Genomic DNA, 72089 nt, shown 5'->3' with positions numbered 1-72089 from the left:
CATTTGAACCAACCGACAATCAGGCCTAATTGTGTTGCTACTGTAAGTTCTTTGATCTGAGCTTACTGTCAGATGCTGGCTGTTGGTCGCTGGCGCCTCTGCCCAGCGGGAGGGGGTGGGGGGGGTCGAAGACGTGTCAATACTTACTGCTGCATTGCGTGCTTTCGATTTATATTTGATTGAATAACTGTTTGAGTTTATTTTTAGATTCCAGGGGAAATATTACCGTGATATGATCACAAAAAACGTCCTCGCCTGTTTCCTGGTGAGATCAATGGGCATCAAGGCGATGTCAGACCATTGTTTTGACCTTTGCCCACTTTTATAAAAGCCTTGTGTTATTAGGCTATAGAGCCTTACCTAAATCCATCATATTATTTTTATAATATTATAATTTTAATGAAAGTTCTCTTATTTTAACTCCGTCATAAGCCTATATAGTCAGTAATTCTGATGTACTTTCTTCTGAAAAAGACGCAGCAGCATAAATGTATGCCGGTGTCCCACATTAATGTTTTAAACAACCTTCAGTTTGTAGAGGTATTGAACCTGGAATGGGTGTATGAAAAAAGGGGGGTCTCCACCTCTGCTTTACGCACAGCAATTTCGATGGTGCACCCTCCGTTTCTGTCCGGCCGCCGAATGTATGAGCTCAAGGGGTTCTCACAGACTCGGTGGCGCCAGGTCTTCACACATTCACAGGAAATGTAAAGACTTCAATAACGAGCCATTAGCCCTAATCATTGGAATCGATTGGGTGTTAACGTCCCTTTGCAAATGCAAATGAGTGTGAGGGCCCGGCCTATAAATACCCGCTCCTTGGTCCCCACCGGCACAACACGCCACGGTGTCTTCTGTGTGGAGCTTTATCCCCCGAGTTACACAGTCTACAAACTCTCTGCAAGTATGGTCAAACACTTCTCCGTCGACTGGATGGCCCAGAGCAGCACTCCTTCAAAGCGAATTGACGAGCACAAGGATTTAACGTCCCCTGTGATACCTCACGTCCGCTGCATGGTGCAGCCTCGCCAACCGTCATCCTATGGCAAGGATTATCTCCAACCCAAACCTAAGTCCTTAAAAACGGCTGAGCGCGCGGATCCTAACGATGATATCAGCTTGGCTTCACCTGCACGGTCCACAAGCTGTGTTTCACCAAGTAAGTTTATATTCTGGTTAATTTCCAATCAAAACATATCCAGTAGGCTAGGCTATTCTTCATTTGTGTATACGTGTGATCTGAACTTGCAAACGCAGATTTCTAACAGTGTTTTTGTATTTTTATTATCAGTTTCTGAAATCAGCGGCTACTCTTCTGGTTACGAGAGCGAGGCCGGCCTGTCAGAGTGTCCCTCTGTGGAGGAGAGCAGCGAGGCCGACCGGGACGGGGCCCTGCAGCGGCGCCTCCGCACCAAGTTCACCCCCGAACAGATCAACAAACTGGAGAAGATATTCAACAAGCACAAATACCTGGATGCAGGGGAACGCCTAAAGACTGCACAGAAACTTAACCTATCCGAAACTCAGGTAACTATCATTTATAGCAAAAGCCAATGTATTTTTTTCTTTATTATTACCAATGATCTATATTTGAAACGGAATTTGCTTGCTGCGCACTGACTAACAAACTTTCTATTGGTTGATTTCTTCAGATTCGAACCTGGTTCCAGAACAGGAGAATGAAGCTGAAGCGAGAGGTGCAGGAGGACATGCGCGCGGAGTACTTTGCGCCTGCGCTGTCGCCCCTGATACAGTGCCACGACTTCGCCGGACAGCGCTTTCAATATCCCCATCACGCCGGTCTGGCGATGTACCCCTCGATGGGCCAACAGCTCCAGGCTCTGACCCCACAGCCCATCATCTCTTACCAAGTGCCCTATCATATGGCGGCCACCAACCCACGGTTCTACTAGAACCCGAACTGTAAATTTATTATTCGACGGAAACACTTAGGATACAGGAATATATGTGCAATGTGAACGTCTTCTTTATTTTTATTATGTCATTTCATGTACAGTTGTAAAATTATATAAGCCCATCTCGAGTAGGCCTACATGCCCTAAAGAAATATATTTATCTTTAAATAAAAAACATTTTATTGCAAAAATTGTTTTGAGTTTCCTTTTTATTGTTGTCTTGTTCAGAACATTTATATTCAACGCAATAGGCCTAAAGACTGATAGACCGTAAAGATGCTGGTTTTGTTCGTTAAGATTAGATCATGCTTACCTTATTCAATTTGTGAAAGTTATTCTGCATCAGTAAAAAGTTCTGCGTCAGTAAAATGAGAGGGGGTAGTAATTTTTCCCGCATGAAGCTCTTATCTTGAGTCATTCAGATCCCCTGATTTAATCCCCTGCCCCATCCATATGATAGCGGCGCAGAGATATTATGTTAATTATGTGGTTCAACAAACTCATAGAATGGATTAAATCACAGACTAGATTGCAGACTTTGCGATGAGTTAACTATAATGTGCCGTCGTTGAATATTCGCCAAAGTATAAACCAAACTAATAACATTTGGTGAGGGGTCGTTGGGCTGCTCCTCACCCGTCAGCCCACAGTCTCCCAGCGGCCCCCTGGTGCGCTTTTATATGCGCGTCGTCTAATTCTGTTTGTCCCCGGCGCTGCACTTCAAAGGAGGCTAACGGGGAGATCATGGTCAACAATTAGCCTAAATTAAGTCCTGCATTGATGAGTTTACACTTACTGTAAGGTCCCTCCGGCCTGGCTCCAGAAAGTCTGGGCCATTGTGTGCCGGCCAGAATCAGGTCTGATCCCTGCGGTTTGAAGTTGTGGTCACAAAACGTCTGCGACGGTGTGAAGATAGGCTAATTGCTTTGGCCAAACGCCTTGAAGTGGACCAGATGAAAGCTTATCCATTATTTTTTATAAACACGCAGGTAAGCCAGGCTTAATCATTCATGCACGAACACACGCAAACGTCCAGCACACATACAATTTCCTTTTAATAATTTAATTAATAATAATGCCTATTTGGGCCTGTCTTCCTCCAAATATACAGGATACGAGGTTTAACTGAAAAAAAGACTATCCTTAGATTAAAAAATGAGTCCTCATCGTCATCATTTTGATGACACTGTAAGTGGGATTACTCTTATTTGTGGTCTGCGGGGCTGCAGTGCTGCAGAGTCGCCTCAGCAAATGTCCTTCAAATTAACATGTCAACAAACATCAAACACACGGTTCTCACTTTCTGTTTAGGCCTTCTGGCGTGGGGACTCTCACACTTAGCGAGACACGCACAAAGGCTTCAGCCACAGTGGGAGGCTGTCTTTTAGAAAACAGGCGAATTCAAGATGTGACAGCGAATAGCCTAAATGATAATGAAATTGTATGTGTGTACAATATTAAAAACATTTCTTGAATACGACTGTTGTTGTATATACGGCAGAAAGAAACATTTGTGTTTGATTTGTATTTAATTAACCATAATTAGAGTGAATTCTATTCAACCCGCCCAACATAATCTCCGAGCAGAATAAATACGTCCCCATCACATGTGAAGTGAGCGCAGCAGCATTAAACGGATCCTGCTCTAAGTCACTCATGTGCTGATCATAATTTCCCCCTCCGATCCCCGCCCACTGATACTCAGACCTGCTGGCGCCTAAACCTATCAGCCAGCCGTGAACGTGAGAAAAAAAACACAAATGCAGCCCCTATTACCTTCAATTACAACGACTATCGAGCTTTTATCGCTCTGTTGTGATCCTTTCGCATATGCAAATAAAGCCATGTGCCCCTCCTATATAGCGGCTAGGAGCCGACCCACAGGGGCACCCAGGCCAGACACTACCAGGACATCATGGCAAACTTCTCCATTGAATGGCTATCCAAAAGTTTTTATTCAACGCACAAGGAAACGGAGGAGGTTAAGAGAACCCGTCTTCCAGATCCACCTAAACCCGGGACTTATTCAAGTATTGAAGTGCTTTCCAACGCCCCGGTGGACAGCTATTCTCCGACCTCGCCGAACAGTAAGTTATTGTGATTTCTTGTTGTTTTGGGATGATCTAGCCCTCGTTTATAGCCTGTATCCTATTTATCCGTGTAAGGGCCTGCCCTAAGATCGGAACAATTGTAACTAAAGGTCTGTTTCCACCTCAACAGATAGCTGTGGCTACACGTCGGGCTCCGAGAGCGAGCAGGGGGAGGACAGCGAGGGGGAGGCCGGCCTCCACCGCAGGATGAGGACCAAGTTCACATCGGAGCAGATCAACAGACTGGAAGACACCTTCGGCCGGCACAAGTACCTGGGCGCTACGCAGAGGAGGAAGATCGCCGAGAAGCTTAGCCTATCTGAAACTCAGGTAAATAACAGCATGGCTGTGTGAACCAGTGGGCCGGGTCTATTGGCCGGGTTTTGGATTTTGATCTGGCTTTTAATCGAGATTTGTAGTTTATAACGTTTTTGAACCTTTTTGCTCCATAGGTGAAGACCTGGTTTCAGAACAGACGGATGAAGTTGAAGCGAGACATCCAGGACTCGCGCCCCGAGTTCTTCACTGCTCCGCCGGGTTTACTACCGCCTTTTCTGTACGCGCCCGCTCCTGCGTTTCAGCACCACCCGCTCGGCGGTCAGCTCCCTCTCTACAACTCTCGCGACGGCTCCCCTCAGCCAGTTCGCGGGCTCTCGTACCCCGCGCAACAGCTGGTGCACCAGCAGCACATGCACCCGCTGGCTCCCCCCTACTACTATTAAACCCCAGCGTGTTGAACACGTTGGCTTGATGCTTTTACATCTAGAATCTAGATATCTCCCAGCCATTATCTTAAGAGTTTTGTTCTTAAATTGTTTTTTGCAAGCACTATCTTTTGATCAAATAAGCATTTATGTAGGCCGTACGGAGTAGTTTGCTTCTAAAGTATATCTAAAGAGATTATAATAAAATGTACAAAATGAAATGAGATATTATATGGAAAAACGTGTACAATCTTGTATGTAAAAAAATGAATGAAATATAATAAACTAACTTTTTTTCTGAATATCCTTTCCGTCATTCCTGATTGTAGGCTAAGTAACACAACACCTACCTGTGAGTGTCATGGCTGGGGTGTATTGCGTCCAGAGGCTCAAGGCCTAAAATCTAACAATTTACCACCATGTCGAAATACTTGAAGTGTGTGCAATTCATGCGAGAAATAACGCAACCATAAATACTCCTGTTGATCATTTTGTGAAGATAATAACCATAATTTATTATTCCTATAAGAATCTATATTAGGAGGCTGGCCACAAGATAGAACAGTGAATATTGAGTTCTGCAAGTAAACGGTTTTTATGGGGGTCTTTCGAGTCCCAATAGGGATAGATAGACGGGATGGTTGCTGCTTTTGTCAGAATAATGTCATGCGATCCCATGTCGTTAACATTTTTCATATGAAGTGTTATCCCACTCTCCCGATTTATGCGACGTTTTACATTAACAATATACCTAATCCGTTGAGCCTATATTTCCATCGAATAATGATCGATCTGATTTAAACTATTATGATTTTGCAGTCGTGCCGCCCCCCTCCGTCTATATGGCTCCGATGGCTGCTGGCGAACGGCCGCCGTCTGTGGGGAGTGGAGCAGTTCACTTGCGATTAGCATCTTCAAAGGAACATCAAAGCAGAGCTAATGACAAGATCATTGATATCCCTTGAGCCCTTTTGTGTCCCACCGAAACCCTTCGCACTTACTTGAGAGATTCTCTGGGATGGCGCCTTCAAGTCTACCAAAGGTGTGTATTGCCTCACCTTAAAGTCATTAGGAACCTTCTAAATATGGGGCTGATTGAGTCATTCTGTCGTCCAAAAGCCTTCGCTATCCGTTGATAATTGTACCTTCTGATTGGTATAGCGATGCCATTGAGTGATCAATCTTAAGCCAACTGGTCCGACTTCTCAATTATATGGTTCGACTTACTCAGGCAGTGTTGATGGATTTCTTCAAACTTGTAGCCAATCCACAACTAATTTTGACTACTGCACGTTTAAAACGATCAGAAACATGTTCGTAACAATACAAATATGTTTTTCTTATGTACATTACAAAAGTTGTTAAAATCGAAAGTCTTGTCACTCTTTTTGTGTGAGATCATTGTGATTATTCCAAGAAATTGAATCGTAGCCAGCCCTCAGACCATACACACAGAACACATGCATATCTGCTCGATCCCTTAATCCCTCTTGCATGTCTATTTGATTTCATCAAGTATGCATCATCTCTACAATGCAACTTTTCCCCCCAAAGTACCCTTAATACTTGCACCTTCACAGTACTTAAGTATACTACTAGTGGTGCTTGTGCTAGGAGCATGGGATGGTAATCCATCAGCGTCCATTCACTGCTACTTGGTTTACACGGCTCAAACGGATCAGTGCCCGTTAATCCATTGGGCTGGGTGAGTGGGCCCGGCTCTGGGCTGGAGGAGATGTTGATGGGTTGTTATGCAGAGGCAGCCAGGGAGGGGCGTGGCTGATGGCTTCAGACATTCTGCAGCCACGACAGGGGCAGGGAGGGGGGTCTCTCGGCCCAGAGGCCCTGCTGCTATGGTGCCATAACAGGGAAATATGGCAAGGGTTATTTGACTGTTCAGCTGACAATTATTTTTTCATGTGTTTTCCTCAGTTTTTTTCTTATCCCTAACACTGTTGTTTTTTATTGGTCGTCATGAAAAAAAACCTAAGGGGTAACACTGTTGTTTTTTATTGGTCGTCATGAAAAAAAACCTAAGGGGTAACACTGTTGTTTTTTATTGGTCGTCATGAAAAAAAACATAAGGGGTAACACTGTTGTTTTTTATTGGTCGTCATGAAAAAAAAACATAAAGGAAATAATAGAAATACACATATACATTTTAATGTCATGTATATCCTCTTTATTGATGATTGATTATTGAGTATTGTCATCGCCTCAGTGGTGCAGTGGGGTGCACTCTGCCTACCCCCCTGGCGACCGGGGTTCAAGTCCGGTTGATGACATCTGTTGGAATTTTTTTTTCTCTATTTCATGCGAATTATAAAGTCAAGTATAACCTTTGTGATGACTTTAACCGGTGTCTTGATGGTGCATTGTTAAGTTCGGAGGTTAACACTCTAAACAGCTTATGTTCCGTTCCCTGCAAAAACGTCGACAGGGGTGCCACTGTCGTTTTTTATTGGTCAACATGGAAAAAACATGAGGGGCAACTGTCGTTTTTTATCGGCCGTCATGAAATAAATATAAGGGGAAAACACTGTTGATATTTATCAAATAAAACATAGGGGGTGACACTGTTGTTTTTCTTTGGTCGTCATGAAAAAAAACACAAGGGGTAACACTATTGTTTTTATCAAATGAAACATGAGGGGTAACACTGTCGTTTTTATCAAATGAAACATAAGGGGTAACACTGTCGTTTTTCTTTGGTCGTCATGAAAAAAACCATAAGGGGTAACACTGTTGTTTTTTATTGGTCGTAATGAAAGGAAACATAAGGGGTAACACTGTTGTTTTTTATTGGTCGTCATGAAAGAAAACATAAGGGGTAACACTGTTGTTTTTTATTGGTCGTCATGAAAAAAAACATAAGGGGTAACACTGTTGTCTTTGTCAAATAAAATATAAGGGGTAACACTGTCGTTTTTTATCAGTCATCATGAAAAAAACAAGGGGTAACACTGTCGTTTTTTTTCATGACGACCAATAAAAAACGACAGTGTTACCCCTTGTGGTTTTTTTCATGACGACCAAAGAAAAACAACAGTGTTACCCCCTATGTTTTATTTGATAAATATCGACAGTGTTACCCCTTATGTTTATTTCATGACGACCAATAAAAAACAGCAGTCTTACCCCTTATGTTTTTTTTCATGACGACCAATAAAAACGACAGTGTTACCCCTTATGTTTTTTTTCATGACGGCCAATAAAAAACGACAGTGTAACACTGTCGTTTTTCTTTGGTAGTCACGAAAAAAACCATAAGGGGTAACACTGTTCCTTTTTTTATTGGTCGTCATGAAAAAAAACATAAGGGGTAACACTGTTCCTTTTTTTATTGGTCGTCATGAAAAAAAACATAAGGGGTAACATTGTTGTTTTTTATTGGTCGTCATGAAAAAAAACATAAGGGGTAACACTGTTGTTTTTTATTGGTCGTCATGAAAAAAAACATAAGGGGTAAACCATGTTGTTTTTTATTGGTCGTCATGAAAAAAAACATAAAGGGGGTAACACTGTTGTTTTTTTTGGTTGTCATGAAAAAAAACATAAGGGAAATAATAGAAATACACATATACATTTTAATGTCATGTATATCCTCTTTATTGATGATTGATTATTGTGTAATGTCATCGCCTCAGTGGTGCAGTGGGGTGCACTCTGCCTAACCCCCTGGAGACCTGGGTTCAAGTCCGTTTGATGACCTCTGTTGGAAGTTTCTTTTCTCTATTTCATGCGAATTATAAAGTCAAGTATAACCTTTGTGATGATTTTAACCGGTGTCTTGATGGTGCATTGTTAAGTTCGGAGGTTAACACTCTAAACAGCTCATGTTCCGATCACTGCAAAAACGTCCACCGGGGTGCCACTGTTGTTTTTTATTGGTCGTCATGAAAGAAAACATAAGGGGTAACACTGTTGTTTTTTATTGGTCGTCATGAAAAAAAACATAAGGGGTAACACTGTTGTCTTTGTCAAATAAAATATAATGGGTAACACTGTCGTTTTTTATCAGTCATCATGAAAAAAACAAGGGGTAACACTGTCGTTTTTTTTCATGACGACCAAAGAAAAACAACAGTGTTGCCCCCTATGTTTTATTTGATAAATATCGACAGAGATACCCCTTATGTTTATTTCATGACGACCAATAAAAAACAGCAGTCTTACCCCTTATGTTTTTTTTCATGACGACCAATAAAAACGACAGTGTTACCCCTTATGTTTTTTTTCATGACGGCCAATAAAAAACGACAGTGTAACACTGTCGTTTTTATCAAATGAAACATGAGGGGTGACACTGTCGTTTTTCTTTGGTAGTCACGAAAAAAACCATAAGGGGTAACACTGTTCCTTTTTTTATTGGTCGTCATGAAAAAAAACATAAGGGGTAACACTGGTCCTTTTTTTATTGGTCGTCATGAAAAAAAACATGAGGGGTAACATTGTTGTTTTTTATTGGTCGTCATGAAAAAAAACATAAAGGGGGTAACACTGTTGTTTTTTTTGGTCGTCATGAAAAAAAACATAAGGGAAATAATAGAAATACACACATACATTTTAATGTCATGTATATCCTCTTTATTGATGATTGATTATTGTGTATTGTCATTGCCTCAGTGGTGCAGTGGGGTGCACTCTGCCTAACCCCCTGGAGACCTGGGTTCAAGTCCGGTTGATGACATCTGTTGGAAGTTTCTTTTCTCTATTTCATGCGAATTATAAAGTCAAGTATAACCTTTGTGATGACTTTAACCGGTGTCTTGATGGTGCATTGTTAAGTTCGGAGGTTAACACTCTAAACAGCTTATGTTCCGTTCCCTGCAAAAACGTTGACAGGGCTGCCACTGTCGTTTTTTATTGGTCAACATGGAAAAAACATGAGGGGTAACTCTGTCGTTTTTTATCGGCCGTCATGAAATAAATATAAGGGGAAAACACTGTCGATATTTATCAAATAAAACATAGGGGGTGACACTGTTGTTTTTCTTTGGTCGTCATGAAAAAAAACACAAGGGGTAACACTATTGTTTTTATCAAATGAAACATGAGGGGTAACACTGTCGTTTTTATCAAATGAAACATGAGGGGTAAAACTGTCGTTTTTCTTTGGTCGTCATGAAAAAAACCATAAGGGGTAACACTGTTGTTTTTTATTGGTCGTAATGAAAGGACACATAAGGGGTAACACTTTTGTTTTTTATTGGTCGTCATGAAAGAAAACATAAGGGGTAACACTGTTGTTTTTTATTGGTCGTCATGAAAAAAAACATAAGGGGTAACACTGTTGTCTTTGTCAAATAAAATATAAGGGGTAACACTGTCGTTTTTTATCAGTCATCATGAAAAAAACAAGGGGTAACACTGTCGTTTTTTTTCATGACGACCAATAAAAAACGACAGTGTTACCCCTTGTGTTTTTTTTCATGACGACCAAAGAAAAACAACAGTGTTACCCCCTATGTTTTATTTGATAAATATCGATAGTGTTACCCCTTATGTTTATTTCATGATGACCAATAAAAAACAGCAGTCTTACCCCTTATGTTTTTTTTCATGACGACCAATAAAAACGACAGTGTTACCCCTTATGTTTTTTTTCATGACGGCCAATAAAAAACGACAGTGTAACACTGTCGTTTTTATCAAATTAAACATGAGGGTTGACACTGTCATTTTTCTTTGGTAGTCACGAAAAAAACCATAAGGGGTAACACTGTTCCTTTTTTTATTGGTCGTCATGAAAAAAAACATAAGGGGTAACACTGTTCCTTTTTTTATTGGTCGTCATGAAAAAAAACATAAGGGGTAACCATGTTGTTTTTTATTGGTCGTCATGAAAAAAAACATAAAGGGGGTAACACTGTTGTTTTTTTTGGTCGTCATGAAAAAAAACATAAGGGGTAACACTGTTGTTTATTATTTGTCGTCTTGAAAAAAAAACATTAGGGAAATAATAGAAATACACACATACATTTTAATGTCATGTATATCCTCTTTATTGATGATTGATTATTGTGTATTGTCATCGTCTCAGTGGTGCAGTGGGGTGCACTCTGCCTAACACCCACGAGACCAGGGTTCAAGTCCGGTTGATGACCACTGTTGGAAGTTTCTTTTCTCTATTTCATGCGAATTATAAAGTCAAGTATAACCTTTGTTATGACTTTAAACGGTGTCTTGATGGTGCATTGTTAAGTTCAGAGGTTAACACTCTAAATAGCTCATGTTCCGATCCCTGCAAAAACGTCGACCGGGGTGCCACTGGCGTTTTTTATTGGTCAACATGGAAAAAACATGAGGGGTAACTCTGTCGTTTTTTATCGGCCGTCATGAAATAAATATAAGGGGAAAACACTGTCGATATTTATCAAATAAAACATAGGGGGTGACACTGTTGTTTTTCTTTGTTCGTCATGAAAAAAAACACAAGGGGTAACACTGTCGTTTTTATCAAATGAAACATGAGGGGTAACACTGTCGTTTTTATCAAATGAAACATAAGGGGTAACACTGTTGTTTTTTATTGGTCGTCATGAAAGAAAACATAAGGGGTAACACTGTTGTTTTTTATTGGTCGTCATGAAAAAAAACATAAGGGGTAACACTGTTGTCTTTGTCAAATAAAATATAAGGGGTAACACTGTCGTTTTTTATCAGTCATCATGAAAAAAACAAGGGGTAACACTGTCGTTTTTTTTCATGACGACCAATAAAAAACGACAGTGTTACCCCTTGTGGTTTTTTTCATGACGACCAAAGAAAAACAACAGTGTTACCCCCTATGTTTTATTTGATATATATCGACAGTGTTACCCCTTATGTTTATTTCATGACGACCAATAAAAAACAGCAGTCTTACCCCTTATGTTTTTTTTCATGACGGCCAATAAAAAACGACAGTGTAACACTGTCGTTTTTATCAAATGAAACATGAGGGGTGACACTGTTCCTTTTTTTATTGGTCGTCATGAAAAAAAACATAAGGGGTAACATTGTTGTTTTTTATTGGTCGTCATGAATAAAAACATAAGGGGTAACACTGTTGTTTTTTATTGGTCGTCATGAATAAAAACATAAGGGGTAACACTGTTGTTTTTTATTGGTCGTCATGAATAAAAACATAAAGGGGGTAACACTGTTGTTTTTTATTGGTCGTCATGAATAAAACCCATAAGGGGTAACACTGTTGAAAAGTATCGAATTAAAACATAGGGGGTAACACCAGGGACGCGGGAAGTCAGTCCAAGGGGGCGGGGGGGGGGGGGGTGCTGAGAGAGAGTCTATATAATGACGTCATAATAAATGCGCAACATTCAGGGCTCCGCTCTGATAAACACTCTACTGGTGTGTAAAAAGAGTTCTGCCAACTAGCCACTGTTATTCACAAACGTCAGCAAGTAAACAATGTGGAAATTAGAGTCAACTTGGCTGATACTGTGCTGAATTTCACACTATAACAACATGCCGACAAGCTGTTGCGGTCCGGGATTATACACAGCGTTATAACAAGGATTTAGGTGGTTATTTCTAAAGGTTTAAAAGGAGAGTGACAATAAAAGAAAGCCTTTATTTTCATCCAGAGTTACGAGTTGTCTGATATGAGGAAAGTGACGGTTTCTCCGTCAAGTGAACTTTTTTTGCCAACCAGTTTACGTGCAGGATTCCAGAATCATAACGATAACATTCAACGTGTCTATTAATATGGCAGCAACATTTTACACCAGTTTTAGAATGTTCACTACAACAGATGTTGAACACCAACATGCTTATGTAAAATCAGCATAGTACGATATTCAGCTATCGACAGTTCTGCGTTGTGCGTCATAGCCTACGTCAGCCTACTCAGACAATGTTCTAAATAAATTGAAATGATAATATGATAAATATCATAAAAAGGGTGGATGTCAATAATTAAATGAAAAATCATGTTGTATGATAAAATTATAAAAAAAAAAAAAAAAGTGTTGATTTGTTCATAAAACCTTCTCACTTGCAGTTACAGCCAGAGGCCGCCAGGGGGGGGGGGGGGGGTGCTGCAGCACCCTAAGCACCCCCACTTCCCGCGTCCCTGTCCCTAACCCTTAATTCATGTTGGAAGACTAAAGGTATTTTCTAACGATATTTCCGCAAATGTCTCCTAAAGCTTACAGTAACAAACGATTCAAAAGAAGGCACTAATACACTAATACTTATCAAAGTCGAGTCACTGGTTGCAAATTAAACTTGAATATCTTGTTTAGAAAGAAATATAAATTAACATGAAAGTGCCCCTTCACCAGAGAGACAGAGAGAGAAAGTGAGAGAGAGAGAGAGAGAGAGAGAGAGAGAGAGAGAGAGAGAGAGAGAGAGAGAGAGAGAGAGAGAGAGAGAGAGAGAGAGAGAGAGAGAGAGAGAGAGAGAGAGAGAGAAACAAAGACGATAAAAAGAGTATCGGTTTCTCCCAACAAACAATAAAGTAAAAAGCTTTAATTAAGCAGAATGCTGTTATCATCTGGGTGACCCTGAGTTATTGCCTATAGTGCATGCAAAGTTAATATGAGTAAAACAACAACAACGGAAAGATTTTAACAAAAACAATTTATTAAGGGTTTAATAAAGTGTTTCCATCATCAGTTTACCAATTACATTAAAACCGTATACATTTCAGCAAAGTTTCCTTATATATGAAAAAGGATAGAGACTGAATAACAACAGATATATTCACAAATATTCACATTATGCATGATCAAATATACATGCTATATATCAGCACATAAAGCTTAAATTGGGATTAACTTTGATCACAGTCAAATTTCCATCACAAGATAAGAACCGGACGATACTCAGCAATGTTCATCACAGGAGTATTCCATTTGTAGGCTTTTATCTTTGCAAAAACTACACATCCCAGGGGGTCGGCCAGCTCTCCAAGGTGATCGGGTGGTCAGGGCGTTGGGTGTATTACCTCTGCAGCCCCATTTTCCCATGCCCTATTCCTCTTTAAAGTTAAGTCTCAAAGAGGTATATGCATAGGAAAAAGGAACAGCGAGTGAAAAAGTCTGGGCCACTCCTAGCTCTCTCGTCCTCTCTCTCTCTCTCTCTCTCCCTCCTGCTGGGTGGGCCTGGTAGACCTGGCAGACAGCCAACCCCCCCCACACACAAAAAGTTATATCGCTTGCTATAAACAAAAACAAAGAAATAGCAAAGTTGCATAGATCGGTTATTCTGTCGTATTCACAAACAAACTCATATATACAGACATATCGAGCGGCTGAAAATATTAAAACTTCAAAGTTACGATTCAATAAAATGAAAGGGGGAAACATCCATGTCCTGTCGAAGGATTGCAGAGTACAAAACACAACACTGGAACCAGAAGACAAAATCGGATGTGTCGGGTCGTTCTTTGGAGAAAACGTGCGGGTTGGGTAAGGAAAGGTGTGGAGGTGCGGTATGGACTCACCCTGCCTGAGGTCCCGGAGCAGCGTGTCTGGGGAGAGGAACGTAGGGCCGGCCCGTTATATCCCCACACCGGGACCTTGAAGATGTTTGAGAAAGACAGAGTAGCTGTTTTCTCTGACCGCGTTGCGAACCACCCCCCCACCCCCGCCATCCCTCCTCCCTTCTTCTGTGAGACAGACACACACACACCTGTTGAGGAGACAGACGGCAACAATACAAAATGTCCCTCGTAGCAGCTTGTGTACCGTCCGTGGTTGGGCAAAAGGGACGAGTGGGCCCCAGTTGATGGTGTGTTTTGCTACAGCGGTTATCTGTTCTCTCTCCCACACACACACACACACACACACACACGCACGCACGCACGCACGCACGCACGCACACACACACACACACACACACACACACACACACACACACACACACACACACACACACACACACACACACACACACACACACACACACACACAGACAGACATCAACTGTGGTGCAGGGAGACAGAGAGAGTGAGAAAACGAGCGAGTGAAAGAGACAGGGTGTTTTAGGAACAGGCTGTTCTGTGAAATTGTGAATATGTTCTTATCTCCTCAGGGTCTCCCTCTACCCAACCCCTGCTCTCCCCCTCAATCTCTCTCTCTCTCTCTCTCTCTCTCTCTGTCTCTCCCAGAAGACTGGAGGCCTCTGGTGCTCCATTGCGATGAAGGTCTCCAGACAAGGTCTCTGATTGTACACACACACACACACACACACACACACACACACACACACACACACACACACACACACACACACACACACACACACGCACACACACACACACACACACACGCACACACACACACACACACACACACACACACACACACTAACACAAGCGCACACACGCATACACACACTGGGGGGGAGTGCACTGGCATGTCAAGGTTGGTCCGCCCTGCCAGAGGAAGCTGCACTCCCCTTTCAGGGGCTCCTGGTGGGCAATGCTATGGACAGTAGGCCATACATCACAGACGTCTAGTCCTGTGATCGGTAGTTACTTTCATATTTATTACATAAAAACCATAGACCTTCGAAGCCTAGAGCAGAGGTCATATCACTATAGCAGCCGGGATGTGTGGGATAAGGAGGTGCGTTTGGCTGAATTATATTGTGTGCAAAGTTGCAGTTTTGGAACTTCCAGTATTGTTTACAAGGAATAACGTTCGTTCTTGAGCACCCTATTTATTTAGTCTAGATGCACTACCTAAAAAGTAATCGAATGGGCCCTTTTCACATTCACACATTTCTTCACAGAATCAGTTTAGTGTGAAATTTGAATGTGTTGAATTTATTTTCACCTCTTATATTCTGTTTCCGTACTTACAATCAAGGGCGACCAAACCGTCCCCGCCGTTTCCACTGACTGCCACTAGGTGGCAACAGATTCCACCCCTGACTGGGAAGCTGGCCTGCGCCGTGGTGCTCGCTCACCGTATGGCCACAGTAGTGGTGAGAGCTGCTTAGAGGGCAGCCTGTCACACAAGTCAAGACCCTAGCTTGCTGAGTCACTGCACTTGACCTGCGAGTCACCCTCTCAGTAAGAGCTCCCACGAGGGGGATAACAAAGTCCTGTTGAGAGGCCTCCAACATGGTATAACAGGTTTATAAATACATGGATGGAATTGGTATAGTAAAGTAAGATATTAGGACCTTTCAAATGTTGGTTCAATTACAACAGATCGGTAAAGCAGCCAGTCAGCCATCTTGTCTGAGTTCACTACTCCAACAGCTGCATTATTTTCTGGAACTCTTCACTTCACACAATTCATTAATTACGTTCAGGGACGTTTTTTGTCAGCCTGGAAAAATTTGCCAATTGTATTTCTGACACACGGACGGCATTGCCAAGACATTGAAGACACTCCAAGGTCGTTTTGCTAACAAAGAACTTAATTCAGTTCCAATAATGTGAACACAGCTAATAGCTGGCGCATTCCGTCATGATTATGGAGCATGGCTCTTTTTCTTCTGCCTTAGTGTTACACAACTATTGTAGTGTGTGTGTGTGTGTGTGTGTGTGTGTGTGTGTGTGTGTGTGTGTGTGTGTGTGTGTGTGTGTGTGTGTGTGTGTGTGTGTGTGTGTGTGTGTGTGTGTGTGTGTGTGTGTGTGTGTGTGTGTGTGTGTGTGTGTGTGCGTGCGTGTGTGTGTGTGTCTGTCTTAAATTCTCAGTGGCCTTTTTTTTTTACAGCTAATTTCACTTCCTTCTGTTTCCCTCGTTGGGTTGTTTGCCTCTGTGCTGAGACACATTCAGACAGATGGAGATGGAGACCGGGGGGCTCTAACGTAGGGGCCCCTCCATAGCAGACGGGGTGGGGGGGGGGGGGGGGGGGGGGGGGGGGGGGGTTTTGACAGAATAAGGCCACATGCGCCTGGGGTGTGCCTCAACACCTCAGCCCAGCAGTGGGGGTTCCGGAAGGAGAGAGGCAGGGGACCGGTGAAGGAGCTACCTGTGTCCCACCTGGAGGTCTGCGGTGGTTGGAGATGTGGTCGGGCCATCTGGAGGAAGCTTCCAATGAGGGAGAAGATCTCCTCCCGCCCAGCCAGCATGGCTCCATTTCCGGGAGAGTGAGGGAGTGAGTGAGCGAGTGTGTTGGTGTTTGTGTGTTGGTGTTTTTTTTTTTTTGTTTGTATGTGTGCGAGAAAGACAGAGAGACAGAGGGAGGGAGGGGGAGAGAGAGAGAGAGTGCATGTGTGTGCGTGTGCGTGCGTGTGTGTGCGTGTGTGGTTGTGTGTCAGTGGGTGTCGGTGTATGCCTGTCTTTCTGTCTGTCTGTCTATGTCTGTGTTGACGTCTGCCTTTGCTTGCAAATATAGAGTGCATCAGAGTTTGCATTTGAAAGACACGCGAGAAGCAGACAGCAACACAGACAGACAGGGAGAAGGAAGGCCAGAGAGTAGTTGAATAAAGCAGTGATTATTGGGGGTCAGATGAATCTTTGAACTCTCGCCTCAGGCTTTGCTTTTATATTGCTTTCTGACTGAAATGATGCTTGCTGATGTGTTGTGGAATAACGCGTGTTTGCCATCATACCATCTCTTTCATCGTCATCGCTGGCACCTTGAAACTTTGTGTAACCTCATTTCATTTTCAAGGAAGTATTCATGTTGCGTAGAGTTGCTTGCAGTTCGTTCGGCGTATATATAAATATTTACATCACAGGCCCACTGCCTTCACCTCTGGGTGAAACTGGGTTGAAACTTGATAGAAACCGAGATGTGTCAAGGCGTTTGCTTTCTCACAACATCCAGTTTGTTGTGACATACATAACATAGCTGCTACAAAAACGAGCCATTATACACAATATGACAAAGGCAATTTACATTTTATTTACATGTTTACATAATGTATACATGAAAAAAGGGTGATATCATTTTGACACTTTGTCACTGTACCATATTACTAAGTATTATATCTGTATTCGTAGGTTGTGTGTGAATGACGATATGAATGATACATCACACAAAGGCAGTATCTTCAGTCTTTGATTTGCAGATCAGATTGAGACCATAGCTGGCCATTGTTTTGCTAGTCCATGACTGCCGGAGCAGGGTGTAGCTGCTGGTAGTAACCTTGAGACCAGTGCCCTCTCTCTCTCTCTCTCTCTCTCCTCTCTCTCTCTCTCTCTCTCTCTCTCTCTCTCTCTCTCTCTCTCTCTCTCTCTCTCTCTCTCTCTCTCTCTCTCTCTCACCCTGGTCTTTGCTCTCTCTCTCTCTCTCTCTCTATCTCTCTCTCTCTCTCTCTCTCTCTCTCTCTCTCTCTCTCTCACCCTGGTCTTTGCTCTCTCTCTCTCTCTCTCTCTCTCTCTCACCCTGGTCTTTGCTCTCTCTCTCTCTCTCACCCTGGTCTTTGCTCTCTCTCTCTCTCTCTCTCTCTCTCTCTCTCTCTCTCTCTCTCTCTCTCTCTCTCTCTCTCTCTCTCTCTCTCTCTCTCTCTCTCTCTCTCTCTCTCTCTCTCTCTCTCAAGAATCAGTGATACAGTGAGGGGAAATGAGATAAAAGTTTGATTAAAGGAGACGTTTCCCTTCGTTGCCTTTGCCCCCACTCACACTCACTGTGTGTTCTTTTCTTATTTTTTATTACGTGCTAAAACTCTCATTCCCATCAGAGCCAGCCTTCCTCATTTGATTCATTAGCTAATTCCTCTCTTCCTTCCTCTTCCTCCCTCTTGTCATCATCATACGGTGTGTGTCTGTCCCCCCAGCACACCCCTCACCCCCCCACCCCGCACATCTCATCTGTAAGGTGTGTGACCCAGAGAGTCACACATCAACAGCAGCAGTAGCAGCCGTCTGCCTGCCTGTCTGTCCGTCCGTACGGCCTTCTGTCTGTGTGTCTGTACGTCTCCCTCGGTCTGTCGTTGAAGACATTTCAATCTAGCGCTCGTTCCCTCGGGTCCCCGGGCACAAATTACCACTTCAAACGACTGTGCTTCGCTACCTCCCCAGGTCTGTCCCACAGGGGTGGGCTACCGGGACAATACCCCCCTCACACACACAGACACCCCACTCTCTCACCTCGCTACTCAGCAATGCTGATGTTGGCCCGCCCCCCCCCCCCCCGGCTCTCTCTATCCCCTCTCCACCCCATTCTAAACAAAACCCTCTCCATAGCAGGAGAACGGGGAGCAGCTAACCTCATTATGCTCCCCAAGCCGAATAACGTCTTCATTCCTACCCTGAGACAGAATGTGTTGCCTTGGCCCCCGACTTCTCTTCATGACGCCTGAAACGGGAGGCGCTGTGAGATTGAGTTGCGCAGTGCCATCAGGCAGATGGGAACTTTTTTGTTAAGAGCTTAATGCGGCAAATTCTTTTCTTTACCCCTTCCAGTTTCAAATACTACACAGTTTGCAGTTTCTTAGTGATACATGTTGGTAGAAACGCTGATGGAAGCGACAAAGCAATTAACTGTGAGGACATTGGGGATAATGTTCTGTGCAAATTGTGTGTTTTTGGTAGTCCCTCCAGTAACGTTATTCACATAAACGAGTACATTCTGGCAGTAAAGAGATACACCGAGATATGTGTACATTGCGTACGCAATGTCTCGGGTTGTTGGATTAGGGAGAGGCATGTTCTATCTCCCACACACAAAAGCCACAACACTACTATCCTGAGTGCCTCTGAGCAAGAGGTCTCGCTTTGATTCCCTTAATCTGCTCTAAACCCCTGAACGGTTCAAACACAATGCCAGGACCACCCTAGTCCGGGACCAAAGCTTCTACTCTATGTGTTGAGAAAAAATCTTTCTTTCATCTTCAAAACAAATTGAAAAGGCAAAGGCCTTTTCAGCTCTGTAAAAAGTCCACATTTGCAATGTTCACATCGATCTGTTTTTTAACAAGTACGCTTCAAGCAATCTCCCCTGCCCCCTGTTTCCTCCTTTAAAGTTTGCAATAAGGCTCCCCAGTTTGTTCAGCGCAGACATTTCCGCCCTAGAGGCAGAGTTGACATAAATACATAGTGTCATTTGAGTTTGAGTGACAGGCACAAGCCCAAACACACATGCATACACACAGCTGGAAACCCATGGAAGAATGCACTGCAGAGTGGGTTTTGGTTTGGGAAATGGCCACATTGGGTTCCGCTGATGCGGCTGTAATAAGGCAATTAGAGATGAAAAGAGCTTGATGAAATATTCAGCTCAGTGCTCCACCCTCCACCACAAACTCACACACACAAACACACACACAGATTTTCACATGTGGACGTACACTCAAACACAGACACAAAACTGTAGACACACACACAAACATTTTAACATACACACACTCACAAGCACACACACACATCCACACACACACACACACACACACACACACACACACACACACACACACACACACACACACACACACACACACACACACACGCACACACACACACACACACACACACATACACACACACACACACACACACACACACACACACACACACACACACACACACACACACACACACACATACACACACACACACACACACACACACACGCACATGCACACGCACGCACACAAACACACATACAACCCAACCCCAAAACACCTTGGATGGCCCTCTAAAGGGCTGGGCATTCTCATGGATATTAAAGTGGGTGCACACCCGGACACCAGGGGCACTGCAGCCACTGTGGGAACTTTAGTGGTGTGTCTGTTGGGAGTGAGTTGATGATGAAAGGGATCTCCACCTCTTAATCACCAGCCTTTTGTCCGGGCCTGAGTATATCCCACCTGATACAACCACTCCGGTCAACCTTGAGCAGAAATGGGGCTCTTTTACGAAACCAACAAAGTAAACCGTTTCCAGACTTAATTTGCAGCACTCGTGAATTTTTAAGGGAGTGTGTCACAAAATAAGAGGCAGTAATACAATCTGTTTGAAAATTAGTATTTTTCTTCAAGCCTTATTTCTGAAGGGTCATTGAGCCCTAGCAGCATGAAGAACTGACGGAGGGCCACCTGATGGAGTGGCCAACACAACATGCAGATTTCTCAACACATTGTGTTATAATTGGATAAGAAACTTTATCAAACTATTAGCCAGCAATCCCTGTCTCATCCCGTTGTGTCATTGTAAATTAAATTTGAACTATTACAGATGTAGCAGGATAATCTCTTGTCTCTTTAGGCCTCACCACTTTCACCACTACTACCATCACCACCACCATCTCCATAGCCATCACCGCTATCACCGCTATCACAATCACCACTATAACAACCACCACCACCACCACCAAAACGATCACCTCTACTATCACCACCACGCCACTTCCTACGCTATCCCCACCACAACCAACACCACCACGACCTCCTCCACCATCACCACCACCACAACCACCACCACCACCTAATCAACACCATCACTATCCCTACCACAACCACCACCTTCACAACCTCCTCCACCATCACTACCACCACCACCTGTTCCTTGTTTAATCTGTTGTCTTTAATTCTCCCACTGCAAGGGGAAACATCATTTCCACTTCCTCCCTTCAGCTCGCCCCTTTGTTTTTTCAGCCACCTGCCTCCTCTCACAGCCTGAAGGATAGGAGCTGTAGGAGAACCCCCCCCCCCTTCCTCTAAACACACACACACACACACACACACACACACACGCACGCACGCACGCACGCACACACACACACACACACACACACACGCGCGCGCGCACACACTCACGCAAACGCAAACACACACACACGCGCACGCACACACACACACACACACACACACACACACACACACACACGCACGCACACACACACACACACACATACGCACACACATATGCGCACACTCACACGCACTCTAACAACCCATTGGTGGGAACCTGGAGGAGGCACTTGCGGTGGGAGGGGGGGGGGGGGGGGGGAGATAGGGGAGGTGGGAGGGGGAGGCAGGAGACCTTCTCAAGGGAACAGTGAGTCCTCACACTCTTCAGATACCAGGTGGACGTGAAGGTTGTGGAAGGGATGACATTGGGCCCCACGTCTGTGTTTGTATGTGTGCAGGTCCACCTGTAATAATGGCCGACGTGGCTGCGACGTGCTTGTGTGAGCATTTGGCATTTCAAATAGCATTTCAAATAGCAGAACTGCTTTTTTAAATGCTCACACAAATCATACACTTAATCACAAAGAGTCAAAACAAGGCATCTGATTGTATCACACACTGTGTACAGTGGTGTCTTCAGAAGGTGTGTGCGTCCAGTCAGTGTATGCGTGTTCCCCTCCATGGCCTCGCTCTGTTATGGTGCAGCGAGGAGCGTAACCAAAACACAGGTCAGAGCGACCCACCGCAGATCTCTGACAAGGTCTGCTCTGAGAGTCTCTGTTGCATTGTACACACGGGGAAGAGAAGCACAGTGAGTCACTAATAAACGACTCATTCATAATAAGTAATAAGCGCAGCATGCGATCATCGATAAAATTGATTGAATTGATTTGAGTAGTTAGTGAACAATTTCGATCCTTTTATGAATGTTTTGTGTTATTCTTCTATTCCTGCATGTCAATATACTTTTTGTTTCATAACATGCATGAGTTTGGCTGTTTTGTGTTTTTCTGCTGTGGCCTTGGAGGTTTGAAAGAAAAGCTTTTTGAATTAAACGTTGCTTTCTGAGTCCATTTGTTGCTTTCTGCGTCCATTTGAGCCATGAGACGTAGACCTATTAGTCAGATACTTTCCCCTCCCTGAAGGTCTTTACACACCAATTCCGAATCTGCGGATCTACAAAATCAGATGTGGTGTGCAAATGCCTACATTGACCGTAAAAAAACAAACACACACACACAGACAACACACACACAACCACCACCTACCACCTTGAATGATATTAGCTAAACTTGACTTCTCCCCCCCCCACGTCAAGGTTGTTGTCTTGTGTTAAGGGGGAGAGTAATGAGCTGTCAGTCAAGTCACCAAACCTTGATTCACTGCTCGCTCGCAGGGTGGAGTTATCGTTCAGCTGAAAAATGAAATGGAATGATGACAGCTGAGGTTGGCAAAGAAAAGGAGGGGGGGGGGGGGGGTAAATAAAACAAACGCATTCCCACTCTCATCCGTGTGATTTGACGTGTCCTGCCGTCTCCTAATGAGTCCCCACAGGAACGTGGTATTATCTTGTTCCCCCGAGCGACTCGTGGCAGCCGAGGGAAGACGAGACAAACGGCAGTTTGTCTTGGAAATGGAAGGATTTGGAAAATGTAACATCGATGTTTGGCCTAATGGCCCCCTCTGTTGGTCGCGACTCGCCCGTCCGTGACACCATGTGTGTCTGGTGTCCACAGCACAAACAGTGTCCCAGTAGTCATTGGATGCTGTGGCGTGATGCACCCGTTCAGGGTCAGGGGCAGGCAGAATGTTTTTGACAGCTGCCATCATTTGAACAGCTATTATTATTTGGGGCCTCCTCTGCCTCAATATAAATATATAGAAGTCGTTCAATTGCGGCCGTAGCAGGAACATACAGAACAATAAAATAATACTAGAGTTGAACGGCATGAGCGGGCAGGAAGCACAAAAGATGCATAAGGTATGAGAACTAAAATGGCTCAGCAGGTTGATAAAAAGTTGAATTTTTGGAGGGTTTAAAACACTGGAGAGACGGAGAAACTAAGGGTTTAGCTGTGCATGGCCAACCTCTCCTGTCATGTAGTATCTCCTATATAATCTGTCATTTCTATCCCATTCCTATCGAAATCGCAAACAGGCACTGGCACAGGGGACTTAAGACTGGGTTACATCTTGGACAATATTGGAGGAAATAATCTTCTTGGCTGAAAGTAAAAGTATAGGTCCCCCCTTATCTAATTTCTTCCCAGTTTAGGACGTGTCTCCCATATCTGCTGTCCGGTATATCTGATATTTTTTTAAACGTACAGCCCAGCTTTGGCACTCTGAAGGTAAGACATGGTTACATTCAGGAGCAGATTGGAGAAACTAATATTCTTGGCCAAAGGTCCCCTAATCTCTTATGTTCACCTTCTCTGTCTCTCTCATATCGTCAGATTTATCTTAAAAAAATCTGCCAATTAAGTTAGTTAACATAGTCTATTACAAGACAAGAAGGCCTAGGTAGGCTTTTTAACTTTGCTTGTTAAAATTAAAACGATTAACTTTACAATGTAATAAGGGGTTAAAGGGGGGGGGGTCCGCAAGGACGAAAGGGGTCCTTAACCTCCTTGACCATAATCAGCCCTCTACTATGCATGATTCCTTGTGTTGCATTTCTGTAGACACAGAGGTTAACTAGAGGCCAGTATGAAAACATCAAATCCCTTTCAAAGGCCTTCTATGAAGATCTGATGCACATGTACTTGAATGGCGTGAGTCTAAATTGGAACAGTTTGAAGTCCTTTTATTTTTCATCTCTCAAGACAGATTCTTTCTCCTAATGATGATGTTATTATAAAACAGGGCTGATTATTCACCCCGCTCCTTCTGACTAAAAATAAGTGCATAGCCTCCCACAATAATAGCGTAAAAGGCAGCAAACAATAGTAGAACCGTAATGGGAGAGAGTGAGCAGTGTTCAGGATGGCTGCGTTTTCAGCTTTTAATTGGCTTTTTCAAGCCACTTGAAGTTCTTTGTTTGTACTTGTTGTCAGTCGGCGACTCGTCTGTTTATTTTTACACACTCCGCAGCATATGTGCAACCGTACTATGTAGTGTAGGTTAAAGTCAAGAAAAGAGAGCATTGGCAATTAAGGTTTATCTTCATTAGCCTGAAACTAACAAATGCCAGTGTTTACGTTTTTGCAAAAAAAAAAATACTCAGCTCCAAGCTGTCCCTTGATTGCTCTAACCGTTGTACTATACAGCATATGTTTAGTTTGCTCATGTGTATTAACATCTTGAAACCGTTTTTTTTTTGGAAGAATACTTGGCAGCACTGCAGAGAACCAGCCCTGGCATCTCAGGCATGTTAACGTTTGATAACACTCTGGACCACTTCCAACACCATCCTCACACCTTCTCTCCTCCTAGCATTTTCTTCTTCATGGCATAATGGGGGTGTTTATAAAAACATGTGATCAAAGTTAACTTGTTTCGTATCACAAATGCAAACGATAATGCAAACTGTGCATGCTGTTTCACCGAGGAAGTAACTCTGGCTGGGGAAAGTGCAAATCTGTTTTCACAACACATTCCCTGTCGCCGTGACACCTCCTTCACCTCTTCCTCGACCCCTTGAGTGACCCGCTGGAGTCAATGAGCAAGGCCGCTAACGCGAGCCCGTGCCTCGGTGGATTCCAACCAGCCTGCGGGGGAGGGAGGGGAGGGAGGGGAGGTGGGGGCTGTATATACCGCCGACTACGGAGCCATGGGGTTGATGTTATCGTTGTTCCTCTGAAGTCTTCGATTTTCCTTTGAACACACTGTATCTCCTCCATCTCGTACCAGGCTGTAAATAGAACAACACAGAGTTACCCCCCCCCCCCCCCTCCCCCCCCCCCCCCCCCCCCCCCACCACCATCTAACCCAACACTCCCACAGCCCCGCACGCTCCCTCGGAACACATCAACGAGGCTGGGAGGATGGGGGGAGGGGGCGGGGCGGAGGGGGCGGGGCGGAGGGGGCTGAGCAGGGCGCTGGGCTGTATTGCTGAGTGAGGCGGACTGGGGTTTGGCATCCATGAACACCAGGTAACACCTGACAATAAGGGTACATTCGTTAAACATGAATTAGTCAATGCACGAATTAGCTGACAAACTATTCATTAACAGTAAACTAGGTAATCAGTTGCAAATGGCATTCTAGTTTACTAATGGTGTTCATACTTAACTTAGGTAGTGGCATTTTAATTAATCATAACCAAACCCACTAACCCCAACGCTAACCCGTATGCTAATGATATATAAAAATACTTATTACTCCTTAACCACTGTTAATTAATGGTGAATTATTTACCCTTATAGAAAAAAAAAAGTGTTACCAGATACCAAAATGAGAGTCCAAATGTCATCCATTCCCCTGCACATTCTCAACCATGCAAGCAGATGAAGGAAGGAGGGAAGGAAGAAAGACACCAAGGCAGAATAAAATAAAGAAACACAGGGAGAAACTAAGAGGGGTTTAACGAACCAAAAGAAAGACATAATATAAGAAGGAAACTCAACTCGTAGCGTACAGCTGGTGTGAGGTGCTCGGGCGAGGGGGGATAAAGATGACAACAAGAAAGACAGAGCTGGAGAGAGAGAGACTGATAGAGAGAGGATAGCGAGAACAGATAAAGTCGTAGATAAAGACCTTCCCTGCTCTCCCAGGTGCTCCCTCCAGCTGCAGCTGTCGTGGATGGAAATAGATGCGTGTGTGACACCGGGCCCCTGTGGGGCCCCCCCGGAAGCGCTTGTGAGCTACACGGAGGCTCTGCTGTGGCTGTGCATTCAGACGTCTGTTGTTGATGCGGTTGTGCTGGATGATGTTGCACCGCGCAGCCGGGGCAGGGAGGGGGGGGGGGACCCGGGCCCTTAGCGGGGCCCCCAGAGGAGAGCTGACTTCATATCGCTGTGGGGACGCCTGGCAGAGCTTTCACTTTGCTCTCCAGTTGATTTATCTAGCTGCAAGGATGCTGGTCAGAACTCAGGGGCCTGAGTCACAGAGGCAAGGAGGCTGTGATTGTCCCCTCTGTAATATATATTTACCGTGAGATGTCTCTTAGTGCCCAATGGGTCGTACCTCGGTGCTTGTTAAGGTCTTTTTGCAACATGTTCAAACATCCAAACAACCAAACTCGGCAGGATTGATTGCGTGAAAGTGCACTTGTGTGGATGTCAGCATCTGCATATTTGAGGAGAATGCACTGCTTACAGTGGCACTCAAATTAATATTTACTTCAAATGAATATATGTATACAGTATGAGTTTAGTTTCCCTGGGCTTCTGCTTAGTGCTGTGTTTTATGTCCTGAAAAACAGCACGACATCCGTTCTTCATCAACACATCAAAGAGTTGGTATCTTTGCCTCCCACACACAGACACGAACACACACGAACACACACGAACACACACACACACACACACACACACACACACACACACACACACACACACACACACACACACACACACACACGAATAGCTAGCTCGCAGCAGACTTGGTTTCTACCCGATAATTTTCTCTCTGGTATACTTATTGGTACAGCCTTGACACTACGTTAATAATTCACCCTCCTAACCTCCCAGCGGACGAAAGTGTGTCAAACAGTGTGTTTCAACAAATGACGTCACAAATTCAATAATTAAAATCGTCAATCCATCCAAAATGTTGTTCAGGCTTCATCCCTCAGCTACCAAAGCATAGTTTAGAAAAAAGTCTGCAGGCTGGTTGGTGCTCAAAGGGTGTATGACAAGAGATGGGTCTTTGTGTTGTGTGTTGACGTTGCAGTTTGCTTGATCGATGCAGGTGTCTTACCTTTTGTTCCCTGAAGGAAATGAAACGGCTACTTCTGGCAGACAACACGTCTCTGTGGCTAGAAGTGAGGTAACGTGGTTATTCATCCAGTAAACAATGGAGCCATTTACATTTTATTAAAGTATAGCAGCAACTCAAGCTCTAGGAGCTTGCTTAGATGGTTACACCTGCACAGCTGTGTGACAAACATTTAGACATCTTTAAAGTCCTGCAAAAATACTGTGTTTGTGCAAAGATTATGCTATCAATTTGCTATTAATTCGCCTGAATATAGATCAGGAGTCCAATAATCTTTGACAAAGATTCAATATTTAATGTGTTAAAGAATTTGAATTAAATGTGTGAATATGCTAAATAAAAAATATTTTTTCTCTGTTCAGTGCAGCCCTCAGCCTCTGATTGTCACCTATATCAATGGGGAGGTCGTTCACTTGTGACAAGGACACGGTAATAGACTTGCATCACACAATTACCAAACAAAGTACAGCACTGTTCGAGATTACACTGTACGCTAAGTGCTTCATCAATCACTGTGTAAAGACGGATTATTACAAGCTGTCTAGGACGACATGATCAAGCAGTTCTGCAGCTGATTGCTACTGAATGACCCATCACATCTTCACTTGGAGTTAGCAGTGAGCCTTTAAATAACACATTCAGGACGGCATCTTGAGTTGGTATTCACTTTTTAAAATTCACTAATTAGGCTAATTAATAGGCGGAAAATCTGGTTAAAGATTAAATTGAGGTCGAACCACAAAATTTCAGGTTTTGACATTTGGTTCTCACTTTTTAAAATGTTTATACTAATCTGTTTTTCATTCCATTTATATTTAGAGATATGGAGTGTGTATTTCTTAGCAAGATTTGTGTCCACCACAGCGAACTATAGTCTGTCGAATTAGTATTGATGGATAGGTCTATTATTTTGGATGCATTGGTATTTTCCATATTTGGATTCAAAGAAAAAAACTGTTAAACAATGTTACAATTGTCATTTAGTTAGCAATAAGAAACCCAAATTCTGCAACTAACAGTTCCACACGTACACCACGTGCATCTTCTCTCACCCTACAAGTTGTCCCGACCCATATACCAAAGCAGATCCTCCAACACCTTGGTGGTAATCTGCCGTGTGTGTGGCCATGTCCGCAGCCTTCGTGCCAGACCGGAGGAGTCCCTGCGGAGAGCTGGACGTGCCTTTCGTGTTATCTTCTTCCAGGCCATTGGCAGGGGGAGACAGAGACAGGAGCAGACAAGGGGCCATCAGACAGCCGCCACGAGGGCCCCAGACCGGGGTCACAAGGTATCCGTCTGACATCACAGCCTCACACCACTCCACCTGCGGGGCGTGGATGGTGAGGATCCTGGGAAGAGGCTGTCTGGATGTGTTTCCACACTCTGGCTGACACGCACACGCCTCGCTTTTGACTGAACTCCAGGTGCCCCAAGCAAGTGTGGCACGCTGCCAGGCGGTTAAGAAGGGCCAATAGGATTCGTCGATCGATGTAACCCATTCCAAACATTATACACCACTTCTGGATGTATTTCTAAACAATGTGACTTTACGGCAATAGCTGAGATTTAATTTGGCTGTGAATGTGAATATTTTTCTTTGGCCTGCAGACAAACTTGAAGCCATTTCTGCCTCTCCGTACAGATCCAACAGGGCATTAGTCGCTGCTCCCTGCAGCAGAGGTGCTGCTTATTCTGATGCTGCCAAGACCGGCAGACGCAGAGCTGCAGATCAAATGAATATTACCGCTCCCTGTGGACTTGTAGCTTTGGCTGCTGTTTAAAGCCCGATCAATAGAGGAAACCAGAGCTGTGTCTCTCAGCCGTGTGTGGCGGACGAGGACGATGGGTTTCTGGGAAAATGCAAGAGGAAAAGGGTGGATATTTTTTGAAATGGAATAGGTTGATATAATTGTGTTTCCACACCGCAGACGTTTGGAGAATTCAAACAGTATTCGATGAAATTATTTAAGGCTACCTCAAAAAAGTGAGTAAATTGTTGAAAAGGCGATGAAATCCGGCTCTCAGGTTTTTACAGCTTGCCGACTATGGAGATTGGTCCGATTTACCTGCAGGCACTAGCTACCTTTCAATGTCCAAATCCATTAGTGATTCCTGTGCTGCTAAAGCATGGCTCCAAGGCAACCATTTCCTCACATTAATGTCCAACCATCCACCACACCACACCTCAATGGCTTATGCCTCCATCTACTTTGGCACGCCATGTAAAATAACAGAGAGGTTCATCGCTTTGGGCTACTGAGGCGTTTGCAGGGTGGGCTCAGAAACCAGAAGAAAGAAAAGCCAATGGAATATCTTGAAGCAAAACCGATTTATTATTAAGAACAAGAATATCAAATAAGAGAAGAAAGAAAATTGTCATTCTTTTTGAATTATTTTTTTACAAACTTCAAACCGCTGCGATGTGGTGACTAATACAGCACAGAGAGAAGGACTTGCCAAGCTTGGGGATTCATTTTACATTTTTTTATGTGACCTTGGCAGTACAGTATACAGTATTTGAAGAATTATTCCTAAGGCTTGAGATATCAGCCCGCTCTGTGGAAACCAGAGTTTACAATGGTAGTTATTACGAGGCTATTCGAATGGGTGTGGAAATGTCAGGTCGTAAAGTGCTTCTCCCTCTCCCTCACCCTCCCTCCCCCCTCAGTCTTCCTGCCTTCCATTCATTCTCAATGCCCTCATCACAGGCAAAGCAAAGAAAGGACCCTCTCCCTCTTTGAGTCTGCCTGCCCAGGTGCCCTCATTGCCAGTCAAACGTGCGCTTCACCAGCCGGTAGAAGCTATGGTTGTGCTCGCGCAGGTACGAGCGCAGCTTCTGCAGCACGGTGCTGTTCACAGCCGGGTGCGGCCGCCCTTTGGACTCGTGCAGGCAGCGCTCCCGCCCGTCGCTGCGAATGCAGTAGAAGCCCTTGGTCTGGTTGAAGTAGAAGTTAGAGGACACTATCCTGGGGGGCAGGTTGAGGAAGCGCTCCACCTTCTGCAGCTCGGGCAGCGGGTCGTGGATCAGCGTGTCCCCGTCCACGATGTGGATCTGCTCCAGTGGGAAGTGGCGCAGCCAGTTGCGCATGTGCACGTCGTAGAGGCTGCGGTGGATGGCCTTGTAGCGGGTGTTGAGGGCGCCGTTGCGCACCAGCAGGTTCTCGATGGCCTGCACGGGCTTGTGGCTCTCCAGCCGGTTGAAGTACACCTGGGTGTAGTCCGAGACCACCCGCTCCGCAGGGTCCCGAAGGATCAGCAGCAGCTTGATGGACGAGTTCATGGCGCGGATGCGCTCGGGCGCCAGGGGCGACGTGAAGTAGCCCGGCGTCTTCTCCACCGTGATCTGCCTGGGGTACGAGTAGGGCATCAGGTCGCGGTACCACTCGAAGCCCTTGGCGTAGTTCTCGTCCCAGTCGAAGAAGTGCACCTCGGTGGCCGCCACCGCCACCTCGGGGTGGATGTCCAGCATCTCCAGCAGGGCTCGGGTGCCGCCCTTGCGCACCCCGATGATGATGCTGTGCGGGGCTCGTTTGCTCGTGCCTGGGGGCGGGAGGTCCCCCGAGACGTTGGCGGATGTTCCCGCTTCGAGGTCCAGCGTGTGCAGGGTGACCGCTGCCTGGAGCAGCTCCGGTGGGGCAGCGTACGACTGGAGGACCAGGAAAAAGACGGACGCCAGGAAGCAGGCCATGGCGAGGGAGTTTCAGGAGGAGACGAGGCAATGCAACAGGAGGCGGGTCATGAAAAAGGAGAGGGTTCTGGTTTAGCTGAAGACCATCACGTCGGCCTTTCTGATGTCAACGGGGGCCGGAGCAGAGCGGGAAACGGCGATCTTCTTCTTCTTCTGCTGTTGAACTCGCTTGTGAAGAGACGAGACTGCGGCCAGGCCAGAGTACATCTGCAACAAAGGCAAAGGAAGAACATTTTTGTATATACTTTATGGAATAACTTGACAGAATAATAATTTCAATGATTCCTTTATGCCCCATTTGCTTTTCCTTCCATTGTTCCTCCTACCATTCATTGGACTTTTGAACCCACCTTACATTGTGATTTCTCGGGCTGGAACAGATTATTAAGCCAGACAGCTCATTACAATTTTGCTGCTGGAATGTTCAAGCGTGGCTCAAGGCCGGATCAGGAGGGCGGGGCGGTCCGTTTCCCGGTGTGGGTCAGAAGCCTTTGCCTAAGATCAATACACTCAACATCTGATCCGGGACAGCTCAAAGCCAGGGTGCAAGGAAAGGCAAAAGGACACATTTATAGCAGGAAATCAGAAGAGTTCCGACTTCTAGGTGACTTTGATTTCGTTCACGTAAAGAAGAGAAATCAATATAGAGGCAATGCAACTCAGCAGCTACAACATTAAGGGTTTGAGGTATTAGAAGGGCTTAGAAAGATGCCGAATATTTTGTCAGTCGAGAGAAATGCTGACATTCTTCAGTTCATTGTACTGACCCCAATATAAAAGTGTTCCATTTACACAACATTTTCGAAACTAAAACGTGCATCACAAGTGTGTGCGCACAAAAATGCACAACGACAAATGAAAAACAGCCCTTTAAATGTCATGGAATATGTTTAGAAAAAACAAATACTCAAGATGCTTTCATGAGGAAAACAAGGAGAGACAGCTGCAGTGTACACTTTTGGAGTCAAAACAGCTAGGAGAGGACTATGCAAACATCCAGCTTCAACAGCTGAAAGGTCACACTGGGCAAATCTAATCTCACTGTGAAGTTCCCTGCTTGAGGAAAGAGCGAGAGATAAAGACACAACACACAATTCCCCAGCATCTTGCAAACCCAACATATACACATGGGCATGGACGCAAATGCAGGCTTACATTGTTCTTTTGAATTGTCAGTCTAACAATGTCCAATATATCAAGAATAACAATTATGAAGTGTATAATAACTTTCTTTTTTTTGCAGTAGTATAAAGAAAGCTTTTTGAGGGTGAAGTGGAGGATGATCATGTTTATAATTCGGCACCAGGGTACACACACCTGCATTAATCATGTAGGAATTGCCTTTCATGGAAAGTTATCATTCTTCTATAAACTATATTACCTCTCATCAAGTTTAACGATGCAAACCGATATGCAATTGAGGGGGAAAACTAATTTTTCTCATACGCCTCGGCAAAGTAGAAACACATTTCATGTGCCTGCTATTCTCAAGATATTAAGAAATAATTTTCTACAGACAAAAATGTTTAAGTTAAGGATGATCTCCAAGATTGTTAATGGTTGAGGATGGTTAGGTTGAGGTATCCCATTTTAGTCGGTTAAATTCAGGTATATTAAATAAGAACTGGAATAGGTATTGGACTGACAGGTGTTTAGGTACAGGTTTTATTTGGTTAACGGCACCAATGATCTGGACAGACAACCCCTTTCAGCCTCCCTCATTAGTAATACGTCAACCGTCTGTAGCGCACATCGCCCAGGATACTGTAGATGGGCTGAGGCAGATTCTCACCAGGAGGGGATTCATACACAATGTCGTTCTCAGGACAACAACAACCACAACAACAACAAACGACCGCCACTGAGGGCAGCCTCGGCCGGATGACACAAGGCCCCGGCTCCACAAAGATAGCTGGGTCACGTAGCAAGAGTCGCAGTCTGAGAACCTGAAGGCAGGGGGAGGATGAATGGCCCGGCCCACTCAGGCCCCAGGGGGGCTGAGAAGGCAGGCGGTTATGCGGTGTGACAGGAGTGCTTGCCTGTCAGCGTTTCCCCGGCAGAGAGCTGCCAAGTCCAATGCTAGCAGCCAGGCAGCCAGACGAGCTTTCTGTCCCATCCAATTCCCCCTGCTGCACCACTCCGAGGCCGCACGGCCACCTGGAAGCAGCCCTTGTTCCGTGGCACCAACGGATCGCAACGCTCTGCTCAAATTTCAGCGTATCTATCCAGCATGCACACCCACTCACAGACACGCATCGAGCATCTCACTGGGAACCTTGGGTTTGCGCACCGGGGTTAGACCTGCGGTCCCGTGCTACAGGTCGTTCCCTCTCTTGTTTCAGCCCACCTTGTGGCCCTGCTTCACTGTCGGGGCCATAAAAGGCACAAAAAGCCCATCAAATATTCATACATACTAAAAAAAGAAAGGGCTTAGAAATGTTATATTGGTTAAGGGCTACAGGGCAAGGCCATCAGGCCCGCTAGCGTGCAGCCATCCCCTCTGCACTGTTTATTGTGTTTGTGCTTATTGTGTTCCAGCAGACAGAGCAGGAGGGCGCCACACATTGGGAGGCTCTGCAGGGGGGGCCAGCTTCCCTCAATAGGAATCCACCCAGCTACACCCCTAATACCCAGCAGCTAAAGATAGACTAAACGCTCATTTAAATTTAACAGCACCTCACCGCCACGCGCTAGCGTAACCACAGCAGACAGCAAGTACAGCAAGGACAGCTTTGTTTACAGAATGGGAGCACATTGGAAAGGTGATGATATAATACCGTTATTAGTGTAATTTAGCTTGCTTTAAACAAAGAAACGGTGGATGTGCATCTTAATCAGCTCTTCTTGTTGGTGCAGTAGGAAGTGTGGCTGGCCCTCTAGAGGCTTTATATTATGACAATGTTGAAACCCTACCTTGGTAACGTACTAATGGATGGGCTGATGGTAAACAGTCTCTCACTCACACACACACACACACACACACACACACACACACACACACACACACACACACACACACACACACACACACACACACACACACACACACACACACACACACACACACACACACACACACACACACACACACACACACACACACTTTGTTCAGCAAACTTTCATATCCCTTTCCCTTTATCTCCTCCCTACTACCACCCTCCCTCGCCCCCTTTCCTCCTCTTGCTTCATCACTGGTTCCGATCTCTTCATCGCTGCTGCTGCAGTGACTTGTAACAGAGCTCTTAAAGCAGTGCAGTAATTATTTCACATCTTCTGCAACGCTCTCTGACTCCGGTGTCGTGAGATGTCTTACTCAAGTGTCGCTGGATGGGTTTGGAATAAGGGATCTATTTTAGCTGCCATTAAGGGGAACTCTTTTGGCCAACACGCCGTCTTGTCTTATGACAAGGTACATGCTTCAGCCATTTTCCACTGGATCCAGCAGGGATCAATTATCTCGTTCCTTCCTACTCACAAGCCACTGTTCAGTTATTATGACTACATAACGAAGGGACCAGGCAAGGAAAAATGCTATATTAGAAGAATGCAAAGCTTTCAGAAAACAGACGGAGACACAAAACACTATTCAGACAATTTCCCCAGCCTTCGAAGAAAGGATCAGTGAAATGCAAAACATTTCTTTATCAGCAGATAACCGAAGGTCCAAACGGTTGACAATTGCATTCCTTTTTGTGTGAAAATGGTGAATTATGTTCCTTTTCATATAATCAGCACAACTACAGAGATAACAGGACAAGCACAATCATTTATACATCTATAATTTAGAGAGTAGTAATCTACACGACACCATATATAAAATATAATGCATCTCGGGTGAAGTCCTTTGTAATAAAGTTCATTACCCCCAAACTGTTATTTTTAAAAGTCTGTCTGGAGTTCTACAGTGGCAAAGATTTGTTGACACAATGGCCTTACAAATGACATTCATTCTCGCCTATGGGTCCCCCTAGTGGCAGCAACAGAACTGGATGTTTAGCAAGTGCAACACTTTTATGCGATGTGATGTTTAACATTCTACAATTAGGTTAATGGTGCCATTTTTTTGAGCTGAACGCCAAAGTGTAGTGTAATTGTTTGCTATCGTTGTTGTTTTGGTGTCTTGACACAGTGGTATTTGTAATCATTAGACGGCTCACCACACATTCCATCAAGGTAGAAATAGCGTATGCAAATCCATCTATTCCACAGTGGCAACTAATCATTAACCATTTTTTGACAGTTAATAGTAAATCGCATTGTGCAGAAGGAAACAGTGTCCGACATGATAGGAATCAGATATTTGGTGTCCAAGTAAAATGTGCTCTCCAAAAAAGTTAAGACATTCTGGATCCACTTCATTTTAGACTCGTAAACCCAGCCCCTTGTTGACCAATCAGAGCCGTAAATGTAAACAGCCCTCAGTGTACAGCCTTGCATATGTGGCCATTCAACAAAACAGTACCTGCCACTCAGGCCGGAGGACGTAGCTGGAAGCATGGAAGGATGGATTAAGAAATAACCGAGAGAGTGGATGTTGGGAGTGGGTACAACGCAATATTAGGCTATTTCTTGACACCTTAATCCACGCCCACATGTTGACTAAAGCATTCATTACCACAGCTAGGAGGAGGAGGAGCGTGGTAAAGGGTAAGAGGGGAGGCTGGTAATCGTCCATTTACCGGAACACTGAGACACGTCTGCCTTGTGGTCCAGACATTGATTGCAGTTTTTTCACATTAACATCCAACCAAGGGTAAAATGATTGGAATCCGGGACTCGTCTCGTAACACTTTATTGCAAAGACAAGCCTTTCCCAATTACAAATCCCTCGGCCCACTGCCATCTGTGGCAGCAGCACTGTGATGTGCAGCACCTGTGTGTGCGCTCGTGTGTGCGTCATCGGTCGACGCTCCGAGGTGAACCTCTTAGCGTCAACTGACATTGTTCCTACAGTTCCCAAAAGGCATTTGGGCGGATGAAACATCACCACCACACCACCCGTTGGATGGGGTGGAGGCTCAGGACACCACTTGGCGAGCTGCGCTGACTCACTGGCTGTGAAGGCCCAGTGGTCGGCGCTGCTGGGGGCCCAGTGCAGTGACCGAGAGAGGAAGGATTCCATCTGGAGGGTCCCAGAAGATCTCCATCCTGCCTGCCAATTCTGATTCAGCACCTCCTCTTTAGCCTGAGACATGCATGATGCCACACACACACACACACACACACACGCACACACTTCCATCAGCACACACAGACAATTCTCCAACTCAACATTCTCCAACTCAAGCTTTGTTCTTTCACAGAAAGATACGCACACACACACAGACAGACACACACACACACACACACACACACACACACACACACACACACACACAAAGACCTAACTGCTACTTTGATTCTCTATCCTCTATCTCCATATATAAAAAGGCATCAGACTTTGTATGCACTTTTTCGTAAAGCAATTAGCAGGCTTCTCATTAAAAAGTACACATGTTAATTCAGCCTTAATCAAAACAAATGCCTTTGTTCTTTTTTTACGTTTTTTTGTGTGTGGGGAGGGGGTCTTGTAGGCATCGTGAAATCTGAAAAACTCACATGAATTATATATTAATTACTTAATTAAATCAAAAGAAGCACATCGTGTAATGAACTGCAAGGATCATCTTAAACTTTGATGAGGCAAATCTGATGAATATTTTAATGAGGAAAACCAAATACAAGCCATTGGGGTGCCAACAAAGATCAGTGCGTTTTCATGGCCATGGATCATGTAGATGCTGACTACAGGGCAACGCACTAACATTTCAAATAAACATTGAACTATGTAGTCCAAATCTAAATGGGCCTTATGTAGCTGTAATTATTTGCAAACTTTGTAAAAGGCAAGTAGAAGAAGAATGGTCAACCATAAGGGACCACAAAACCAATAACAGCTAGACTGTGCTTTGACTTCAGTACATAAGAATTCCAATACTCAGATTCTTATGAAGAAAAGCTCAATTCTGTTTTGTACACTAACTCAAGAATCCCTCCAGCTGCTTTCTGCCAGTTATATACGACTTGGAAGCTCAGGCCACAGCTCTGCTAGGCATTTCTCCCCATGTCAAAATGTGCTCAGATCTGCAGAGCTAAAAAGCTCACAATGTGAACAATCTGCAATACGTTGTGCCGATTTGCCAAATTATCGTGATTCCCAACTCCAGACTTGGACCTCAGGAATAGAGTTAAAAAAAACAAAAACTACTCAACCAAAAGAAGAGTACCGGTAGTTATGGTCTGAAAGTGCCCGCAGAGTGTAAAGTGCCAACTAGAGCTCCAACTACCGTATGTATAGATATACTGAGGAGGGAGAGAGAGAGAGAGAGAGCTGGGGGGGGGGAGTATGCAGAGGCTTAGTAGTGCTGGCAGCAGCTGCACAGATGTAATGAAGGAAAATGTATAAAGGAAGCCAGACTGTATCCGAGATGCTCTCTGGCAGGAAACGAAGGAAAGGTGTAACCCAGATTGGGAGGATCAGCAGTGTTATCAGCCTACCTTCAAGGCACAGCGTGTATCCATATGCATACATATAGGTAGAGAGCTCCAGATAGAAACAGGACAAGTTTGGTTCACTGGATCTCCCTCTATCTCTACCTCTTTTTATATATATATATAAATGTTTATTTCAAAAGAGAGGAAGTTTGTGTTGATTCTTCAGGGAGTGGCGGACAATCAAAGCAGAACTTGAGTGGCCAGCAAAGACATTGCGGGGCTGGGATCATATCGACCCCCAGAGCTCTCTCCCTCTCTCACTGGATTCTGGCGCTCACCCCCGCCGCTATCATCCCCATCCTCACCCCCCCCCCCCCCCCCCCCACCCCCACCCTCCGCCCTTGAACCCAGGCGCCCGCTCACCATGTAAACACTGTGGCGGCTGGTTGTGTTAGCTCATCAGCATGAGTAATTTGAGTTGTTCCCTGACAAGCCGGCTATCGATCTGAAACCTAATCAGAGAGAGAATGGGCTTTTGTAGGCCGGGGAGATTACTCTGGTACAGTTGTTCAGAGGGGAATCAGCCATGAAATAATCTATGTAGACCTGCAGTGCTGTGTGGGAAACAAAACAGTTTTGTATTCTGAATGGAGAGATTATTGTGATGCTGTCATAGTTATTCAAGGTTTGTTTTACCTTTCATTATTTGTTGATTGTAAATATATACAGAACACCAGATTGGACCCTTTGGGCTATAATATCATGTACTTTATTTTAAACAAAAGTGGGCATGCAATAGAAATGCATTATGCTGAGAAAACCCCCCCGCAATAAATCAAGCCATATTTTGAAACCGATCCCCGATCCAGGCAGCTGGAGACACAGAACCCGTCATTAAGCCCCGCCGTGTTGTTTTCGGGTGCCTCAGCGCTTCGGGGCTCCAAAAAAAAGAAAAAAGTGGGCCACCTAAGATCAGGGCTTCCAGACGGCCTCCTTGTAATTCAGCCCTCCTCCCGGGAGCCAACCCTCGATGGAGGAGGAGGAGGAGGGAAGTGCTTATCTATAATAACAATCTCCAGCTCCATTCCGCTGATGCCTGGGAACCAGGGCGCCCATCCGAGCTGTTGATTCGGCCAGAGATGGGGAGAAAATGATGCGAGCACCAGGCGGCGTCCACCTGGCCCCGTGCGACAGCCCAGACTCCATCATTACACCGCTTCAGCCACTCGCCCGTTAGCCAGTGCTACGCTTCGCGGCCCCTGCTAACGTGGGGCCGGCCCAGGGGGCATGGGGGGCCAGGGGCACGGGGTCCCGCCCTCGCACTCTCTCCAGGTACCATGATGGTGGTGCTGGAGACGATGGAGAGAGCGGGGCTGTCGACCGGTACACCACCCCCCACTCCCGCTGTGTACAAAGTCCTTCACTGAGTCTTTCACCTGCGAATGCTCTGCCTTACAGCGGGCAGGGCAGCGCGATCGTTGAGACGGCCCCTGGGAAGCCTCCCAACAATTGCCCCAAATGGCATTTTTATATAATGTTGGCTAACCTCCTAAAGTGAATGGGAAAAATGGGGGGTTTTAAATACTTAAAGCATTAACCTGATGAAAACCAATACTGTTATTTTAGGGCTGATTACTAATGCAGTTGTTATTGTGAACTTTTTGATCACTGCTTTAGATGAATGGTCGACTGCTAATTGGCCATTTAAATGTGTAGCAGCCAAAACACATTTGCCCCTCTCGAACATCATGCGCCTATGTGTTTATTATATTGAGTTTAACTTCTACAAATAGTCCAACCTGTCTGACTGATGAATCGATAAGTTATCCATCTAACACCAGTGGATCAGAACAGCCAATGCAGTGCAACAACCTAGATAGGAATGCTCAGGTTGATTACAAGTTTGGAATAAGGCCCAATCCCTTTTCTACCCCTTACCCCTTCCCCTTCCCCTTACCCCTTCAGAACAAGGGGGAGGGGGAAGGGGAAGGGGTAAGGGGTAGAAATGGGATTGGGCCTAAAACTTGTGTTGAATGTGAGCAACCTAGTATACTTTATTTTATTGCGGAATAACTTTGGTTTTAGACCTGATGTAGGACAAGCACAATTCCATTAATGCAACTTGGCGCTGGTAAAACTATCGTTTGGAAGCAGTGAGGCATGGTTTTACATTATGAGGAGGCTGGAAGAGAGGAAGCTCTACTTCAAATACAGGTAAGGGGAGTTGTTAATGCAACGACACAATGTCGTAGAAAATAGCCTGAATGATGGCCTCACATAAATCGTATGATCTTTATGACTTTGTCTCCGGTAATCACAGACGATGTTATCACGATTACAATTCCACCAGTGAAAATTAGAGCTGACTGTTCTCGGTCTTTTCGTCGTTCTCTGAGGATAAACAAACCCACTGACATGACTCAGCAAAGTATGATGTCGTTTTACCATTCCCGAGCAACCCACGTCACACAGAATCTACATTTCATTATCCACCAATTAGCCTATACCCTATTGTACATGTCGTTGGGGTAGCAGACGCCGTGAAGTCTGATCCATTTTCAAACAGGCGTTTCTACCCTATCTAACAAAGTTACCCGTGGCAAGGGGCTTCTCACGATGCCACATCCGTCCAAGGCCCTCTTGTTCTACTGATGTCATGAATAAGTCATCAGTCTTCTCCTCTATCCCCCCTTGGCATATCGCCCCCCCTTCCCCCCCCTGCCCCATCTCTGTGGGCCACTACAACCAACTGAAGTGTTTATGGGAGATAAGAGACGAGAGGAGGTCGCCTCATGCAGCTCAATAACTCCTTTTATCACCCGGACGCTGTGCTGTGAGGGCCACTTAACGACAACACCGACCTAAGATGAATTCTTAATTAGCCAAGTTTGTGGACCCAACATGAGAGGCCTAATGGGGTGGCTAAAACACGGAGGGAAAAAAGGCGCCTGCTTTGGTGCGGCGTGTCATCTGGTCGGTGGAAGGCCACTGCGTTTCAAAGACACTGCCCCGCTTTTATTTATTTTTTTAAGCCGTATCAGACGAAAAACACCTTGAAAAAGCCTTTTGTTGTTAGAAAAATTTCAGTTTTTCTAGACGGGTCTGTTTGGAAATGAGTTCAGGTAATTGTTTATTTTGGTGGCAGGCTTATCTTCATTGAAGTTAAAAGACCCTACCTTGTAAATGGAATGACTTCCTATAACGTTCAAGTTGATTCCTGATGTTCTCTACGGTCCCCCAGGGACCATGGGGCTGCTACATCTGCCTAATAGATGGCACTCTGGAGGCTAATGTTGTCGCCTTTCTCATTTGTTCATCTGACAAGATGTTATTTGCATAACCTTTCATAATAGTAGTATTGTTGAACAATGCAAGGAATTGACAAGAGGCCAAACAAACGCACCACTAGATATGAAAACATGCTACTTGAACTGAGTAAATATGAGACTGAATAAATAACCTTTTAATTTTTTAAGGATTAAAATGATGTCTTAATTCTTTCCTTATTTAATGAAGTACAATGTTTTGAACAAAAATGAATGCGCTGGAAGATTGCGCAAGCTTTAATTAGCTTCTCAGGCATAAAGGTTTACCAGAGAAGACCAGACCAGATAATGACTTGAATTCTCTGTACATAGTTGCCTGCATAATAACCGTGAACAAAAGAAAAAAGAGAATTAATTATTCGATTTCCCGAACTGGGAAATTAGTGATTTCATCCTTGATTGCGTAATTCTGTAACTCCATAATGATCTCAACTCCATAGCAACAACAATGCCGGGGAATGTACATCAGAGAACCATTTGCTGGAATAGAAGCCATTGACAATGGTTATCCATTCTGAATGAATGCATTACACAGTGAGCCACATGCATGCACACAGGGACTCTCACTCCACACACAGATAATGAAGGAGTATACATCCTTTTATCAAGCTAAATCAAAACTAAATTAGAAGTGTGATGCCACTCTCCATCTGGTTCGATCTAGTCGTGCCGTAACAGCAGCACACATTAACCACTCCTCCCATCGTTTAGGTTGAGGGGATTGGTTGGGGCTTTGCCTGATTATATTCATCCAGAGCAGCCACCTAGTGGTATTTAAGAAAGATTAGCTTTAAATGAATGATTAACCTTTGTAATCCCGTGTGCAGTCGCAATGTCTCTCTCCCTCTCTCTATCTCTGTGTCTCTCTCGTCTTCACCTCGGCCATACAGAATAGAAGCTGCATTAAGGCACAGGGGGGTTTAGGAAGTAAATGAAGCAGCGTTATCTGACCAGTTCCCCACCAGATAATGAAGACCAATCCCCCTGACCACAGGGTCATCAAATATCCATTCCAAAGCTGACAATGTGTTTTCCACCATGCCTCTTTTAATAAATCCCTGATACACATTTGGAGCCGAACAAGCAATCATCGGTAGCGCTACATCGAGGAAAAGGGCACAATCTGCTTAAGAGGAATTAGCATGCTGCCATTGTTTAAATGGCCGTATTAGCGAGTCAGCGCACATTAAATGGGCAATTTCTCCACAGTCAACTCAGACTAAAGAGGCGAGGATTTTAATTTCCTGGGCGATGAGTTGTCGTCGTCCTCCCCCGTAACCTCGTTAGCGGAGGCTATGACAGCAGGCATATCGACTGTGATATCACAGACTTATAGACATGGTGGAGATATTGCTGCTTATACAGAAACATTGGTATCATCGCAAACCAGTGACCCCATCTACAGTTTGACAAGAAACAACTGTCATTGGGTGCCATTTGAACGCGTTCTTATATCTAGCCTGTATATCTTGCCTCTCTGCTGTTTAGTTCAATCCCATCAAAAATGGCCCCAAGGTTTAATCGCAAACAAATTGTTACTAATGACCTACTCTTGACCATGTCTAATTTAGAAATATTCTACAAACTAAAGTTAGTTTTTGAATGTACCAAGATCCACCACGGTGGTAACAAACCCTAAACTAATTTCTTAGTGTTCATATTCAAGCTGAAACAGGCGCTTCACTTAAACGTAGAAATTATTCTCTGTTAATTTTATTTCTAATTTTTCCAAAAGCACGTCAGAATCCATCCTGGTGGTCCTATCGGTTCCTGTGACCTCTATATCTGTGCAGCTCTTTGTGGCTTGGCTTACTTTTTCTGGAATAAGCCTAGTCTGGCTATTGCCAGACCAAGCTCAATCGTAGATTGCACGTTGGTCGGGGGAAGCTGTCATTTTCTTCATCATAAGAGGCGTGATCAACGGGCCTAGTTCAACTGACTCTGTATGCGATTGGTTGCTTGCCGTCGCTTCCCTGTCGTCATTGTGTTAAACCAGCCAATAGCGCGCCAAGGGGAAATGCCAGCTCGGTGATTGGCTCCCGCAAAAACGTATCGGAAAAATAAAGAAATGTATTGCTCTTCTCCAGACCCTTGTGCAGGGCGAACTCAAATCGCTGGCAGAATGGGCAGGACTACCCAGTCCAGAATAAGCCTACAATAGAGGCAACATACTGTATATCAGATTAGACCAACGAAACAATGAGTTGGAGTAAATCAAGTTGTGCTTGGGCGTCTCTTGTTCAGCACCATGGAGAGCACCCTGTGTCTGAGGAGGAAGACAACACTATGCAAATGAACAGAAAACAAGAAGAATCGAGCAGCATTTAACAAGATACTGTTTAGCACAATGTGTTGTGATGCGACAAGCAATCTGTGATAGAATCAGCTTTCTAACTTTGTGAACGATAGTGTGAATAAAAACAAAAAATTGATGCTCGCAGTGAGTTATGAATAAAAGAAGACTCAAGTCTCTCCTGTCACCATTGAGGTGATCGGCTCTCTTTAAGAACTTCCTACACTTAAAAAGCTTAACAAAAAAGATGAGATGGATTAGATATCCTTAGCGGCCCGTTTTTCTCAGAAAACAAACACAAGAAGGTTTTTCAGGTATTTCTCCAGCAAGAGGTCTGACCTTCCCACTGTAAAAAAACAAACAATTCAATGCCTTTTAAGATCAAATTTCCTATTTGGACAAGCCTAACATTGCTGCCTCTAGAACAAATGTCAAGCGCTGCTTGTGGGTGCCTTCTGAGAACCGACTAGTTGACATTTTGTTCTCCCACACATATGACCTACATCTGAGCGTAAACATGGACTAAAGATTAAATGAAATAACATACTTTTCAGAGAGATAAGAGCAATTATATTCTACTCGACTGTGAGCGACTCATCTGCATGGCAAACTAAAGCTCTCTTCTGATCACCTTGGAGGCCAAGCCAGACGTAGGCATTACCCCTCATTATATCTGTGCTTATCACAGACTCATTCATGCACAGGCCCCTTGATAGGAAACTTTTCATAGAAAGTCTCTTAATCAGTCAGCCTGGGGATCATAAGATCGACAAGGGACATATTTATAATGGACCATCAGAATATCGATATCTCTGCTCCTGGTTCACGTTTAGCATATCATTCAAGTGTGTGTGTGTCTGTGAGCGTGTGTGTCTGTGATATTTGTACACACACCCTTCCTTGCATGCACACACACACACACACAAATACACACACTCAAACTGCTAAAAGAGACTTGGCTGTATCTTCTTGAGCGCCGAACAATTCCCATTTCACAGGCCGGGGCAATGATCCCTCATAAGACCCTCCCTCCATTAGCATGACAAATGCGACACGGCACAGAGGTGAATTGACGGGAACATGCATCAAGACACTGAAGCCAATCATGAGGTCTCAGGCTGAAGCCTTGCTCCTCATCCGCACTAGGAAACAAAGCCACGCCGATGAATAAATAACTTGTCACCCATCAAGTGGAATGACAAATCTACTGCTCAGTGCGGCGGCTGCTCGGGGACATATTTGCGCTTTCCCGGGTGCCATGGCTCTCACTGGGGTTATTTTTCTACCCGCTTCAAATATATTGCCAGTATAACAGGAACAATTTAACAAAAGACTTTCACTTTTTTTATTTGTTTCCTTATGGGACTTATCAAAAATAATCTCTTTGAAATCGGTCTCCCTTTAAAAAGGGCCCCAACAGATATACGGCTGAGAGTGGCAGATCCACGGCAGCTCTTTACTTTCACACAGACTGCTGTTGTATGTCCTTGATGGAGCTCCAAGAGTGAGAGAGAGTGCGATGCACACAGATATACGGAAACACTGAATGAAAGAGGAGAGAGACAACACACAGGTCTAGAGAGCATATAGAGACCTGGGTGGTTGTTCTTTGTTCGCTTCCATTCACACACCATGCATAGCGGCATTGAGCACACTCATGAATTATGAACATGTGCACAAATATGCAAATCCCAGCATTAGCCTAGTTACGCCCCTGTACTGTAAGTTATAGTGACTTATCTATTATGTACGACCTCCGCACTCCTCCCATTCCCCAAATCGAATGCAAGAAGAGGCCCTAGGCAGCCGACTTCACAGACCTCCATTCGCGGCTCTCGCTTGTCATTAGAAATAACTGGAAGCAGGGGAGGTAATACCCCAAAAAACACTCCCGTTAGCCTGGCACCAAATCCCCGGGGTCTAGGAATAAGCTTGAATCTTCACGCTTCCACTGTTGACGTGAAATAACCATAACGAGGCCTAACTGCTGGAGGATACTGGGAATCTGTGGTGGGAAACGGAGGAAGGTGGTGAGAAGGAACAAGGATGAAATGGTTGTAATCCTTAAGCATACCAGTAGGGCAGCCAAAGGCTGACACACATGCACAGCATGCAAGGAGTGTGTGCGCGCACACGTACGAGAACTGATCAATCCTTTGTGGCTTCAGACAAACCCACACACATTTAATGAGGAGTCGCTTTAGTGTGAGTTTGATCATATTGAGCGGTCAATGTTCATATCGTCGGTATATTTGTCAACCCACCTACTCAACCTACAGAAGACACAGATACGCAGACTACTAGATCTTCAAGACTTCCTTCCTCTGACATGCGCCTACATTAATGAAATGCATAACGATCATTAGGTTGGATCAAAGGTGCCCCTTCAGGACATTGGGAACCGGAATGCTCTTGACACACAACGATAACTTACCGACTCCTCAGTAATGTCTCCCGTCACTATGGCAACAAGGCACACCTTCGCCGAGGCCCTCATCAACCAGTGGTTACGTAACGGCTTGATCGGCCAGATCCCCCACTTAAATATTAATTCATCGAGACATTACGTGCCGAGACTTGGATCTGGCTGACAACTGCTGAAGAAGCGGGCTCTTTTCACCTTCACAAGGAACACCACGCACTGCCTCCCTGTGCACAGTCACACACACTCAGCTCACACAAACAAGCTAAAAAACCCATCTCTGTTTTCAGACACTCGCCAACAGGAACAATCCATACTCCGTCACAAGTACTCCTTCTCTCTCACAACTACAATACTCTCTCTCTCTCTCTCTCTCTCTCTCTCTCTCTCTCTCTCTCTCTCTCTCTCTCTCTCTCTCTCTCTCTCTCTCTCTCTCTCTCTCTCTCTCTCTCTCTCTCTCTCTCTCTCTCTCTCTCTCTCTCTCTCTCTCTCTCTCTCTCTCTCTCTCTCTCTCTCTCTCTCTCTCTCTCTCTCTCTCTCTCTTCCATGAGACTCTGGATCCCCCAGCTAAATGTCCTCCTGCAGAACAACAAACAAATCCTCATCAAATATTAATTCCCATCTTTTGTTATTTTTCATTTGCACTGATTAGAAAAATCCCAGGAAATAAATAAGCGGCCTGTTTCTTTTATTAGCAATTACTCACATGGAACCAGCTAGATAGACACGGCTATAAAACACATTCAATTGACACAGGCAGAGCCTTCCTTCCCTGACTTTGCGTTACAACATCCCATCAACTTCAACAAGGGTCATATACGCACACTGATGTTATGATCCAATTGGTTTTCCCAATTATTAATGCATTATAATTGAGTACACTATGTACTTATCTATCTAGATAGACAGATACTTGGGTTTTAAAATAGGATAATGTGCCACCAGGATTTCAGAGGTCTTTGTATGGTTTATAATTAACCCAAATGAGAAAGCTGTATGCGTGTTAATTGTGGTGCTAAAGAAAACAAAAAGAAATTAAAAGATGGGATTCATTGATTAGATTAGAGAACATTCTGAAAGTGTGCTGTGATTGACTATTGTTTGATTAATGATATCTTCATGATACTCAATTAATTGGTTAATGGTCAGAGCCAAGAGACCATTTTCTAGTCGTTGTTGACATCGGCTATGGATACTGAATACGCCATATACAGGGCTGGAAAGTTGTATCTTATTTCCTGTTATTAATTATAAATCGACATTTTCAGAGATTCAATAAATCGCCCTGCCTAGAGATTATATGAGTACCTTTCTTCAACATAACAGCACTGTCTAATTATATACAAATCCTTTTGTCCACCTGCTTCCAATTCCACTGAGATGCATGAGCGGAGGACCACACTTCCTACTGAAAGTCATGTAGAAATCACAACTGCAAACAACATTCATGTAAAAAAACAGGCACCCAACAGACACGCAACAGAGCAAAAATGCTCTCCTCTCCTACCGGCTCCCTGGTCCCCAGCACTGAGTGCCCCCCTCCTGCCTAGGCTCCCAAACACATAAACACCAGCTTTACCTTTTATGGTTTTTCATATTTATAATAATTCAAATATTGATGTCATAACAACACCCGTCCTGAAGGGAGGGAGGGTTTTGCAAATTCAACACAACATTAGTGTAGTTGTTAAACAACAGGCAGCACGGCAGAAGGACATAGTTGATTCATGACTCGATTAGATGAATAAATAGTCCGTTTCGCCAATAGCCTCCTGTCAATTTTGTAGTGGTCATATCCTGAAAAAAATGCATACTATCATGTGTTTATATAAATAAATCACTTCTTCTGACCATATCAATATAGTTGTCTGAGGTAATTTTCTTTCAAACGTAGCCCAGATGGCTGGCTTTCACCTGCTTCAAATAATTAATCTCAACACAGAGATTGTCAAAGCCTAAACGCCCCATGCTTCCAACGACATGTGAATTATCACAACAGATTTTGATGCGTTGGCTTGCTCCGTGAGGTGTAAAGGTGGCCATTGGCATGCAGCTCCATGGAAACACTTAATACGGGAGCTTGAGAGGAGACCGCAGACGCCAGACTGACATTCAAATAGTTAGGCGACAGCGACCATGGCCACTTCCTAACTTTAGTGTCAGACTGTCGTCTGGTGAATCTTGCAGTAAGACATTACCTTCAAATTTAACTGCAAAAGTAACCTTCCTGGAAAAAAATAAGTGTCATCCAAAGTCGATATGTGAACGTGGTTTTAACTTTAAATGTCTCGGATAGATTCGTACAGCACGTCCGCAGTCACCAATGTCCAACTTGAAATAAAATCGATCCAGTGTCAGCAGGGAAGGTTTTAATGAACGCTCCTGCGCCGAGACTGAACCCTGCACAACACTGCTCTTATTTCATCTATAAATTGATTTTTCTAGTGAATAACAACAAATCATAAAATTAAATTAAAATGCCCGATTCCTCTCTTTAAAATCCGGCAGGTTATAACGCTACTTATGTCATACATTGCATCGTAGCCTTAAAGTAGTCTAGGTTCTACTTAAATCACCTCGACAAAATATGAGAAATGATTTTACCTCGCATTTGTTTGGTGACCGGATCCGCTTTCCAATGACCGGGGTTTTGTGATTTCAAGAGCCACTCTTTCCACTTTTGCGCGGAGGATCTTCTCGCTGTCTTCTTCTTGTGGAGACGCTCCCGACGGCCGATCTCATCACTGATTTATTGGAAAGAGGACACGAGGGGACGACGAGGAGTCCTTATTAATTTAAAGTGGTAAATTCGACTCCATCCTTCGCGCCCATGAGCTGCAGACCGCGCGCGCTGTGTCTGCACGCGGATACATGTGTAATGGGCTCGAGCTGCTCGCTTAGTGCGTAGCACACCAGTTCTCATTCCGGGGAGGAGTCGCTCCTGTCGTCAGATGGTCAGGTGCGACGAGCACCTAGGAAATACCGAGGAGCTTTGTTCACCAATTATTTGAGTTTATTCTGTAATTGTATGCGGTTTGGTTAAATCATCATTTGGAATCATTCGAAGCAATTCATCCAGTTAGTCCAGTCTTGCAATAGTTGTGAGCCAGACATTCACACATTTCTCACGTTCAACCCTTTGTAGCAATATCCTTTTCTTGCTAAAGTCTTCACTGATGCATGGTATATTTCTACAGTAGGCCGGGCCTATATGAAGAATGATGTATGAAGCACAAGCTTATTACAATACCAGCCATCTATAGGCTTGCAGCCTAGCCTACTGGCCAGTAGACATCTGCATTCACAGAGGATATGGGGACCCTTGCCCCCTTTCTCGACTGTATCTCCATTCAGCACACGCCTCCCCCATCCTGGCTTCAGTAGATGTGTGTCACTGCCTCTCTTAAGCCAGGAGGCTAAAATGGGAGACGAGGGGAAATAGAGGGAATGGTCCATGTATATTTTAACAGCAGAGGACAGGTAGAAAAGGAGAGCAAAAGGTGAGGAAAGAGATCCAGCTATAATTGAGCTTGAGAGAGCAAGGTGGAAGATCATAGCTTGGAAGGGTATGGAAGGAAAGAAGCGTGGTGGTAAGCCATCCTGAATGGCCATCATTTTGACAGTGTTAATATTGGACAGAACACACACCGCTGTACACTTAGATGGTGGGGCAGAGCACCATAGCATACTAGTGGAGTGGTCCATCAGGGAACGGGCTCCCTATTGGCTTGTGTCCATATCTGCCCTAAACGTTTTCTATAAAAGTACATCACTTTGCTATAAAATGTGCAAAAAATCTATCTTGCGCTCACATAATATTGTATAACTACTAATGAAAGAAGTGCAGAATGCTTACTTATCGCAGAGTATGGATGTGTCGTACGGTTTCTACCGTGGTGATAACCTAGTCTTTGGGACCCCCGCCTAAGTGATAAAGAAAATTAACTCAGGGCTGACTCAATGGTATTCTGATTAAGAGAGGCAAAACGCGAAGTTATCTTTTTAAGGATCTATCATTAAAATCAGCAGTGCAATTCATTGTCCGTAATTGGAGAGTAATCTTGAGATCTTCTATGCTATGCACATAATGATTTATCCTTCAATAAAGAGAAGTTGGCACCCCCCCCCCCCCCCCTACATAGTTCCGTATTAATATTCAATGTTTTGCCATTACTGGGTCACAGTAACTTTTGTTGTTACCCTCAGAATACAGAGTGGCTACAATCCAACAAAGACGTTTACCTGGCGAGATGAAAGAAGCGTTGCTGTTCCTCCAGCAAGTGTTGCTGTGCTTTGATCGTAGAGAAGACGAGACAATGGTCTGACTGGCTCCCACCGCCGTCCCCGGCAGCCACCTTGCTGGCCTGGAAAAAATCTCTGGCAGATGCATTTTTCATCGGGGCAGACGAAGTCAGGCATAGTTTCATAATTCCCTCCGAAGTTACATCAGCTCACCCTGATATAATTCCATCGTATTCCAGCATGGAGGTCGGGTGTCTTAACCTTAGCTTAGCATGCCTATTGTGTTCATGGGTGACCTCTTTCCAAGGGTACCAGGGTAATACAATTCTTTGGAGTAGAGTGGCTGTGTTGGCAAGTAGGGGCATTATTTTTTGTGCTTCACCATGTGAGAATTTTATTATCCCCTAACTGTGAATGAAATGATGCCTTATGGGTAAATGGCAAGAGTGATTGCAAACAATTTCAAGGAAACTGCTGGCAGGTACTCTCACATTTGAGATGTTATTTTGCCTTAGGGTCATGCAGAACACCTTCTGGTGGCGGTATTATTATTAAGTATTATATTAAATGAGCACTCCCGGAAAACAAAATAATTATATGCATTGTTTTTATGGTGTTCTCGTTGTAGCTTAGAGCAGTATGAAACTGAACAAAAGATGTATCAGTAATTTGTAGTTAATATTATGCTGACTCTTTAAATATGGATAGATGTTTTGGAGTCATAGCTGCCCTCAAGGCCTCAGAAACAATGAGGGATTGTAAACTCATGTTTCTATGTCAAACTAATAAAATGTCCACTGATAAAACCATGCTGTTTGAAAACCAATGGAATGCTTTCATGAAGATACTTTTTGTTATAGGTAGGTAATTTGGTAGGATATCTGCTTTGTGTTTGTTTGAACATACGAAATTGAGAGTCTGTCTTTAGTTTGAGCATTATCTAGGTTGCTTTTGACAGCCAACCAAAACTATGGTGAAATGAATGCAAAGGTTGTATTACATTTATTAAACCTCCCCCAAAATCACATCCTCAACTAATGGACAAGTTATTTGACGCCTACATTTTTAAACAGGCTAAGAAAATGGATTTAATGGGCACTTCAACTTTAATTGCCGTCTTGATGAAATATGAATGGACTTTTTAAAGATAATCCCCAGCTCAGGAATATGAAGGAAGAGAAACCCTCACCAGCCTTCCTCCAAGCCTTTCCCAGGCCTTGCAGCACTACTTTATAATGCCTTACCAAAATGTTAACGAAGGACACAAATAATCTTGCAATTGCGACGCCGGCTGTACCAACCCACCGTGACTCCTTGTTCAGCGTGTTTTGTTACATTTTTGTAGGAAGACCGGCCAGGATATTTTCCATGATTGCTCACTGCCAGGTCGTTCACAGCGGTTGAAGATGTGATGTGTTGTGTGTGAAATGTGTGGTGAAATTAGTCACCATGGCGACACACAAATCTTTGCATTGTCCCCCCCGGAAGAGGCGGTGGTCTCGGGCCTTTAACCCCTCACTCTTGCTCTCTACCTCTCTCTGATAGTGCTACCTCGCACATCCGCCTGCGCAAGCACTCAGCTATGATTTGTGATATTGTATAACACCATATGATACGTTACACCATGCCTGGCTATGTGGAACCATGTCATGCCGTAATGTATTGCATATTATCATAAAGTCATGTATAAAGATAAAAAATATATATATACAGTGGGGCAAAAAAGTATTTAGTCAGCCACCAATTGTGCAAGTTCTCCCACTTAAAAAGATGAGAGGGGCCTGTAATTTTTTTATTTTTTTTTTCATAGGTATACCTCAGCTATGAGAGACAAAATGAAAAAAAAAATCCAGAAAATCACATTGTCTGATTTTTTTAAGAATTTATTTGCAAATTATGGTGGAAAATAAGTATTTGGTCACCTACAAATCAGCAACATTTCTGGCTGTCACAGACCTGTAACTTCTTCTTTAAGAGGCTCCTCTGTCCTCCACTCATTACCTGTATTAATGGCACCTGTTTGAACGCCTTATCAGTATAAAAGACACCTGTCCACAACCTCAAACAGTCACACTCCAAACTCCACTATGGCCAAGACCAAAGAGCTGTCAAAGGACACCAGAAACACAATTGTAGACCTGCACCAGGCTGGGAAGTCTGAGTCTGCAATAGGTAAGCAGCTTGGTGTGAAGAAATCAACTGTGGGAGCAATTATTAGGAAATGGAAGACATACAAGACCACTGATAATCTCCCTCGATCTGGGGCTCCACGCAAGATCTCACCCCGTGGGGTCAAAATGATCACAAGAACGGTGAACAAAAATCCCAGAACCACACGGGGGGACCTAGTGAATGACCTCCAGAGAGCTGGGACCAAAGTAACAAAGGCTACCATCACTAACACACTACGCCGCCAGGGACTCAAATCCTGCAGTGCCAGACGTGTCCCCCTGCTAAAGCCAGTGCATGTCCGGGCCCGTTTGAAGTTTGCTAGAGAGCATTTAGATGATCCAGAACAGGATTGGGAGAATGTCATATGGTCAGATGAAACCAAAATAGAACTTTTTGGTAAAAACTCAACTCGTCGTGTTTGGAGGAGAAAGAATGCTGAGTTGCATCCAAAGAACACCATACCTACAGTGAAGCATGGGGGTGGAAACATCATGCTTTGGGGCTGTTTTTCTGCCAAGGGACCAGGACGTCTGATCCGTGTGACGGAAAGAATGAATGGGGCCATGTATCGTGAGATTTTGAGTGAAAACCTCCTTCCATCAGCAAGGGCACTGAAGATGAAACGTGGCTGGGTCTTTCAGCATGACAATGACCCCAAACACACCGCCCGGGCAACGAAGGAGTGGCTTCGTAAGAAGCATTTCAAGGTCCTGGAGTGGCCTAGCCAGTCTCCAGATCTCAACCCCATAGAAAATCTTTGGAGGGAGTTGAAAGTCTGTGTTGCCCAGCGAAGGTCAAAAAACATCACTGCTCTAGAGGAGATCTGCATGGAGGAATGGGCCAAAATACCAGCAGCCGTGTGTGAAAACCTTGTAAAGACTTACAGAAAACGTTTGACCTCTGTCATTGCCAACAAAGGGCATGTAACAAAGTATTGAGATGACCTTTTGTTATTGACCAAATACTTATTTTCCACCATAATTTGCAAATAATTTCTTTAAAAATCAGACAATGTGATTTTCTAGATTTTTTTTTTCATTTTGTCTCTCATAGCTGAGGTATACCTATGATAAAAATTACAGGCCTCTCTCATCTTTTTAAGTGGGAGAACTTGCACAATTGGTGGCTGACTAAATACTTTTTTGCCCCACTGTATATAGCCAAGCCTATATATATTATTTTGCTTGTAACATATTACAGGCTATACTTATATTTGAACATAAACGATTATTATGTAGCACACATATTTTGACTATGTATGTATTATCTTGAGTTAGTTAAAATAAGATCTATTTCAGTCAGTGTACAGTATACAGTATCAGCGTATCTAGGGGCATCTCACTTTGTATGTGACAGAGAGCCATCAGAAGTGTAAGCCAAGATACTTTCCCAGATCAGCCTTGACAAATTAGAAGAAAGTTATAATTGTTGTTATGTGCACATATTCATAGCTAACAACATAACCATATGTCACCTGTGGGAACTGTACACCTGTATCATGCATTGTTCGTACCACACCGATTTTCACACATTGTCTCAATTCTCTCGCCTGTTTCTGTGTTTCTTTTTACCCTGCTTTTCATTCGGTGAATATCATCCTTTTTTTATATTGCTTCTTCTCTTTGACACCTAAGTGACAATTTTAAGGTCTTGACACTTGAAAGGCACAAGTTCAACATAGATTGTTTCACACAACACTGTAGATATTTATAGCCCCATTGTTATTATTTCTGAGGGTTTGAGTCTGAACAACGTGAAATTTGAGCCTTTAACAGCACGCCAAATGTCACTTCTCTGTAATGTCTCTCTGTCCCTCTCCCTCTTTCTCTCTCTCCATCTCCAGGAGTTCATTATCCAACCGTTAGCTCTTTGCTGGTGAGAGAGGGAGCCATGGCCGTGGCTCCCTCTCTCACCAACGTGGGCAGCAAGCGGGGCACCTGATGGCCCTAATCTTATCCTCCACAATGGGCTGCTGTGAATGGGAGCGTAATCAGATGGCTGGCTCCTCTTCTCTTTAACTAGCTCAGCCTGCCTACGGTGCTTCTCTGCACGAGAGAAGCACTCGTCAAGTTGAAGCCGGAGGTATTTCGAGACTTCTCCCTAACTATTTTGGAAGTAGCGAGACTTCCCCTGTCAGACGTTACAGAGCCGTAATCCTCAGACGTGAAAGGCCTGCTGCCGACTTTGAAAATCAATGAGGGCTTGATTGACGCTGAGTCACAAGCACTCTTGGCGATCATGTCCATGTTGGTGTCTGATGGCAAGTTGCATTGTCATGTAAGAGGCGTCATCCCTTCTTACAGAAGATTGATCTGAATAAGGCGCCGTCTCTGTTGAGACGTTTCTCAATTATTGTGAGAAGTTGTCATGCTGGAAGCAGAATTTAGTCTGCGCTGTTGTCAGACTCTGAGAATAGTCTGAGATGCTCTAAACCATAACCTTGTCAGTCCTGTCTGCCAAATCGCTGATATTTTTCAAATGAGTCATAAAAGGGCATAATAAGGAATGTAATAACAAACTGTATGGAAAGGAGTGAAGAAGGTTGGGTCTTCTTGACCTGAATTCACCCTCAGCACTAACAATCAATCCTTTGACACACAAACACACGCACACCTACACACATTAACACATGCACACACACCTACACACATACAACCACCTACACACAGACACACATTTAAACACATTTGAACTCACACATAATTACACACACACTTACACTTGCATTGACACACACACACGCACATACGCACACACACGCACACATTCACACAATCAGAAACTCAGACGCACATCCGCATGCACACCTCTCGCTCTCTCTCTCTCTCTTATTCCCACTCTCTCTCTAACTCTCTATCTCTCTTCAGAAGGAGGCCTTCATTAACAATGAAGTAGCTGACACAAGCGTGATGTACATCCACCGTTAGCAGATCCGACAGGGCTACATCGAACGTTTCCCTGCTCACTTATTAACAGCTAGGGAAATAGGTCAATCACAAAAAAAAGAAGGGAAGGAGGTAATAGTCTGGTGCCTTACATATGTAACACCCTCCAGGATAGTACTTAGTATTAGTAAAAGCAATACGACGAGATTTAGACTCAAGGCTGAAATATTTGTCATGCTCATATCTGCTTTTAATGCCTAAGTGTTCATTAAAGTGATTTTGGATGCATCACATATTTTATGAATTGCAAATTGGGTTTGCTCCAATAGCAGATTCCAAAACTACGCTATCCCAAAACATTAAACACAGTTCGTGCTAATTAGTGCCCTTTTCCCCTTCTTGAGCCAAGCAACAGTCTCAAGCTAATAGCCAATTAATGAATTTGTTCGTTCCTCTTTCAAGCTGACTAGAGAAAGCTAGGTTGTTGTGTTCACAGTGCATGCTGTGGCCTTGCTGATGTTATCCATGGAAACCTCTGTCTCACGCAGAGTTTAATTAATGCACAGAGACTACTAAGGTCGTCAATTACAGTGATGAGGAAACACCTAGGTGTACTGTGATGAGATGTGTGAGTTAATAGTGAAAGTTGAATCCACACCCTTGTGATATGTACCAGCTTTAAACTGTTCACTCTGACCGGGTGATGAAACATGAGTTTATTTTCAGTATGACCTATTTTCAAATTTGTATCCATCTTCTTAACCAGCAAATGCAAATCAGATGACTGAGCCACCTAGCTGAAATATGTGATTTTAGCGGGGGAAAAAAGCCTTGATGCACAGTATAACTTATGCATAATCACATAAATATAATGTAAATTAAAAATGTATATCAATGAATCCACATCGATACAATGCACACATGAGTACAGAGCTGAATAGCTCCTTGGAAAAAGAGGTAAAGAGTAAGGATGATAGAGAATTGTATGTATTTTAGCCCCTGCAACATTGGAAAGCAACGCTCATGAAAATGAATGCTGTGATATTTTACCTTCCACTGTATGAATACCTATCTATAAATATATAAATGGTAAAACTGTATCCGGCTTGCATTCTGGTAACATTTCAAAGAAGAGTGGATAAATATTTGATGAGGCAGAAGAGATATTTCCTGATATGCTGTGTTTGCATATTTTAAACTTATTTGCTTTTAAGGCTCGGCAAACAAATAACAAATATGTCAATTGGCCCACAGAGGAGCCAATAAAGTTGTCATTATGGGAAGGCTTTGCAAATGCACTCTCTCTCTCTCACTGTTTATATCTCATTTCAGTTGGCCCATAACGTGCCCTGTGTGGCCCCATAACTCTGAACGTAATGCACCGCACACAATGCAAATACAAAGCACACAACACATTGATGGTTGAATTGGTCTGATGATAAGTGCTGCTGCTGGTGATTATAGCATTTAAATATATATAAATGAATAAATAAATGTACACATAGAAAACGTAACAGCAACAATGTGGATTCAAAAGAGAGGGAGTGGGAACCAAGACCTAGTTCTCAAAAACAGTTTTTACACATTTGAGTAATTTTGTTGACCCGCAAAATAGTTTTTGCGGGTCAACAAAGGAAGTAGTCCAGAACAACATCTTGAAGCCTTGTTGAGAAAAAGCAAACGCTATATACCACAAATAGCTTTGCAGCCATTTCCCTGGATATATAGAGTGAGTGAGGAGACAAGAGATGTGTGTGTGTGCGGGGATGGGGGGAGTTCTCTTTTCATTAATATTTTTGTCAAGAGAGCTTTTGAGGCTGATTTTGTTTCCTGAGGCAAAGTGTCATCGCTTTTTACTCATTGTAGTTATTTTTCCTTTTGTTTTCTTTATATTGTTCAGTCTCTTTCTGCAGTAAAGCATAAGGTAGACACACGGTGGCTGTGTCTTAGCGCAGCTAGAGTGCAGCTGGGAAGATCTATAGGTTTATGAAGTGAAGATCAAAACACTGTTTGATTTCTGTGGTACAACAGTACCTATGTTATCCAAGGGCATCTGGTCTTGATCAAGCAGAACATAAGCATGCGTTAATTGCTAAGAACTTGAGAGCCACTGCATCCCTAAATTAGTTGACAGTTTAAGAATATAATTTATTAGAATAGAAGAGCATTGTCCAACTGTGGCCAGAAATTTAGCAGGCTCATTTAAATGAATATGTCTGCTGAAAGAAATACATACAGCCATCATGTTTTTTAAGTGGAACGGATGCATAATGTCTAAATTACCTCTTGTGCCATCTGTATTGCAGCAAAGGCCTTTTAGTCTGTCTGAGCTTGCTTCTCGGGTACTTTTACTTTTGGTTTCAGTATATTTTGTGATTCATGAGCTTGAACTCCCTCTCTAGGCCTTGTGTCCCCAAGTCTATTTCAGTGTGTCACCAACCAACCTTTCACATCATTTGAACCACAATCTGACCATACATGATCATGATGTTACGACTCAGTAAAAAAACAGTCGCAGAACATACTTTCCGTTCATTGGGACTTGCATAAGGAGCCATATAGGCTACTCTAGCTGCATAGGCGTCAAATCCGTTCAGGACGCTGAGTACCCACCAGTTTTCGTCAAGATTCATTTTGTACCCACCACTTGTAAAAAAAAACTTGAGTTGAATTATTATGGATTATTACAAGGCTCTTCTATTAGCTGTTGACTGCTCCATACACTTGTGTGGGCCTTCCAAACGTTCAGCTGTCAATTATTTTTGTTTATACAATGGTCTGGGGAATACTCGATTCTGATTGGCTGCAGGGTGTGCATTAACCCCTGATATACAGACATTTGCTAAGTAGTTCCCGTCAAATTGTGTGTTCAGCCTTCAAAACGGGAGCTGGTAAATTGTGAAAAATGCATTAAACTGTAATCAGAAATCTCCTTTATATGCTATAGACCCTATAGTATCTGTGGTATAAAGGCTGGGACGAATTTCAAATTATAAATATGTACGCTTTATGTTGAAAGTATCGACTGTCGCGATTCCCATTGAAACAAATGGTGATTCGTCTACAAAACGAGAGCTGGTCAATTGTGAAAAATGAGTTAAACTGTAATCAGACAAAGCGGTTATATGCTATAGACCCTAGAGTGTCTGTGGTATAAAGGCTGGGACGAAGTTCGAATTATAAATATGTACAGTGCATAACGTTAGCTCTCTGGCGCATAGCTGAGCGGACTAGAATACCTCCCGTTGCCAAGTCGTAGCTAAGGTCTGTCCTATTTACTGGAGGAGTGAACAACGTTTCTGTTGCATAAGAACCTTACGGGAGGATAATGATCGTTCCAGGTATTAGTCAAACCCTCAGGCGTTACCAGGGAAACAAAGTTATGGCTTTTGAAAAACGTTATATTTGGATTGTAAAACGCATGAAAATATAAATGAATGGTCTCAAATTGCAAGTGACCATGGTATAAGCGGGATAATGCCCCCCGGCGTATTCTGTTGCTAAGCGATGTCAACGTCTTTGGAGAACTATTTCTCTGCTGATCAACACTGTGAATGATAACAAATACATTGTAAAAAGACACACTGTGTGAAGTTATTTTATAATACTCTTTGGCTGGGATGCAATGAAATCAAGTCATTTTAGCCTGAATACATAGGTCAAAAGCACCAGACCAAGTTGCTAGTACCAAGGACAGTATCAGAGTGATAACCTGTTGAACTCAATGGATGTGGTAGAGACCACTGCCAAATAAATAAAGGTAAGACGCAATATATATTGCTGAAGATTTGCTGGTACTGTTGCGAGGTCTTTCGTGTTTTTTGCACTCAAGTGGTCGGCTATTTTAACTTGCAATTGATAGTCGGGGGAATCAGTCTCTTGTTGACACAAAGTGTCTTTTGGTCATTCTTGCTTTGCTTGAATTCTGGAATTAATTGTGGTGGGGATTGCATGAGTTTTGGTCAGAATGCCTGATGTAGGCTAGATTGGATGGAATGCGTGAATTGAATTGACAACAGCCAGCTCATGATGTGATACAGCGTTCAGCTGTGCAAGTAATATTTTTTTCTTTTTCAATCTTGACGACTTTTTTAGTGCTGTGTGTAGCTACTAGCCACACGTTTGCCCCTTCTGAACTCAAACACGCAGTTCATTTCCTTTCCTAGCTCCTCTTGTCTATGTTGGTAGCTTAGCCATATCATGTCATGTTGTCAACATTGGATACGTGGAGCAGAACATAGTGGGTCATATGTCCGATGTTTTTTGGAAACATTTTCTTCATAAAACGTGCCAGACAGATTTTGTATACATACATTAGCTACATGGGAATGCTGTTTTTCAGAACCTTTCATTACCTGCACTAAAGAGAGAAAAAGGAGTGCATCCTCATTATACCCAGCACTTCTGAAAATGCACTCCCGAATGCGTCTCTGTCCCCAGCACATTTCAAACCAAACTGACGCCCATGTCTAGCTGCACATGTATTATGCATAAACAGTTACATGACATCCATAGGGCTTTATGCACTTGCCTATGCCTCATCTTCTTCAGTGTCAAACATGTGTACAGATGTTATGATATTTATGAAACACGCCAGCATTAAAGCAGAACCTTTCGGCTGCATGTCAAAGTTAGTATCAAGATCGTCTTGTGATTCAATGAGCAATAAACTATAGTTTATTAGTCTGAGAGTCGTGAAAGTCAAATTTTCATGTTGTGTTTGATTTCACTGCTATCTAGTTTCTGAAGATTGGTATTCTGTTTGAATAGTGTGGGACTATATATTTGTGTCTAATCTTAAGTGCCAAACAACAACAAGCAATGCTTTAATACACATTAGATGTTGGATGCATTTCGGAGTCCTGTCAAAAATTATTTATATCTAAATCTCGCATCCAAAAGTCCTACTATATTAAGGCAGAACTTCTAGGGGGGAGGCAGCACAGGGACTGGGCTGGAAACCAGAAACTGCAGATATATGCCTGTCTACTGTTGGCCACTGAGTGATTATACAGAAGAAAACTTTTGGATTTAAAAAGTGTTTCCGCCGCAGCCATGCTGCACTGTGTCGTAAAATTACCGATTTTCATTCCTTCTTGTGTTCACAAAAAGGTTGTCTTTGAGTAACTCAAAATAGATTTTAAAATAACAATGAACCTATGATTTGATAGGGGATTCAAACAATGCATTATAAAATGATGCAGTAGTAGTAGCCAGTGGAGCTAAGAAAGAAATGTGAAGCCCACAACTTAGCTAAGCAGCGAGGGCTCAACCAATTACAGGGGTTTGCTTTGAACTCGCCAAATTCACAACCTGGCTCTTGCACCAAGAATGGCCGCCTAATCTTCCCCATGTCCATCATTGGATTGCACCAATCCTTCAGCTCCCCACTGGGACTGCCAGTTTGTGGTGAGCGTTCTGGTGAACACTTAGCCTGCCTAATGCCAGACCCAGGGCCGGCCCTGACCAATTTGGCGCCCTAGGCAAGATTTTTGCTGGCGCCCCCTACCCCTTTGGATCGCAAAATAAATTCGACTACCAATGTTCATAAACTCAGAGAAGCTACAAAGCTTTGTCTTTGAGACTCTTTGATTTTAGATAGAAAATTAAACACACGAAACGTATTACAAACCAAGTAACAAGCAATGAATCATAAATACAATAAGGTATGCACAAAATACTGCAAAGAAATGCATGATGTTTACTAAAGGCATTCATAAGCAAAATACTAGAAAGAGTTCAGATTGAAATTATTGTAAATACAATTAAATGTAGTATGGTTTATCTAGTTTGGTTCTAACCAGAGATTTAACAAGCACTCAACTGAAATATAAAAAAAATACAATGTATTAGGGCTGTGCAGAGGTAGACGGGACAGCATAACCTGATGCTGTGTCACTGGGGGTGGTACTAAAATATTTTAAAAGTGCATCTGAAGAGAGAAGAGAAGTATATGTGACGACTGCATGTTACATTTTAATTAAAAAACAGATGCTTGGTGTGCTATAGATGAGACTAATATAGACTAATAATGAAAATGTGATGAGATTCATTCAACTTTATTGTCATTGCAATGCAATTCAGTCTAACCACAATGCAAAAACCAGTAAAGTGCAGTGAAATGAATATATATGTATATATAGCCTATGAATGATATGTGAAAGCTAAGGTATGAAATATTAACAGTAATACACTTTAACTGCACTTTAACACTGATGTAAACTTTAACAAACATAAACTGTGACACATAAAACCAAATGCTTACAACCACCCTATTACAAAGGGGATGGACAACTAAAAGCATTTTAACTGACATACAAGCAGGAAAGACACCTGTAAAATAACACCTGAACAGGCCTAACGTTAAGTTTCCAAACGTCCCTGATGAATTTAAGGTGGAGTAACATTAACACACGTCGACTCAGCTATTTATTGATTATTAAACAATGTTGCTATTGTCCGAAGTAAGCTAGCAAGCTAACACTCTGCTCCAACAACGGTAACTACGATGCATTAAACTATTAATGTCATGTACTTCATCACATTGACATTACTGTACCTCTATCTTTTTCACGTTTTTCCTCCTCGTTTCCTTCTTTTCCTTCCTTGGGCGCCGGATGGCTTCAGTCTTTTGGACATAATTCCGATACAGTGTCATTAATCTTTTTCTTCGTCTCGGGGTCACGGTCCGGTCAGATTCAGGCAGCTGGCCTCTTGACCCCGCCCCCCTCACAGAGGGCAGGTACCCAGAAAAAAGGCTTCTCCATTATTTAATAGTCTTTGCTATGACTTTATGTTGCTGTGGGCTTAAATAATATTTCGAAATAATAGTAGTAATGGCACTGGTAAAAAAAAAATACATAATTTTTATTTTATTTTTTTTCTCCCCCCGTTTTCGGCGCCCCCCGCGGATGACGGCGCCCCTAGCACTTGCCTATACTGCCTATGCTCAGGGCCAGGTCTGGGAACCACACATTAATTTTCTCGTATTTGGGGCGTGGTTTACGATTGCCCGGAGCCGTTTATTGGGCGCTACGAATGTCTATCATATGAGTCTGTACGTAGCTCATAGCCAATCAAAGCCTGTTGGTAGCAGGGCAAATACATCCTTCTTGGTAATGAAAGAGTTTAATGCCAAAAGTTGCTATTTTTTCTAAATAAACTTGCGTTCTAAACTAGATTTTTCTCCAATATCATTAAAACCAACACTAATAATGCAAAAACCCTATTTGCAACTGTTGACAGACTGACCAACCCCCCAACACAAATTCCACCTGATCTCCATTCCACGCAGAAATGCAATGAGTTTGCAGCTTTTTATACTGATAAAATTGAAGGCATCAGACGCGCCATCAATATCTCCACTTCAAACAAAAATGTTGGACTACCACCCTGTTCAGGCAAAATTAACGTGGCAAGGATGGCATGCTTTAATGTTATAGACTCTCAAAATCTTGTGGAAACTGTGACACAACTAAAGCCATCCACCTGTTGCCTCGATACTTTACCTACCAACCTCTTTAAGAATGTTTTCGACTGCCTAGCAGTAGACATAGTAGTCATGGCTACCAGAGAGGACGCTGGTGTTGTTTTTTCGCCACTTCTCTGATCACGACTTTTTACGATTTTTGTGACTGATAAAATAGTTTTCCTGTGCTTATTTTTTTTCACTTTTAACAAGCTATTGTTACAAGCCCTTCCAGTTTTTCGGGACATTGATTTTTAGCTTCACCGACGTTGTTAGCTGGGTAGTTAGGCATCTAGCTGTTTCTGACGTCTTCCAACTGTCAATCTTGCCTCACCGGGAAAAGAGCCATCTGGTTCCAACAACCTATATCGCCTTGCCGGACAACTTTCAGCCACTCGCCTCCCGATCCCTGCTAGTGGGTCCCCCTCGCTCATCTATCGAGTGGCGGCTAACGCTAGGCTGCTCCGTCGGCCAGGCATCCGAATACTTAGTACATACTATTTCTGTCCAGTGTCTACTACTTGACCATACTACACTTGACTGTGTAGTACGGTCTACAGCTATGTGTAGAACGCCTCCGAACATCGCCGAAACTCCACCGGAAGTTTGGAGATGACGTATCTCCCCTCAGATGCCGGCAAAATTACCTTGATAAGTTACCTGTTTTCCGTCTTGTCATCGTTGCTATTAAATTAAAAATGTCTCTTTTTACTTGATTACTTACTTTACTATTTTACTCTTTTTAATGTCTCTTTTTTTCGCCGCTTTCTACGACGTCTTTCTGGTGGTGACGAGTCAGCCATCTCTTCTTCGTTCGTTACTAGACTCCTGTTGCATTGTGGGATAGCGTAGTGAAGTCCGTGGTTTACTTTGGCGGTAGCACGCATTCGGAAACGTCTTCCGTACTACAGAATGCATACTGAGTATTCGGACGCGCTATATTTTTTGCGTACTACAAAATGCATACTATATAGTATGCAAGTATGAGTATTCGGATGCAGCCCAGGTCACATCCATCCTCCTCACTCTGCATGGTCTCCCCCCAGTCAGTCTTTTCCCTGGTCCATCTCACTCACTATCCCTAGCCCCATCAACTCAAACTTTTTTTTGTTTATCTATTTTTGTGCCCCTATGTAAAGCGCTTTGAGTGTAAGAAAAGCGCTATATAAATTGAATCTATTATTATTATTATTATTATTAGACATGTTGCAGATAGTTAACAACTCTCTCCAGTCAGGCAATTTCGCAAAAGCTTTGAAAACTGCAGTTATTAAACCCGTTTTAAAAAAGCGGAGCCTAGATGCCTCTATTATTAACAACTACAGACCAATATCAAATCTACCCTTCATAAGTAAAATCATTGAGAAAGTTGTCCTCCAGCAACTTAATCACTTCCTGGCATCAACTGGTTGCTATGACACCTTCCAATCAGGATTTTGACCCCTGCACAGCACTGAGACCGCCCTTATTAAAGTTGTAAACGACATCCGTCTTAACACAGACTCTGGCAATACTAATGCTACTTGACCTCATTGCTGCATTCGACACTGTAGACCAGGGGTGCCCAACCAGTAGATCGCGGTCTACCAGTAGACCGCCGACAGATCCCAAGTCGACCGCGAGGGGTGAAGAAGAAAAATAACTAAAAATTTGCGCGGGACATATACGCGCGCTAGCGCATGCGCTGTCAACAGCAGTTGAAAGCCGTCAACTGAAGTCCGTAGGTTCACGATACAACCCCCCCCCCCCCCCCCGCTTGAAGGTAGGTTTGCAATATTGACACTAGGCCGGTAGATCTCGGGAGGTTGGCTACTTGAAAAGTAGATCTTGGGTCAAAAAAGGTTGGGCACCCCTGCTGTAGACTATACATTACTCCTGGACAGGTTAGAAAACTGGGTGGGGCGTTCAGTTACAGCCTTTGGTTCAGGTCCTACCTACAAAATAGGAACTACTTTGTTTCCATTGGCGACTTTGTATCGGAATCAACCAACGTGACATGTGGAGTCCCACAAGGTTCGATCTTAGGACCCTCTTTATTCAACATCTACATGCTCCCACTAGGGCAAATCATGCAAAATAACAATATTGACAATCATTGCTATGCTGATGACACGCAAATCTATGTATCGCTATCACCAAATGACTATCGCCCCATAGATTTGCTGTGCCAGTGCATTGAGCAAGTGAAAGAATGGATGTGCCGAAATTTCTTTCAACTAAATGTGGACAAAACAGTGATAATTGCATTTGGTTCTAAAACGGAAAGGCTTAAAGTAACCCAACACCTTCACTCTCTGTCCCTCAAAACCTCAATCAAAGCCAGAAATCTAGGCGTTATCATGGATTCAGATTTACATTTCGACAGTCACATCAAATCAGTTACAAAATCGGCATATTATCACCTTAAAAATGTAGCAAGACTTAGAGGGCTCATGTCCACCGAAGACTTACAAAAACTTGTACATGCCTTTATCACTAGTAAGCTTGATTACTGCAATGGTCTCCTTACAAGTCTCCCAAAACAAACTCTGAGGAAGCTTCAGCTTGTTCAGAATGCTGCTGCTAGAGTTCTAACAAAGACCAAAAATGTTAACATATTACACCAATTCTGAAATCGTTACATTGGCTTCCTGTAGGTCAGAGAATTGATTTTAAAATCATGTTGCTAACCTATAAATCCCTACATGGCTCAGGCCCAAAATATTTAACTGATATGCTTCCACTACATAAGCCTTCTAGACCACTAAGATCCTCTGAGACCAATTTGTTAATTATCCCCAGAGTAAACAAGAAACATGGGAAAGCAGGATTTAGTTACTATGCAACAAATAGCTGGAATAAACTCCCAGAGGATTTAAGACTTGCCCCAACTCTGAGCACCTTTAAAACAAGACTGAAGACTTTTATGTTTGCTTTAGCTTTCTGCTAAATCTTAAATACATTGCACTTTCTAAAAAGCTTTTTTAACTTTGCCTTTATTTTCTATTTTAATACTTAATACTAATCTATTATTTTATTGTAAGACAATGTTTATATGTGAAGCACTTTGAGTCTGCCTTGTGTATGAAAAGTGCTATATAAATAAAGTTGCCTTGCCTTGCCTACTTAGAACACTATCTAAGGCCACGTTCACATCTAGCGTTTTTTGTAATAGGGAAAAGTTAAGCCTACCGTTTTTTCAACAAAATTAAAAGCTGGCAGCGTTTTTTGCCCTAAAAGCGCCGAGAGCGTTTTTTCTATCGCCTAGCAACGAATCCATTCTAGACCCGACGTTACTCGCCTACTACGTTTCCAGGATAGAGCCCATTAGACATGTCGTAGATCTCGAAATGTTCTGTAATTACAACTATTAATCGCTACGACGGCACTTTCCCGAGTGGTTCGTCTGCCATTGTTTCTTGTTTTGACAGTTGAGAGTTTCCTCCGTGACGAAGTGTCAATGTTCCGCTTGTGATTGGTCAGGTGCCCAAAAGACGCCTGACGTCGGCCGCTTGCATCCTGAAAGTTTAACTTTTTTCAATGCTCCGTATGGCAGAAAAAAACGCTGGGAGAGGCGTTTAAAAAAACGGCCATGACTTTTTCCAAAACACGTCGAGATTAAAGTCGACATGACATTTCAACTTTATTCTCGACATTTCGAGTTTAATGTCGACATGTTGACTTTAAAGTCGACGTGTCGATTTTAATCTCGTCACGGCAAAAATATTTTTTTTCTTCACGTGTGGCCCTAATACTCCGTCGTAGTATACCCACGCTAGTGAACACTGGCTTTTGCGCATAAATTACCTTTTTATTTCTTCTATTATTCACTGTTTGGTTATTGAATGTTAATGTCCATTTTCTAATGTACAGCTCTGTAACGATATTGATTGATTTTCTTAATAATCTTATGTGACAATAGAATGTAATACGATATATTCCACTGGGAAGGTGGTTAGCTATTAACAAGGTTGATTATGTAGATCAAAATAACTATCCAAATAATAATTGAGTATTTATTTATTTTTAAACACCCTCTTTGTCCCATTAGATTGCAATTACATTAAAAATATCAATGAATGACCAGACTCCCGAAACATCAGCATTGTCATCTATTTGCCATCTACCTGAATTAAAATTCTCACACAGCTGCAGTTCATTCTGTGTTGATAAGGTTTATTGGACTACGTTACCCATGAGGCTTAGCGCCAGTTGGAGGGAAATAGCCTACGTGAGAGCTATGAGCGTGTACAGTTGTTGGACTGCTAATGCAATAAAACATGGCTAGGAACTAAACATATATGGAACAAACATAAAACATTCTACACTGCGTCGACTCACAGGGACATTACAGTTCACGGCGAAGCCATTCAGGGCTGCTGTGAACAAACACCCACTCCCTCGCATTCACATTCGAACTCGGTGCCAATTGCCTCGTCTGTTGGGGGTTGTGCAATTCACCTGTACACTATAGAAAATAAAACTGGGTTATGAACTTACCGTGACACCGGCGCGCGAATGAGCCTCGTCCGACGCCCTGAATAATTTGTGGGCCTCTGAACCAACTGAACCATTCAAAATGGTCTCCGGGTCCTTGAGCGCATTCTCTGGCCCACAGCGTGAATCAGCCCCCTTTATGAAACCTCCAGAAATCCATCTGGAATGGATCAGGTCATGAAGGAGAGGCCCACACTCCAGATGTCTACAAGATGTATGTGATCAATAAATGATTCACTCTACATTCAAGATGGTTTTGGGGATGATTTTTCTCACAAAGTGTTGCGTGGCGATGTGCATGTAGATGCATGTCACTATTTAGAATCAGCAAATAAAAAACAGTAATTATGACAGTTTATAATGGTTTGCTTTGCTGTCTGGGGCTGCTGTTCCTGAGATGTGACCGTCCATCGTGTGCAGGACATCATTTGTTACTGTGTAAGAACGTTCACCCACCCAACACCGTTCTTAGATTCACCCACTAAGCTTGATTGAACATAATGATATTGTAAAAAAATTTAGTCTGGTGCCAGAAAGAGTCTACAACTCTCCCCCAAATAATTGAACATGTGAATAGAAGCAATCATTCAACGAGGTATTACGCTATGTGCAGTACACGTGCACCCTAGTATTTAACTCCACATAGTTCCCTTTAGAAAGACCAGAAGAAGAGCTGAACCAGGGGTTGGCTGTGTCCTGCTCTGTGGAGTGTGACATATTGAATAGCCGGGGGGTTGCAGGGATGCTCCGCATCCGGGGTCTCGCTTGAGGGAGTGTAAACTATTGGGTGTATAAACGAGAAGGCGGGGGAGTTGGGGAGGAGAACCCTTCTCTTCCAATCATGTTTGCGCGCACATCTTCCAATTTCCCACTGCTCCAGTGCAGCTGTCAACAGCGAAGCGTTTGCTGGTAATCAGTGTTATGGAGGGCTAGCTGCATTTTGGGTGTGTGGAGGCAAAACCATTTGAGCATCATGCATGTTGAAAGAAAATGGTGTTTAAACTACTTTTACATTACAAATGCAAGTAAGGTACAAACTACAATCTGTACAGTAACATAGATACTAGATATGATGTGATGAACACACTACTACTACTAACTACCAAATAAGATAAGAGCTTCAGTGAGATTGTGCCATCAGCTGAGTCAGGTGCCCATGCAGAATATCCCATCTAAGACCTCCACACGCGACACAAGCCGGTGCTAATGACGCCTGGTAACAGCACACTATTCAGTTCAATATTCCCGTAATTGTTAAACAAGTAAACGACTGCTCAAAGCAGGAGGTCTCCAGACCATCTCACAGGCTCAAGTACCGCCGGCGTCACACAGCCCTCACCTCACTGGAGCATGAGTGGCCCCCCTGTGGTTTGGGTCCGAGGCTGACATCGCAGCACCCCCCCCCCCCCCCCCCCCGCCATCTCCAGAACCGCCAAACCTCCCAATCTTCCACTTGAGCTCGGAAAGATGAGGCACACTAGTGCCTCCACCTTCCTCCCCCATGCCCTCCTATCTCGCCTCCCAAATTGGCGGAGTGACTTTCTATACGTCGGTCGAAAAACCCAGACCTGGCCTGGTCTACCTCCGTCTCCCAGGTGAAGATGACCTCCTCCTCTGGTGCTTTTAATTGCCCTTAAAAAGGTGCAGTTTGACTCAGTCCCTCTCTCCTGCTTTTTATCCTCGGCGTTGACAGTTTTTTTCTACCTAAAGCAGAATGATAATCACCCTAGGGTCACTGGAATGAGGCCCAGATCGTTTAAAGCCACAGCCCTGCACTTCCTGTTCGCTCATTTACGACGTTAATGACCGAATCCTGCAGCAAGGAATCTAGGGTAATAAGCAGGGTTTCTGCATCTCCTTGATTGCCTACTTCTTTACACTGCCTCCTCAGAAATTAGCTTGTTGATTATCCCAGTGTAAACCATGTATACAATTTAGCCTCTACTTCTAATTAGAGGTAATCATGCTGTGTACTTTTTTTCAAAAACAATCACAGATATAATTATGATTTAATTAAACAATGTTATCATGAAGTTAAAGCTTTCCTATCCATGGTAATAATCTATTGTGAATGACTGTTGCCAAATTGTGTTGTCGCCAACTAACACCCACTACTCCACTGTGTGAATGAGGAAAAAATATATATATTCTTCCTTCACCACTTCATCAGCTAACACCCACACAAGTACAGATTTGGCACTAGGAGATTTCCCTAGTTCCGCCATAAAAAGTCCCACCTCATCTGCTACCAGTGGGAAGCACCCACCTGGGTGCTGCACAAAAGCCAGTGTTCACCACAACGCTCACCACAAACTGGCCATCCCGGTGGAGAGCTGAAGGATTGATGCAATCCAATGAGGGACCAGGGGAAGATTAGGCAGCCATTCTTGGTGCAAGAGCCAGGTTGTGAATTTGGCGAGTTCAGAGCAAACCCCTGTAATTGGTTGAGCCCTCGCTGCATAGATAAGTTGTGTGCTTCACATTTCTTTCTTGGCTCGACCGGCTAATGGTTCATTTTATAATGTGTTGCTGATTGGGCCGGTAGCCTCAGCAGTCAGGGGGAAAACCTCTAGCGGAGGTTTTGGGATTTAAAACTGGTCTTGATGGAATTAATAGATAGCACTTGGCATAAGTCCACCCTTTTAATTTTTTTCAAGCAATCATAACATTTCAGAAAGATTATACAAAAATAAAAGAAAGATTTGAGCCTGGACAAATCTTACATTCTTTTACATTCATGGATTTATTGTCTTAGTTAAAAATACAATTATTTATGGACAAAACATCGAGATGTCAAATGAAGTCAAATGTCTATCCATCAGACAATACATCTAAGACGGCCCACATTATAAATAAAATAAACCCAGTGAATAACATTAAAGCTCACCGAGAGCAATATTACTGTTGCAAGGATGCTTTTACTGCAGTCCAAAGAGACAGCAGCACTCATAATGGAGTGTGGGGCTCTATCCATAGTAATGTTTTTAAAGGTTATGTCGCCATATTCAGGGTCAGAGAACATCGTAGCAGACGCCATGATTTCCCGAGTGAAGCTGCCTCCATGATGCACTTATAAACACTGCAAAGCTGCATGGTACACATCAGTATAAACACAGACAAACACGGACACACACATACACACACACCAAAACCATACACACTGAGATATATTCGCAATCAGTCACAAACAAGCGCATATAATCAAACAAACGATAAAGCTTACACAATGGCATGAATAATTCATATTTAGTGTTTTAATAATGTATGCTTCGTGGATAGAAAATTTCTGGTCGAGCCAGAGGTCCAAGACCCTGGCTGCCTCAACTGAACTGAAGCAGAATACTTATCAGGAGTGTTTGTATGTGTGTGTGTGCGTGCGTGCGTGCGTGCGTGCGTGTGTATGTGTATGCGTATGTGTATACACAAGTGCACGTGCATGTGCAGCATCTTCCTGCGACTAGCGGTTTGGCCAAACGGTGCAACAAATTGGAGGGCCCGAGATCAGAGGGGAAACAAGGCTGCGAGCAAAATACATCTTTAATGGCGATGTTGTTTATCTTTCATCCCATTCGAAGTCTGCTAAATGCTCTACATACAAGGCAGAAACCCTGAGATAATTACTGTTAATTTCCGGGCGGCCCCTCGGAGCCCCCCTCTGAACGCCCGTCTCCGCGGGCTCCGCCCGTCTCTGCGGGCTCCGCCCAACATCAAAGCGTCTGGAGGAGGGGGCCTCGCGGGGGGGCGCGCAGGTTAATGAGGGTTATTGCTTTTGTCAAGGTGAGTTATAGGGAGTCAAGTTCAGCTGATTCTCTCCGTTTCACATCCATTCCATGGATTGACACACACATCTACACCCCGGGTAACTAAGGTGTTTTATTCCAACAAACTTGCACTTTTTCTTCTCTTCTACTCGCCATAGTAGGCAGGGTGAACGGAGGGGAGAACAAAGGCCAGCAAGAGACAGTAGCTTCATGTGCATTTGCATCCTATTTGCATGAGACCTTTTCCCTCTCCATTACTTATGTAAAGTACAAGCCAACCCATCAAGTCCAATCCACCATTTTCCGTTTGCAGAGCATACAGCCTTACACTCTTCTTAGGCCCATATCATTACTCTCTACCCTTAGGGAAGGAGAGCTCAGGTCGTAAGGCCCTTTGTAACGGCAGACACACCGATTTTGTACACTTTGGAAGATGATAACAGACCCAAAAAAGTCCCAGTAGATTAAATCTTTCCAGCAGCGGTTGGGGACTTGGTGTATTGCACCGCCTAAAGATGTATTCCAGGACCGTGAACATGCCGTCCACATTAAATAATTGATTTAATGTAACTCTCCTACCAATTCAACAAACTACTGAGAGTGGTTTTGCAGCAACACCTTATCCTCTTTTACAATGTCTGGATCCATTGGTATATGCTCAATGAAATGTCAAAGGAATTGCTTCTATCCATTTCACATCCAGACATAGTTCTCATATATGACTAGCATAGCAAGGTTATGTTACTGTGTAAATATAGCAATCTTTAGCCAGCATTTCATTTAAGTCGAAAGCACCACGCACCTCTTACTTTCAGATTGAATGACAATGATTTATTGTGCAATATGTTGAATCCTTGTAAAGCATTAAGCCTCAAAGGTGGGTGAATGTTAAACCAGTTCTTGGATAATGCTCATTCTCTTATGATAGAGGGATTCACACATGGGGTTAATGGTAATGATATCAGTGCTCTTAAACAAGAGCCTGAACAAGATTGTCTGTCGCTGCATGTGTTTCAATGTGCTGGATTTTCAATTCCTTCGCTGTAGAGAGCCATGTTTGAATGCTTAATAACGACTTTTTTTTTTTTTTTTTTAAGTATGAGTTGATGTCTCCCCTTTCCGTCATGAAAACCCTCCATAAACCGTGTGTGTTTGTGCCCATTGAATATTCGGTTTGAACACAGACATGTCTCCAAGAGAACCAATCCATTAAGTGAAGTAACAGAGGGGGCATTATCAGGCCCAATCATAAAATGTAATTTATTTTAGCAGAAGATTAGGAATGCCTGTCTGTGTCTGTGAGTCACAGAGACAGTAGACAGTCATCACTGGACCAATGTGGTGAGTAAGTCACTACATTAGCCCTTCAGCGATGCTACTCTCAACAAACCTGGCATCGGCGTATGAAACAGCTAATTACTGTTAATTATCAACACGATGGCTCAGATATTCCCTTCAGCAGCCTGTCGTGCCAATGCAATCATTCCACACATCCAACACACATACAAACTGCCTTGTTTTTATAAAAACATTTTGAAAAGCTTTGGCTGAACAAGTGTTTAGATAGGGGACGTAGGTAGGAGGATGCACTATGCAGTAAACTCATTTGTGAAACCACTAAAGTTAATGAGCATTCACCCAGATGCACCATGATGATAATTATTTACTGGTGAAGTGAAATCATTTGGCAGTTTACAGCACGACTGGCCAATGGCACTTGCAGTCTTTGTCAGAAAGACAAAACAAGGA

General features: G+C 43.6%; 3 protein-coding genes and 1 long non-coding RNA gene across 4 annotated transcripts; 2 read left to right on the top strand and 2 right to left on the bottom strand.

Moving 5' to 3' along the window:
- The first annotated feature begins 579 nt into the window (after nt 1–579).
- Nucleotides 580–2101, top strand: vox (ventral homeobox). Its single transcript, XM_060073713.1, has 2 exons — nt 580–1527; nt 1653–2101. Exons 1-2 carry the CDS (start codon nt 778–780, stop codon nt 1911–1913), a joined length of 1011 nt encoding a protein of 336 aa, XP_059929696.1. The 5' UTR covers nt 580–777; the 3' UTR covers nt 1914–2101.
- Nucleotides 2102–3831: 1730 nt separating this feature from the next.
- vent (ventral expressed homeobox) lies at nt 3832–4767 on the top strand. The gene is made up of 3 exons (XM_060073868.1): nt 3832–4003; nt 4137–4336; nt 4459–4767. The coding sequence occupies exons 1-3, from the start codon at nt 3832–3834 to the stop codon at nt 4726–4728; spliced, it is 642 nt and encodes a 213-aa protein (XP_059929851.1). The 3' UTR covers nt 4729–4767.
- An 8514-nt stretch (nt 4768–13281) lies between these two features.
- Nucleotides 13282–14266, bottom strand: LOC132473380 (uncharacterized). The gene is made up of 2 exons (XR_009529356.1): nt 14162–14266; nt 13282–13829 (listed from the first exon to the last, which is right to left on the bottom strand). It is a non-coding gene; the product is annotated as an uncharacterized LOC132473380 (long non-coding RNA).
- A 15181-nt stretch (nt 14267–29447) lies between these two features.
- hs3st1l1 (heparan sulfate (glucosamine) 3-O-sulfotransferase 1-like1) lies at nt 29448–48615 on the bottom strand. Its single transcript, XM_060073403.1, has 2 exons — nt 47941–48615; nt 29448–31028 (listed from the first exon to the last, which is right to left on the bottom strand). Exon 2 carries the CDS (start codon nt 30819–30821, stop codon nt 29895–29897), a length of 927 nt encoding a protein of 308 aa, XP_059929386.1. The 5' UTR covers nt 30822–31028; nt 47941–48615; the 3' UTR covers nt 29448–29894.
- Nucleotides 48616–72089: the final 23474 nt, after the last annotated feature.

Source organism: Gadus macrocephalus, chromosome 15 (genome assembly GCF_031168955.1).
Source record: "Gadus macrocephalus chromosome 15, ASM3116895v1".
Classification (NCBI taxonomy): domain Eukaryota; kingdom Metazoa; phylum Chordata; class Actinopteri; order Gadiformes; family Gadidae; genus Gadus; species Gadus macrocephalus.
Note: the sequence above shows the minus strand (reverse complement) of the source record. Positions and strands in the feature narration are given on the sequence as shown.

What these genes read in the sequence shown, in the direction of transcription:
- vox (XM_060073713.1), top strand. Translation starts at nt 778, where the DNA reads ATGCAAATGAGTGTGAGGGCCCGGCCTATAAATACCCGCTCCTTGGTC. An exon ending in TTAACCTATCCGAAACTCAG is followed by an intron (nt 1,528 to 1,652) that starts GTAACTATCATT and finishes TGATTTCTTCAG; the next exon opens with ATTCGAACCTGGTTCCAGAA.
- vent (XM_060073868.1), top strand. Translation starts at nt 3,832, where the DNA reads ATGGCAAACTTCTCCATTGAATGGCTATCCAAAAGTTTTTATTCAACG. An exon ending in TTCTCCGACCTCGCCGAACA is followed by an intron (nt 4,004 to 4,136) that starts GTAAGTTATTGT and finishes CCACCTCAACAG; the next exon opens with ATAGCTGTGGCTACACGTCG. An exon ending in TTAGCCTATCTGAAACTCAG is followed by an intron (nt 4,337 to 4,458) that starts GTAAATAACAGC and finishes TTTGCTCCATAG; the next exon opens with GTGAAGACCTGGTTTCAGAA.
- hs3st1l1 (XM_060073403.1), bottom strand. Translation starts at nt 30,821, where the DNA reads ATGGCCTGCTTCCTGGCGTCCGTCTTTTTCCTGGTCCTCCAGTCGTAC.